Here is a 72,089-nt window from a genome sequence, read left to right as displayed (position 1 = left end):
AAAAAATATATATTACAATCCACAAATATCATCCATCCATCATCTACCGCTTATTCGGCGCCGGGTCGCGGGGGCAACAACTTTAGCAGGGAAGCCCAGACTTCCCTCTCCCTAGCTACTTCGTCCAGCTCTCCCCGGGGGATCCCGAGTTGTTCCCAGGCAAGCTGGGTGTCATAGTCTCTCCAGCGTGTCCTGGGTCTTCCTCGGGGTCTCCTCCCGGTAGGGCATGACCAGGAACACCTCACCGGGGAGGCGCTCAGGAGGCATCCGAATCAGATGCCCAAGCCATTTCATCTGGCTCCTCTCGATATGGAGGAGAAGCGGCTCGACTCTGAGCCCCTCCCGGATGACCGAGCTTCTCACCCTATCTCTAAGGGAGAAACCGGACACCCTGCGGAGAAAACTCATTTCGGCCGCTTGTATCCGGGATCTCGTTCTTTCGGTCACGACCCATAGCTCGTGACCATAGATGAGGGTTGGGACGTAGATCGACCGGTAAATTGAGAGCTTCGCCCTTTGGCTCAGCTCCTTCTTCACCACGACAGACCGATACAACATCCGCATCACAGCTGACGCTGCACCAATCCGCCCGTCGATCTCCCGCTCCCTTCTGCCCCCACTCCTGAACAAGACCCCAAGATACTTGAACTCCTCCACTTGGGGCAAGATCTCCTCCCCGACCCGGAGGGGCACTCCAACTTTTTTCGACTGAGGACCATGGTTTCATATTTCGAGGTGCTGATCTTCATCCCAACCGCTTCACACTCGGCTGCGAAACGTTCCAGTGAGAGTTGGAGAGCCCCGTTTGAAGGAGCCAACAGCACCACATCATCTGCAAAAAGCAGGGATGCAATACTGAGGCCCCCAAAACAGACCCCCTCAACGTTTCGGCTGCGCCTAGAAATTCTGTCCATAAAAGTTATGAACAGAATCGGCGACAAAGGGCAGCCTTGGAGCAGTCCTACCCCCACTGGAAACGATTCCGACTTACTGCCGGCAATGTGAACCAAACTCTGACATCGGTGGTATAGTGACCGAACAGCCCGTATCAGGGGGTTCGGTATCCCATACCCTCGAAGCACCCCCCACAGAACTCCCCGAGGGACACGGTCAAACGCCTTCTCCAAGTCCACAAAACACATGTAGACTGGTTGGGCGAATTCCCACATACCCTCGAGGACCCTGCTAAGGGTGTAGAGCTGGTCCACTGTTCCACGGCCGGGACGAAAACCACACTGCTCCTCCTCAATCTGAGGCTCGACTTCCTGACGGACCCTCCTCTCCAGCACCCCTGAATAGACCTTACCAGGGAGGCTGAGGAGTGTGATCCCTCTATAGTTGGAACACACCCTCCGGTCCCCCTTTTTAAAAAGAGGGACTACCACCCGGGTCTGCCAATCCAGAGGCACTCTCCCTGTTGACCATGCGATGTTGCAGAGGCGTGTCAACCAGGACAGCCCCACAACATCCAGAGCCCTGAGGAACTCCGGGCGGATCTCATCCACCCCTGGGGCCTTGCCACCGAGGAGCTTTTTAACCACATCGGTGACTTCAGCCACAGAGATACGAGAGCCCACCTCAGAGTCCCCGGGCTCTGCTTCCTCCAAGGAAGACGTGTTGGTGGAGTTGAGGAGGTCTTCGAAGTATTCTGCCCACCGGTTCACAACGTCCCGAATCGAAGTCAGCAGCGCCCCATCCCCACTGTACACAGTGATAGTGGTGCACTGCTTCCCCCTCCTGAGACGTCGTATGGTGGACCAGAATTTCCTCGAAGTTGTCCGGAAGTCGGCTTCCGTGGCCTCACCAAACTCTTCCCACGCTCGGGTTTTTGCCTCGGCGACCACCGAAGCTGTGTTCCGCTTGGCCAGTCGATACCCGTCAGCTGCCTCTGGGGTCCCACAGGCCATAAAGGCTTGATAGGACTCCTTTTTCAGCTTGACGGCATCCCTTACTGCTGGTGTCCACCAGCGAGTACGGGGGTTGCCGCCACGACAGGCACCAACCACCTTACGGCCACAACTCAGATTGGCTGCCTCAACAATAGAGGCATGGAACATGGTCCACTCCGGCTCAATGTCCCCCGCCTCCCCCGGAACATGGGAAAAGCTCTGTCGAAGGTGGGAGTTGAAACTCCTCCTGACAGGGGATTCCGCCAGACGCTCCCAACAAACCCTCACAATACGTTTGGGTCTGCCAGGACGGACCGGCATCTTCCCCCACCATCGGAGCCTACTCACCACCAGGTGGTGATCAGTTGACAGCTCCGCCCCTCTATTCACCCGAGTGTCCAGAACATGCGGCCGCAAATCCGATGATACAACGACAAAGTCGATCATCGAACTGCGGCCTCGGGTGTCCTGGTGCCAAGTGCACATATGGACACCCTTATGTTTGAACAAGGTGTTCGTTATGGACAATCCGTGGCGAGCACAGAAGTCCAATAAGAAAACACCACTCGAGTTCTGATCGGGGGGGCCGTTCCTCCCAATCACGCCCCTCCAGGTCTCACTGTCATTGCCCACGTGAGCATTGAAGTCCCCCAGTAGAACAAGGGAGTCCCCAGCAGGAGTACTCTCCAGCACACCCTCCAAGGACTCCAAAAAGGGTGGGTATGCTGAGCTGCTGTTTGGTGCATATGCACAAACAACAGTCAGGACCCGTCCACCCACCCGAAGGCGGAGGGAGGCAACCCTCTCGTCTACCGGTGTGAACCCCAATGTACAGGCACTGAGCCGGGGGGCAATGAGTATGCCCACACCTGCTCTGCGCCTCTCACCGTGAGTAACTCCAGAGTGGAAGCGAGTCCAACCCCTCTCGATAGAACTGGTACCAGAACCCAGGCTGTGTGTGGAGGCAAGTCCGACTATATCCAGTCGGAAATTCTCTGCCTCACACACCAGCTCGGGCTCCTTCCCTGCCAGAGAGGTGACATTCCATGTCCCAAGAGCTAGCTACTGCAGCCGAGGATCGGACCGCCAGGGCCCCCGCCTTTGGCTGCCGCCCAGCTCACATTGCACCCGACCCCTTTGGCCCCTCTCATGGGTGGTGAGCCCATGGGAAGTACTTTACAAAGTACTTTATGTATTTATTGCATGGCAACTTTCTTACGCTACACGTCATTCAGAACTTGAAAATGTTAGGATCATCATAAGCTGAAGACATATTGCAAGAAAGGAAGCAAGTCGAACTTGTGGTACTGACGGCTTCTAAGGAATAGTAGAATACTATTTATGGGAATCTGAAGATTTTGGAACTGATGTGAATCATTCAACATACACCGGTAAAATAGAAGGTGTGTGTGTGTGTGTGTGTGGGGGGGGGGGACAAGCTTTATACATCCCATTCACTCCAATGGGGGGAGAAAAAAAATGCATTTGTATCTCCACACACAGAGGAGGTGGATGTTCCAGAGCTTTCGGACCCGTTTGTGTGCTCCTTCCTCGGTGCGTCTTGCCTCTTTCGAGAGTGGCTTTGACATTCTCATGGCATTTGGTGTCTGTGCGAACGTGTGGGCTGCTGCGACGTCGAACTGGCACGAACCTTTGCTGCAGCTTTGTTCCAGACTGCGCCATGCCTCGCTCCTTCTGTATACGGTCTAAGAGCTTCTTTCAAATGGAGCTCCCTGCTTCATGCCTCCGCTCTTCGGGAACACATTGACACACAAGTGTCAAATGGTTTATTGTCGTTCTTGCTTTTTATTTTGTTGTCACACTGCAAACACCTGACAAGAGGCGAGTATTGTTCGAAGACATTATACAGTCAAGCGTTTTCCCCGGCGATCATTGTGTGTGACGGCTGTATCTAAGGAGATTTGTGCATATCTATTAAGGAGCTTATTACTCCTTTTGCCGAGTAGTGTTTGTTTTCAGCTCAGAGGGACAGGTTACCGATTCACATGCGAATGCCAAAGACTAGAAGAAATGGCGCCACGTGATAAATAAACAAGCAGTCAAGTAAGGATGGGTAGCACGACTCCCGAGTTACAATTACAAATGAAGTTTTTTTTCCCCTAATAATTAAGGATACACTAATACCCCTTTTTTTCAGATCGAGTAGGAGTACAAATCGTTACATACAAGTATTTGCCAACGCGGACAACCAATACTTGATGAAAACGTGTCTAGTGTTGTTCTAAAACACAAACTTTTATTAAAAATGGTGATGCTTTTGTTTGAACACGCAAGTTAAGGGGAAACTGTCTGTGTAATGATGCAACCAAAGTTGGAGCGAATAAAACTCAGCTTTAATTACGACTGTCATTGAGGTATTACCATTAGGTAATTACCATATTATTTGCAGTTGTGTACAATATCACTGCTTCATTCTCAGAGCTATTTTTAATATTTTATCTTCTTCATCTTCCATTTATACCTCACCAAGTGTCTATTGAGCATTGATATATTCTGTAATGATCTGCAATTGCTCCTCCAGCATTCACTGAGTGCATAGTCGGTGGATATTTGGCCTTGAATAAATTTTTTGGTTTAATCAGCTCAAGGATTTATAGAGGGTAATATATAAATTTATAGGCATGTTGCCGCATTTGAGCAATGTATCCCGTCGGGGGTGCCGCATGCGACGTGTTGTATGAGTGAAGTTGGGGCCAGCTGTCAGAGTATGTGGGTACACGGCTGTGCCGATGAGTGGATGTTATGACAGTGAGTGAGAGAACTTTGCCGTGCGCACGGTTCACACCCCTGCGACGGTGACGTCTTTAACACCAGGAGACAAGCTGACCAAAATACACCTCCTCTGCAGTACAAGGTGGAGGAGCAAGCCGGGGGAAGAGCTATTTCTGTGCGTGTGTGTTTTGTCGGCGGCGCCGGCTGACGTCAAATCGCTCGTGTCCATCCACGAGGATGTCAGTGCTCATCTGGAGAATCGGACGTGACGGGACCAAAAGGGCTGAGTCTGGCCTCAGCATGATGAGTCCTCACTGGGCGACGACGATCGATATGAGGGTTCACATCCGTGGACACGAAACAGGGGACCTGACACTTTTACACTCGGGACTGTGAAACAGGCATCATTGACTTCATCCATAATTCATCAATGTTTATGATTCATCATTATTTATTTATTCATCAATGTTTACATTCAATTCAATGTTCTGTCCCACCACTTGTTACCTCATACTCTGGTGTACTTGAGATTTTATGCTGCACCATGAGTTGAATGGCTGTTTCGTGTGTAGTTTAACAATATATGGCCGTACTTTATCATATACCGCCTCGTTTTCACCACAGCTTAAACTGCTGCAGGCAATCATCATCATCATCATCATCTTGGGCTGCAGTTTCAAGCCATTACCAAACGCCACCACACCACCAGATCCACTTTCACTGTCACAGAGTCATTTGCATCCGGCTGACATTAAGGCACTCTTTGATCCGGACCTGTATTCTATACTCCATTTAGAGTTTCTGCACCAGCAGCTGCCACTGGAATCCCGCAACTGCCGTTCTCATTTCGCCAATCCTATCAGAATTCAACATCGTTGGGCCATTAATCAAAGGATTTAATAAACATTTGTCATGTAAATCTGCCTTTCATCCCTTGTCCGCTCTTGAGTCCTCCTTCCCTCTCTAAATCGGAACACATTTTTTATTCATAATTATGCAGACTGAACACAACACAGTAATCTGTACAACGTCTTCAAAAAATGTATCTGGATCCCAATGATTTTAATTTGTGCAACCACTTGACGAAATAAAATTGACTAAGTTGAACACTGCATTTTTTTCCAGGTGAATTTGTGCCTTGTTATTGACTGGCGACCAGTTTAGGGTGTATCCTACTTCTTGGCCAAAGAAGTTGCCTTCGTCTCCAGCATTCCGCGTGAGGATAAAAGGTTAAAATAATGAATTGATGGATGGACATATTATACTCCAAGGCAATATATCTGACATGAATAAATGGATGATTAATCCTTAATGTTTCAAGGAAAGTGTAGCTTTTATGCTTCACATCACTTGTTTTCTTTTTTCCCTCCATCATTAACAACATTTTACTTGACTCCCTGAATGTCAGGTCAACTGTTTTACGATGCGGGGTTCTGTCCTCTTCCCCCTTTATGGCGTTTTTAATTGCAGGCTTGGGCACAGGAGTGTTGGAGTCAGCCAGCCAGCCAGCAGTTGTACAACACACACCAATTAGCAGCTACCTGTCTTAAACCCGCCTTGGACTGCACTGCATGTTGAGCACTCTGTTGATTTCGTTGCACCCAGCAATTAAGAAAATTCTAATTGAAATTTTAAATACTCTGCCTACATTTCTTGCCCCCCCCCCCCAGTCCTGTTTTGGACCCTGCTTCCAGATTTCCTTCCAGCCACAGCAATATCCACAAGGTACTGTATCGATAAATATCTCAGCATCAGACCCTGCTATTTAACACTTGGCTTAGCATCTGTGTCCTCCTCACCAACGGAGAGGATAGACTCATGACATGAACCTGCGGCAATCATCATCAAGCACCTGTACAATAGGATGACAATTTAAATATTTTTGGAGTATTTTGGTTTATTTTAGGAAAACTAATCTTTTAGGGGGCGGCCCGGTAGTCCAGTGGTTAGCACGTTGGCTTCACAGTGCAGAGGTACCGGGTTCGATTCCAGCTCCGGCCTCCCTGTGTGGAGTTTGCATGTTCTCCCCGGGCCTGCGTGGGTTTTCTCCGGGTGCTCCGGTTTCCTCCCACATTCCAAAAACATGCGTGGCAGGCTGATTGAACACTCTAAATTGTCCCTAGGTGTGAGTGTGAGTGCGAATGGTTGTTCGTTTCTGTGTGCCCTGCGATTGGCTGGCAACCGATTCAGGGTGTCCCCCGCCTACTGCCCGAAGACAGTTGGGATAGGCTCCAGCACCCCCCGCGACCCTAGTGAGGATCAAGCGGCTCGGAAGATGAATGAATGAATGAATAATCTTTTAGGGTTGTCCCTAGGTGTGAGTGTGAGTGCGGATGGTTGTTCGTTTCTGTGTGCCCTGCGATTGGCTGGCAACCGATTCAGGGTGTCCCCCGCCTACTGCCCGAAGACAGCTGGGATAGGCTCCAGCACCCCCCGCGACCCTAGTGAGGATCAAGCGGTACGGAAGATGAATGAATGAATGAATGAATAATCTTTTAGGGTGAAAGTGACATTTAGGTTTTTTTTAGAATGTGTGTGTGCGTGTCTGTGTGTGTGTGTGTGTGTTTTAAATTGCTGTTTAATGTCAAAATAGGTCAAATTTGATCCAAACTGTATGTAATTGTTTGGTGTTATGTAAAACAGAGATTTCAGTTATTTAGGACCAAATGCTTGTTTGACGTTTCATAGAGGATGGATAGACTTTGTCTTCTTCAGAGCCATGTAACTACAGCGAGATTTATGGCACATCAACATCTGAGCCTCTTATAGTCACGTCAATGAGGCCTTTTATTTAAAGTGTCGGTGTTAAACATGTGGCCCGCGGGCCAGAACCGGGCCCAGGGAGGTTGACTCTGGCCGGCAGGATCATTTAAAAGTGAAAAAAATGCATATAAGACACAGAGTGAATATTTTTAATAAGGTGCAATTCATGCTAGGGGGCACACTGTTTTGATCAGTAGAATACAACATTGTTTTGATCAGAGAAGAAGACAACAGCAGTCTCAGTCTGTCACCGAGACAGACCCAACACAGCAGACTCTATCAAGGACATGTGAATACTTTATTCTTTACATATTTCATAGCACTTGGTTTGTAAGGTGTAGGCAGGGATTAAATTTAAAATTTCTATGCACATGTGTAATGATTTAAAAACTCCTTTCTTTATAAAGCTCATTTAATCTTAAAATGCATGACTATATTTTTCAATACCAATTACTTGCTAGGGTTTTGTGCCTTTGTACAATCAGTGGGATCAGTTGCAATGCAAGGAAATCTAAGGTGCTTCATGAAATGTTTTGTAAAAGACATATTCAATAAATTTCAACATATTCCTAATGTTCTTGTGCTTCTTTAGACCAAAACAAAGGAAATACATATTATTTTGGTTATTTATAGCAGAGAATGGTATAATTTTAATGGTCCGGCCCACTTGATATCTACCGAGGCCGTATGTGGACCACAATGTGAAATGAGTTTGACAGCCCTGATTTAAAGAGTGTTTACATTAGATTTAAAGAAAATGAAGCTGTCGAGGAAATAAATCAGCTGCTTGGTATTAGCATGGTAACACCTGTACGGAATCTCTCACTACACTTGTATATCCTCCATATTGGGGAGGTGTGATTGACTGTGCTGCAAGCGTGTGTAGATCTTGCTGTAAGTGTATAACCAAGTGTTGGCAGATCTCTTTTCCACATCTTAGTATTTTAATTTAAATTTCAATTCAGAACTGCCATCAGTCACCATAGCATGCCAACACCAGATTCTAGTGCAGAGGTGGGCAAACTACGGCCTGCGGGCCGGATCCGGCCCATTGGTCCAATTGGTCCGGCCCGCCAAAGGTTGGTACACAATTATGGTTCGATGTGAATGATTGAATTCATTTCATGTGGACTTTTAATGACAGGCATTTCAACGCCAGGTGGCACATTGATTTGCAGTTGCAGAGCACGGGGGTGGGGGCGGTGGGACGGAGGGAAAGACTACGTCCAACTACGGACCTCTGTATCGCTCGACTTCTACTGGTCTGATCACAACCCATCTGCAACAATGCACTGGCTAAAATAGGTGATCAACAACACTGTTCTCATGAAAAAAGAGGATATTAATACAGTACTTTCATGCTTTTGTTCTGTTAATGTTTGATATGGACTGTCAACAAATGCGATTGGCTGGCAACCGATTCAGGGTGTCCCCCGCCTACTGCCCGGAGACAGCTGGGATAGGCTCCAGCACCCCCCGCGACCCTAGTGAGGATCAAGCGGCTCGGAAGATGAATGAATGAACGAATGTCAACAAATGCAGTTTTTTTTTAATGTACCATAGCTCGTGCTGACCCCACCCTTTTGTCAAATTAAAAATCGATGCGGCCCCCGAGCCAAAAAGTTTGCCCACCCCTGTTCTAGTGGCAAGCCTATTGGCTGGCGTGAGGGAGATAAAGACTTACCGGTAATTAAAACAAACAGCTTTCATCAACAGCGACGGAAAATTCATCCAAGGGGCTCAGTAGGCCTACAGCGCTGAGACAGAAAGCATGTGTGGAGTTCCCCTGGGCCAGACAGATGCTCTCCTACCTGACTGAGCACATCGTGATGAGAAGCGGAGTTATCTTTGCCTCACAGCACTCTACATCCTGCTGGGAGGACACATCTCCGAGAAGACCAGCCTGGGATTCAATCAAACCAGAATAGTGCATTTAACTCCAACTTCCATCTTCTAGACTGACCAGACTAAAAAAAACACAAGTGCACCCAAATGGCAAAAAATTGTTCATAAACCTAGTAGTTTTTTACTGCACTAGTTGCGGTGTTTGAATGAGCAATGCGAACAAGATAGAATTGGACAATTATAAACTCACCTTCAGCCTTGCACACTCTGTGAATGATCATCGCACACTTTTTGACTTGCTCCACCGGAAAAACTCCAACCTCTCAAAAGTTTTTGATGTGCCACATATTTTATTAAACCACAAATACGCCGTGGTAATCAAGCAAATGTATGAGCAAGGAAGAGTCATTCACTGACAATTTAAAAAAACTGGACATTTGAAGAGAAATCATTAAAAATTCAATGCAACTAAGGTTCAGTCATACAGTCACGTGCATTTTTTCCATGAACAGTCTGGCATCTCACCTTAATCCTTCATCTTCCAGTCATCATTACAGTTCTTTCTTTACACCCTCTTTTTTATAAATACATTTTACACTGAAATTCTATGTTTTGTTTATTAGAGTATAACAAAAATAATGGTGATTATTTTGTGGGGCAAACTGGAATGGAATAATGGCAATTTTGTTCATTTCAATGAGGAAAATGTGTTTTATATTTGAGTAATCCGAGTCATGAGGTTATACGTGTACTGTAAGTCTATCTTGTAAGTCAAAACAGAACTGTGTCAAGAATAAGGGGTGTCCAACTCATTTTTGTCATTGGCCCTAGGAGGGCTGTTATCACTGTGAACCCATGTAAATCACACATACACAACAAATTGGTGGATAACTAGTTTTGAAATCAGAAGCCAGTAGGTCAATTTTTGTTCAACAAATTTTCAATTCATTTTGTTATGTTAACAAAAAAAATCTTGCAATCTCTCATACCTCAGTGTTGTTAAGGAAGAAAAAAGGTTTACACACACGAGTTGCCTTTGCTGGCTATATATATGTTGTCGCAGGCCGGAACTGGCCCCCGGGACTTGAGTTTGACACCAGTGTAATAGGAAATTCAGAACAGTTACTACTCTTTGCAATTTTTTGCTGTTTGTGACAGGTCTACTGAGGTTTGATTGTCAATACAGTGGAATGATAAAAAAAAAAAAAAAGCACATCAGACAGTAAGGGAGAAAACTGAAGTATGGGTAATCTCAGCTTGATTTGTTTGTTGTGGCTGTTTGTTTGGGGAATTTTTTCAGAGCAAAAACACTACAGCTCAACAGCAAGATGTCATCATCACTGTGCAACCAGCGGACATTTGAACAAAAAGAAGGTTTGGAAGAAATTGGATCCAAGGTATTGAAGGCACGCCACTCGTTGAGCGTTCATTGTGAGAGGAGGTTTGGCTCGATCAAGGCCATGCACAACCAGGTGTGTGCAGAAAGCTCAGCGAGGCGCAGGGATGCTAGTTAATAAATAAACCAAATAAAGGATGGTGCCGTCAGTGACCCTCGAGATGTGGCTTTGGAAGGGCTGGAACGGTAGGCGTTTATCCTGAAGAAACTAATAAAGCATTGTCTGTCAGCCGGGAGGTGAGTCAGCCCCCGGGCAGCATCATTAGAGAGAGGCGGCGTTCTGATCACGTTTCCGAGGAGAGATGACCACCGCTCTGTATGGCGCGTGCAACCAAGACCACCAGAAGGCGCAATGCAAAAGTGGGGTACAAATGGGCAATGACATATGGACCTTTTCGCCATGGCAGGCACGTGCCGGTGGCCAATACCTCAAGCACTGTTGTAGTAAACAGACCATTTCGATGTCAACCACGCAAAGACGGTTGAGGAAACAGAGTAAATGGCTTCCATGATGATTGCCGCAGGTTCATGTGATGTGTTAATAAGTGTCTGTCAAAAGGCAGATGTCCTTTGAGGTAAATGACTTCCAAAAGGGACAGAATGGCAGCTGTAAATTTTCAGTTCCACAAGTCATCTGATTCAAAAATACCTGCAGATGTGGTAGAAATTCACTTACCCACAGACAACACTGGCTAATTGACTTTTCTGTTGCTTGGATTCATGGCAGAGACATGCTCTTTTGACGCTGAAATGAATATTGCAATGATGCCCACTAGAAAGCTAGCCAATATGTTTTGCTAAATTACTCAGAGACAACCCGAAGGAGATATTATCCCTGAAATGGAATTTTATGTGTTGAGCACTTTTGGATCCTTGGCAGTAAAAATGAAAAAAGGGATTTATTATTATTAATAGAACCTGACCAGTGTGGGAATTTTGGGGCCTACACATGGGGGCAAAAAAAAAAAATCATAACTGATATCCACCATTGATATACTACGAACTGTACATGAACACAAATTCTTCCCCCAAATATAATTCCAGCCAAAGAAGCAGAACCCTTGTGAACTTTTATTAGTAACACTGTAAACTGTGCAATAGTCTTATACAGTAGAAGAGAATGATGGACATGTGAATTAACATTTGCATATCCTAATATTGGGTGGTCCGGTGGTTAGCACGTCGACCTCACAGTGCGGAGTTTGTGGGCTCGATCACAGGTACAAATGAGATGATACATATGGTGTGGAAAACTCTGACAATAACAGGTGTTTTGATATTAGTGAAAGAAATGACTATGACAAATCTCTTGGATCGGATATCATTCAATTGTGGAGGCTCATAAAATGACCAGAGAGTGCATGTCCTTAGCTTGACTTTGCCTACTTCGGCTAATCTTGTTATTGTTTACATTTGGCAAGACGCTGCTGTTGCATAGCAGCACACGCCTTATAAGCTCTTTGCCAGACCTGCTGTCATAGCTGAAGCCTAACGACATGAAGATGTCGCCAACAGATAGCTCACTTTCCCAGCATGTGTCAGCAGGAAGCAGGGGAAAATGCAGAGCAAGTGTCACAGAGGCAGCTTGGGGACCACTCGGCACAACGCTCCAAAAACTAAATTTGTTACCGGGAAGCAAACTGACTGAGGTACAGAAGATTCAATAGGTATTCTGGCACCTTCTGCCATTTCCACGTGCGTGCTCCATGCTCTTTGCCAGAGGTGGCCCTGCCTTCCTTTCATTGTTGCCTCAGTTGCAACGATTCACCTTGCGATTGGATGTCACACATTCCTCCTGTGGCTCAGATTCTGACGCAAGAGCTCGCGGCAATTAGAGTCACCAGTCACTTTGCTGCACGTCAAGCCATAGTAACTGCTGAGCTCCATACTAAGCACATGGATACAAACCAGACTCAACAAGCACTGCGCTGCATGGCCAATATTAATTGTTCTGAGCCTACCACAAGATTGTTTCATTCAGTGGATAGTAAAGACCAGTACACATAAATCTTAAGTCCACATAAAATGGAAAAGATCCCACATGTTCTTACCGCTCATACAGGATGTGGTCTAGGTGGGAGTAAGTCACATACAGTGGATATAAAAAGTCTTCACACCCCTGTTCAGACGCCAGGTTTTAATTATATTAAAAATGACAGCAAATCAATCATTTCAAAACTTTATCCACCATTAATGTGAAGCATAATTTGTACAAGTCAAATTTAAAGAGTTTCTGATCAACTCCAAATCATGTTCAGCTGTTTGAATACTGAATACTGACTTTTTTTTCCTGCCATTATTATATTTACATTTTACAGCACAAACCGTGGTCTGCAAAAAGCTTCCACAGTATTACAGAGGTACTGTATGACTGTTCTGGAGAAGGGTTGAGCAGATTTAGTATACAGTATATTTATTTGTATCAATGTATACCTGGGCATCCCGGTAGTCCAGTGGTTAGCACGTCGGCTTCACAGTGCAGAGGTACCGGGTTCGATTCCAGCTCCGGCCTCCCTGTGTGGAGTTTGCATGTTCTCCCCGGGCCTGCGTGGGTTTTCTCCGGGTGCTCTGGTGTCCTCCCGCATTCCGCAAAACATGTATGGCAGGCTGATTGAACACTCTAAATTGTCCCTAGGTGTGAGTGCGAATGGTTGTTTGTTTCTGTGTGCCCTGCGATTGGCTGGCAACCGATTCAGGGTGTCCCCCGCCTACTGCCCGGAGACGGCTGGGATAGGCTCCAGCACCCCCCGCGACCCTAGTGAGGATCAAGCGGTTCGGAAGATGAATGAATGAATGAATTTATACCTCCAATACAATATATGTGTGGAATAATTACAAACACAGCACAATTTAACACAAGATGATGACAACAGAAGTTGGATTTGAATACTCGGTCAAAGTTCACTTTTGGTTTGTTACTTTGAGTCTTGTTTTATGGACTTTTTTAATTTCATATTTTGGATTATTTCAAAGTGCCGTGATTGCCTTTTTTGTTGGTTTTTTACATTTTTAAAAGTACAGTTAATACTTTTTGGGATTCCTGCACTCCTTGCCTCCCCGCGGTGCTGCACTTGCGCCCTCCAATGCCAGGAAAACCTTGCTTATGACAAATTTCTAGGAATTGAACAGGAAACTAGAACTGCAGTTTGATGTGGGTTGGGGAGAGTCAGCTTGTCAGTGCTCAGACTCTATGCTACATTGCATCAAATTGGTCTTTATGTTCTCATCCCAAAAGGAAGCCTGTTCTCCACAATCGGTTTCCTGAATTGTGAAGAAATATATTTTCTCTTAATGCAGTCTCCACAGGGTGTATGCTGATGTTCAACGTCTGTTTTGTGGCAAAGCATCGGCGGAATGGTAAACACTTGGGACATGGCAATAGGTGGTGGCGGTGGAGAGCACTTCACGCCAGTGGGTGTTCTGCTGATGGCGAACGATGTTGCTCTTCTCCCATCTCATTCCACCTTAACAAATCACAAATATGCCATTGTTCCTCAGCTCTTAGACAGCACACCTATAATACATCCAATCTTTATTTACTTCCAGAGGAGCCAATCATGAGTCACGGCGAGTGTCAAAATAAATTAGCAGAGGATATTAATAGCAGCCAAGGAGAGATGCTATCACCAAAATGCTGATATGCAGTGCCCTTTTTGCTTCCACAGATGCTCACCAGTCCGCCTTCCTTCCCCTCTGTCTTAATATTGTGTCGTCATGGTGATGGGTTTTCGTCTTTGTGTCTAATTAAAGAGGGAGGCTTTAGATGTATTGATTATCTGAGATCACAGACTAAGTCCCCTCCGATAGCTTTCTCTGTGTCGTCATCAAACAGCCCATCTTTAATTAGACACTCGTGGGTGGATTTATAAACAAATATGTGTTTTCCCTTCAAACTTTGCGGAGGACGTTTTGTCCGAGAGCTCACCAATGTGACCTTTGCCGTGACAGTAAACACCTTTTTATCTTTTGCTCATCTCCTCCTTTGGATGTATGAAAACTCGAAGCGTCCTGCTGTGTGTCGGCAATCAAATATCTAGATTAAAACACATAGTTTCCATAGTTACCAGAGGGAACGGATAGGAAGGGGATGAGGCACAGCTTTCAGGCGGCTTGTCACATCATGAAACTTCCAAGGCTCCTCTCGCTGTAGGAGCAACATTATGTAACGAAGAGGCGCCTTCATCCACATGCTCACAATTAGCAACAACTTTTATCTTTATAAGTCTCATTTGGACTTGTCCTTGAAAGTGTCTCGTCCTCATGTAACCCTCTGAAAATATCATTCTGGTATATGGTTACACTGCTCACCAAATGATATGCAAATGTAAACAGGGGCACAATTGCCTCCTAAGTCCAAATAATGGCACAGCACAATGGCAGGCCAGGCAAAAGAAAGACTTCAAAGCAGCATCATTGTTTTGTGTTGTCATTTGATTATCTCTAAATAGAGCAAGCTATCCCTTTCAAGGAAAGGGCTAATAATATGCTCACTCACATCCATCTTATTCTTCACACCTGATTCCTTTGTAATTGTTTTCCCCCACTTTCCAAACAGGACACCATATCCCACTACACTTCACATCATAAATAATATGACGAGCGCTATTCTTAGAAAATTTGACAAGCCAGAGGAACAGAGCATTCTCCTCGTAGTAGTTTTTTTTTTCAAGCAAATCAAGCAGGATGAATCGAAAAGGTCCTCAAGTTGCTGTGTAAGGATTCTTGACGTGCAGGTTAATAATGCCTGACAAGAAGAGGTGACTTTGGGTGACCTTGCTGGTTTGACATGGTTTGATGGCTGTATTATTATTTTTATTATTAGTAGTAGTAGTAGTAATATTATTATTATTTTGCCTGACGTCCTCAAAGGAGCTTTGCATGGCTCATTGGGTGTGCTGTGCTTTAATCCACAGCTCCCACTCTGCAAAGATCACCAGCAAGCTGTTGGGCAGGAGGAAAAAGTAATGGAATAACCCACTCTTGTGGCCAATCAGGTTGCTGCACTTACTACAATACATGCAGCAGCTCATGATAAAAATATAAACATTCATGTATTCCATTGTTTATGCCCTCCCTTTTACCCACCGTATTTACCAATTACTTTGTATTTATGACTTTATATTGCTATAGTCACATTCAACCAAGATGAAATGCAAATAGCACGCGGGCCCCTTAACATGGTACAAAATGTTCCAAAATGCCATGACCAAAAGTGAATGCCACAAAATATAGAGCAATGTTTCCCCAAGACACATATTTGACAGTGGAAATAATCATGGCACCACCAAGCATGCTGGCCATATTGTATTGCATATCACAAGGGCTGAGGGCCGAAACCCTTTACCTCCAAAATAGCCACTTTTCAGTTGCAAAAACGGCATGCTTGGTCACTCATTAACATTGTATTATCAAAGAGGACAAGTCATTTTCAAACTTTAGATTGGGCTATAATTTGTAAAAAATAATAATAATGAAATAACACGCGCGTGTGTGGATTGACCAAGAGTACAGACTTTTGGAGCACCCGGAGAAAACCCACACAGGCCCGGGGAGAACATGCAAACTCCACACAGGGAGGCCGGAGCTGGAATCGGACCCGGTACCTCTGCACTGTGAAGCCGACGTGCTAACCACTTTTCTACCGGGCCGCCCTAGATATTTCATTTATACCATGAATTACATTGCCAGGAATAAACAGGAATGGTAATAAACAGGAATGGTGCTACACCGGGGCAATGGGATGCTATTGTCCGTTCAGAAGTTTGTGCAGTTCACAGGTGTCAAACTCAAACGTCATTTTATGTGCAAAAAAAAAGAAAAAGAAATTCATGTGTTTCAACTTGCATGATCCTTGCTAAAATCTGTACCGAAATGTCAAATTTTCAAGTGTAATAAATAGCGTTGAGATTGCGCAGCAATTTTTGTTTCCCTGTTTACACTCACGTGAACAATAATTGGGAAACTATTATACTTGACTTATTTCTAAAGCAGTGATCGATAAATTTGTTGGTTTCACTGTCATAACGGCTCTCCGAGGGAAGAGGTAACTCCAAAGTGGCCCGTGACAAGAATGAGTTTGAAGCCACTCCAGCATTTCATTTGATATTCAAAAATATAATGTTTAACTATTTTCTTAGCCACGCTGTGTATCGGTCAACTATCACTTTAGTTCCGGGAGAAAAAAAAAACTCCTGGAGCCGTGTCTGATAATAAATTAAGCTACTGCTCATATTAATACAAAATTATTTCCATTGGCGAGTGTACTGAATATTCCCCATTCTTTATCACATATTATGTGAAACTACGTTGACCGGGAGCGCACATTCTTCTTTTTTAGAACCATTTGAAAACACGAAGAAGTAGGAGTAACTTTGCCCTGTTCTCGGGTGAAAACATAGCAGTAAAACTAATAGAAATATCTCCCCGTTAACTTGTGTACTGTGTCGACAAACAACACTCTATACACAAACAACACCGTTACTACTTTTAATGAAAAGCGTTATTAAATATTGACCCCAGAGAGGTGATAAATGACACGAAAGGTTTTAATACGCTGTGTTATGAAGTGCTGTGACGCATTTGCGTGTCTCTTTGTTGTATGTCTACACCTCAACTCCTCCCCTCATGGTTCCCTTGGCTTGTGCAGCTTAATGTCTACGGACGGGGTACAGCACACAACTCCTCGAAGCTGCTCGAAATATTACTTAAAAAAAGACAAAGTGGACGATGCCGCAATCGGCCTTTTGTTTATGGAGTCCGTGCAAAGGGTGACGGTTCAAGCTTTGTAGCTGTTTCCACAGCATAAAAAGAAGCACTACCGCAGTATTTTTTTAGCTCACTTGTGAAAGGAATACACGAAAAATGTCGTCTCCAAGTCCGGGGAAGAGGCGAATGGACACCGACGTGGTGAAACTGTATCCTTCTTACAATGTTAAAACAGACACTCACTCGATTTTAAAAAATGACTTTTTAATTTTGGACAGGCGTTACTTGGTGGGTGTTATGCTCTCAACAACAATGGAATATCGGGGAAAAGTGTTTCCCCACGTATTTGTCAATGACATTGATTTGTCTAGCGTTTGCATTATAGTTACTAAGTTGTATGTGTTTAATGTACTGTGCTTTTGTCCACATTCGATGTGTTTCCACTAGGTCAACTAGCCCTTGTTTGCATCGCTGTCATCTACTGTACGTTAGTGGCTAACTCCGGTTGTTTTCAAGCAAGAAAACAAGCAAACAAAATAAACACGTCGTCAGCGCACTCTTTCTAAAACACAGCCGATCGACAGCACATTTTGTTAAGAGCAAAGGTCGACTTTGCTGCCGTTAGGAGTCAGATAAACACTTGTATTCTTTCACAGTTTTGATAAACGGTTGCTAGCTGAAAGAAAACAAACGAAGGCAATGCGAACATATTTGGGGTTCGTAGGTCGAGCAATCGATATGTTATGACGATGAAACTGTGACCCCCACTGGCATATTTTCAATGACAAAAAGAATGATTGCAACAAAGTAACGGTTTCTCGACTTTGAAAAACAGCAAATTCCTAAAATGTGACTTGTTAGCCTTCGGTTTTTGAGGTCGCATAATGATTTTATTTGCTCTCAATCTTTTCTGGAAAATATGTTAAAATATATTTTTAACGTGTATTTCCATTTTTTTTTTGCTGTCGGATGAATTTACTTGAAAAATGTGTTGTCGGGCCGCGTGAGCTCAATTGTTTTGTTTTGGTCCTGCAGCGAGGCGCCTCATTCTGATTGGTCAGCCTGTTACCATCCGGAATATGGCAGAAGGCGGGGCGTACAACACATTTCGCAGCTGATGAGAGGAAGAACATGTGCGATCAGGCCCCAAAAGACTGAAGCTGGTTTTGTCAGATTTTCCACCACTCAATAATTGGGCTGAGAAATAGCAAAAGCATCGATTTACATTTCTTGCATTCAGTATTTATTCTTAGCCACGCTGTGTATCGGTCAACTATCACTTTAGTTCCGGGAGAAAAAAAAAACTCCTGGAGCCGTGCCTGATAATAAATTAAGCTACTGCTCATATTAATACAAAATTATTTCCATTTGCCGAGTGTACTGAATATTCCCCATTCTTTATCACATATTATGTGAAACTACGTTGACCGGGAGCGCACATTCTTCTTTTTTAGAACCATAATGATTTTATTTGCTCTCAATCTTTTCTGGAAAATATGTTAAAATATATTTTTAACGTGTATTTCCATTTTTTTTTTGCTGTCGGATGAATTTACTAGAAAAATGTGTTGTCGGGCCGCGTGAGCTCAATTGTTTTGTTTTGGTCCTGCAGCGAGGCGCCTCATTCTGATTGGTCAGCCTGTTACCATCCGGAATATGGCAGAAGGCGGGGCGTACAACACATTTCGCAGCTGATGAGAGGAAGAACATGTGCGATCAGGCCCCAAAAGACTGAAGCTGGTTTTGTCAGATTTTCCACCACTCAATAATTGGGCTGAGAAATAGCAAAAGCATCGATTTACATTTCTTTCTTTACATTTAACTCTTGTTGTGTTTTTCTAGGCAGCACTGGCTTGATGAAGCATATATTTTAATGGCCAATTAGATTTCAGTCTACTTGTGCGACCATGTCAATCCAATCTAATCCTCTCAGGGCCTTCAAAATGAGTACCGCAGGCCAAATGTAGCTAAAAACTATATTAACAATGAATAATGTCAAATACACCCAGACAAGGTCAGCGGGCGTCTTGTATTTTTCACTCTGGTTGGTGTGAGCAAAATTCATTAACCGCCAACTTTGATTAGCAAAATATAGATGTTTAAATTGGAATTGTTATTTTGTATATTATTAGTATTTGAACGATCAAGGGGGTAAAAAGGCAAAAGGCAAACTCCCTGGATAGGAAATGTTAGGGGAAAAAATCCACCTAATGAAAGAACAGAGTAATTTTTGACTGTGTCAGACAGTTTACGGCAGGGGTGTCCAAACTTTTTGCCAAGGGGGCCAGATTTTATGTGGTAAAATGTCGGGGGGCCGACCTTGGCTGACATTCTTTACATTGAACAACAATATTGTTCAGCAAATTTTAGTAAGCCAGTCTGTTTCACATTTCCATTTTTATTTTAATTTCAACAATCTTAAGAATTTCTTTTGGTTCATTTGAAACAGGTATATCACATGCAACTGCTTATTCACTTGACTTTTTCTTAAACAGAAGTCTCCTGAGTGCAAATTGATTGATTTGAAACATAAAATGTATCACCATGACTTTTCAATAGTCACAAAACCTTTGACTCGAACAACAGGGAAATGAACAAGCAATACACATATCCACAACTGCAAGGATCATTTGAAATATGACATATCAGTCAATATAAACATGGAGTGATGTCTTGTTAACTCGTGAGTGATGCCCTCTAGTGTCTAAATGCTATTACTCATTTAGTGAATGCTATTACTCATTTAGCCACTAGAGGGAAGCAGTACTCTATGAAACATCACTCCCCAGTCTACGAGACCTCAGTCAATGCAACACGTGTTCCATTGCGCCCAACCTGCGGGCCAGACGGCACTGATCTTATGACAGGGGCCGAGGGCCGGATGAAATTCGACCGCGGGCCGGATTTGGCCCGCGGGCCGGACTTTGGACACACCTGGTTTACGGTATGCATCTACTGTTATGCTTGTAGGTGAAGTGTTGTAGAACTGGCCTGCGTTATGCTAACAACTGTTTCTGATGTCTAGTCACTCCTGCAGTTAAATTCATGTCTTTGCAACAGCACCAACCAAAATTGAGCTTTATACTTGTTCTGTGTGTTCTGCTTGTTTATAAATGGTTTAATGAGTACTGTGTTCTCTTTGTTGTATTGCTGAAATGGTGCAAACTGTTGCTTGTTAAGTGGTTTTGTGTTTTTCAGCTGTCATTTTGGAACATATCACTCACTCAACTTATAACTCTGGGATGCTATGATCATGACACAAGACCTAACCTTAAGCAGTCATTCATGTTCCACCACACCTGATGGACAAAACAGGCATGTTGTCCACATGCCAAGGTGGCTTAAAGACACTGCTTTGGGCAAAGAGGAATGTGACTCATAGTCACAGAGTAGGCACACCCTCTTGACTCCGCTGTCAGTTTTCACACTCCAAAGGGACAAAATAATAAAAAATATATAAATACATTTTTAAAATTATTTAAAAAAATATATTTTTTATTATTACTTATTTATTATATTCTTATAATTATATACTTATATACTTATACTTATATACTTATTATTTTTATTTTATATGTATATATTAAAATATATACATACATTTTCTCCTCCGTGAGTCGTCACCTTACCGTGGTGGAGGGGTTTGTGTGTCCCAATGATCCTAGGAGCAAAGTTGTCTGGGGCTTTATGCCCCTGGCAGGGTCACCCATGGCAAACAGGTTCTAGGTGAGGGGCCAGACAAAGCACGGCTCAAAGACCCCTGATGAAGATTAAAATAAATGGATCTAAGTTTCACTTGCCCGGACGCGGGTCACCGGGGCCCCCCTCTGGAGCCAGGCCTGGAGGTGGGGCTCGTTGGCAAGCGCCTGGTTGCCGGGCCTACACCCATGGGGCCCGGCCGGGCACAGCCCAAAGAGGCAACGTGGGTCCCCCTTCCCATGGGCTCACCACCCATGAGAGGGGCCATAGGGGTCGGGTGCAATGTGAGCTGGGCAGCAGCCAAAGCGTTGAGGGGGTCCGTTTTGGGGGCCTCAGTATTACATCCCTGCTTTGTGCAGATGATGTGGTGCTGTTGGCTCCTTCAAACGGGGCTCTCCAACTCTCACTGGAGCGTTTCGCAGCCGAGTGCGAAGCGGTTGGGATGAACATCAGCACCTCCAAATCTGAAACCATGGTCCTCAGTCGGAAAAGGGTGGAGTGCCCCCTCCGGGTCGGGGAGGAGATCTTGCCCCAAGTGGAGGAGTTCAAGTATCTTGGGGTCTTGTTCACGAGTGGGGGCAGGAGGGAGCGGGAGATCGACAGGCGGATTGGTGCAGCGTCTGCTGTGATGCGGACGTTGTATCGGTCTGTCGTGGTGAAGAAGGAGCTGAGCCAAAGGGCGAAGCTCTCAATTTACCGGTCGATCTACGTCCCAACCCTCATCTATGTTCACGAGCTATGGGTCGTGACCGAAAGAACAAGATCCCGGATACAAGCGGCCGAAATGAGTTTTCTCCGCACGGTGTCCGGGCTCTCCCTTAGAGATAAGGTGAGAAGCTCGGTCATCCGGGAGGGGCTCAGAGTCGAGCCGCTTCTCCTCCACATCGAGAGGAGCCAGATGAGGTGGCTTGGGCATCTGATTCGGATGCCTCCTGAGCGCCTCCCTGGTGAGGTGTTCCGGGCATGTCCCACCGGGAGGAGACCCCGAGGAAGACCCAGGACACGCTGGAGAGAATATGTCACCCAGCTGGCCTGGGAACGTCTCGGGATCCCCCGGGGAGAGCTGGAAGAAGTAGCTAGGGAGAGGGAAGTCTGGGCTTCCCTGCTAAAGCTGTTGCCCCCGCGACCCGGCCCCGGATAAGCGGTAGATGATGGATGGATGGATGGATACATACATTTTAATGCCTTGTATATGAGTGAGTACTATAAGATTTTATCTGGCTATGTCCATGAGATGCTTTACACTTTGACGAGTTCACAGAACTGCAACACCCATGTTTCTCCACTCATGACTTTTTCAACAAGGGCCACTATCAGACAAGCACTATCATGCAGTTACAATAGGCCCTGACTATAAAGTCAAAGCCAAATGGTAAGTAGAGCTACACAGCTTAGTTGGATGTATAGATTATCATGATGCTGAACCCGAGTGAACTGTCACACAGTGTGTGGGATTTGGCAGCGAGATTTTGTGGGATTCAAAATTTGAGTTGCAGATGCACAGAGTTGCAAATTTGCATATGTAACAGCCAATAAAAAGTTAACGAGCTTTCAACCCCCCTGAAAAAGGTTTTGGGCAGACGCAAATGGATACTGCCAAGCGATACCGATATGGTAATCAATCATTTACAACAACTTGTCCATCTATCCATCCATTTTGAACACCGCCTATCTTGAACAGTGTCGCGGGGGGGTTGATAGAGCCTATTCCAGCTGACTTTGGCGGAAGGCGGACTTCACCCTGAACTGGCCGCCAGCCAGTCGCAGGGCACATGTAGAGACAAAAAACCCATTCACACCCACATCCAACCGTCACAGAGTGGGAACCTACCTGACACATCCTGCACGTAAGTCAGGCGAGTGTATCACCACACCCTCAGTGACTACAACAACTTATAAACTTAGAACAAAATATTCAAATGGTTTCCTTTATTTTCTCTCTTTTTGGGAGTCAACTTTCTTGACAATCGAGTCATGTTTTTGTGTTTCACTACAACAACAAAAATTATAACGATTGGATGTGGAGCCTCAAAACCTCTTGAAACTTTCTTGGCAACAAAATGTGTTGTTGACCAGTATCATTAGTATTATGATTGGTAGTAGTTTTGCCGGAATAGGTTTTGAGCTGCATTATTTGATCCCTCTGTCACAGAGCCAGCTGCCGATCTACGCACTTAACATCTCGAAGGAGAAAGTAAAAAGTTGGCTTCATGCATCCTGTTGTGTTGTGTGTTTCCCCATCTCGTGGTGTATTTCCTCAACCCGGCATCAGCATAGAGAGCAAGCATGAGGTCACCATCTTGAGCGGACTCAATGAGTTTGTGGTCAAGTTCCACGGTCCTTCTGGAAGTAAGAGCGGCTTCAATTCAACCTCATTGTTTTACCTACAAGGAAATCACAGTTTGGTTTTGGATCATTCCATTTTGAAATCCTGGTTCCCGTCTCCTTCCAGCACCTTATGAAGGAGGCGTGTGGAAGGTCAGAGTAGATCTACCAGAAAAATACCCCTTCAAGTCTCCATCAATAGGTGTGTATTGTTTTTTTTTTTTTTTGTGGGACTTCGGTTTATCACTTGTCCAGTATTTAAAAATCACGCCTTCCTACATTTTTTTTTATAAACAGGTTTCATGAACAAAATATTTCATCCCAACATTGACGAAGCGTGAGTAATTTTTGATTGTCCTATGATTGTTCAGTATTACACTCACCCTTTTAACCTCAAGGGGGTCCTCGATTTACAACGTAGTTCTGTTCAGCGGTGGTGTAGTCTATTACTAACACAGTGGTAAAGTTATAGTACATTTTTGTATGTGCGGAGTTGTTATCCTTTGTGTTTGGGGTAGGAAATGTTTTCTTTTATTTACGGCTGCTTTGCCTCTCCGTGAACCGTCACCTTACCGTGGTGGAGGGGTTTGTGTGTCCCAATGATCCTAGGAGCTAAGTTGTCTGGGGCTTTATGCCCCTGGCAGGGTCACCCATGGCAAACAGGTCCTAGGTGAGGGACCAGACAAAGCACGGCTCACAAAGCCCCTTATGGAAAACAAAATCGATGGTACTCAGTTTCCCTTGCCCGGACGCGGGTCACCGGGGCCCCCCTCTGGAGCCAGGCCTGGAGGTGGGGCTCGTTGGCGAGCGCCTGGTGGCCGGGCCTACACCCATGGGGCCCGGCCGGGCTCAGCCCGAAGAGGCAACGTGGGTCCCCCTTCTCATGGTCTCACCACCCGTGGGAGGGGTCTAAGGGGTCAGGTGCTATGCGAGCTGGGCGGCAGCCAAAGGCGGGGACCCTGGCGGTCCGATCCTCGGCTGCAGAAGCTAGCTCTTGGGACATGGAATGTCACCTCTCTGGCAGGGAAGGAGCCCGAACTGGTGTGTGAGGCAGAGAAGTTCCGATTGGATATAGTCGGACTTGCCTCCACACACAGCCTAGGTTCTGGTACCAGTCCTCTCGAGAGGGGTTGGACTCTCTTTCACTCTGGAGTTGCTCACGGTGAGAGGCGCAGAGCAGGTGTGGGCATACTTATTGCCCCCCGGCTCAGTGCCTGTACATTGGGGTTCACACCGGTGGACGAGAGGGTTGCATCCCTCCGCCTGCGGGTGGGGGGACGGGTCCTGACTGTTGTTTGTGCATATGCACCAAACAGCAGCTCAGCATACCCACCCTTTTTGGAGTCCTTGGAGGGTGTGCTGGAGAGTACTCCTGCTGGGGACTCCCTTGTTCTACTGGGGGACTTCAATGCTCACGTGGGCAATGACAGTGAGACCTGGAGGCGCGTGATTGGGAGGAACAGCCCCCCCGATCAGAACTTGAGTGGTGTTTTGTTATTGGACTTCTGTGCTCGTCACGGACTGTCCATAACAAACACCTTGTTCAAACATAAGGGTGTCCACATGTGCACTTGGCACCAGGACACCCTAGGCCGTAGTTCGATGATCGACTTTGTCGTTGTATCATCGGATTTGCGGCCGCATGTTCTGGACACTCGGGTGAAGAGAGGGGCGGAGCTGTCAACTGATCACCACCTGGTGGTGAGTAGGCTCCGATGGTGGGGGAAGATGCCGGTCCGTCCTGGCAGACCCAAACGTATTGTGAGGGTTTGTTGGGAGCGTCTGGCGGAATCCCCTGTCAGAAGGAGTTTCAACTCCCACCTCCGACAGAGCTTTTCCCATGTTCCGGGGGAGGCGGGGGACATTGAGTCCGAGTGGACCATGTTCCGTGCCTCTATTGTTGAGGCGGCCAATCTTAGTTGTGGCCGTAAGGTGGTTGTTGCCTGTCGTGGCGGCAACCCTCGTACTCGCTGGTGGACACCAGCAGTAAGGGATGCCGTCAAGCTGCAGAAGGAGTCCTATCGAGCCTTTATGGCCTGTGGGACCCCAGAGGCAGCTGACGGGTATCGACTGGCCAAGTGGAACGCAGCTTTAGTGGTCGCCGAGGCAAAAACCCGAGCATGGGAAGAGTTCAGTGAGGCCATGGAAGCCGACTTCCGGACGGCTTCGAGGAAATTCTGGTCCACCATCCGACGTCTCAGGAGGGGGAAGCAGTGCACCACTAACACTGTGTACAGTGGGGATGGGGCGCTGCTGACTTCGACTCGGGACGTTGTGAACCGGTGGGCAGAGTACTTCGAAGACCTCCTCAACTCCACCAACACGCCTTCCTTGGAGGAAGCAGAGCCCGGGGACTCTGAGGTGGGCTCTCCTATCTCTGTGGTTGAAGTCACCGATGTGGTTAAAAAGCTCCTCGGTGGCAAGGCCCCAGGGGTGGATGAGATCCGCCCGGAGTTCCTCAAGGTTCTGGATGTTGTGGGGCTGTCCTGGTTTACACGCCTCTGCAACATCGCGTGGTCAACGGGGAGAGTGCCTCTGGATTGGCAGACCGGGGTGGTAGTCCCTCTTTTTAAAAAGGGGGACCGGAGGGTGTGTTCCAACTACAGAGGGATCACACTCCTCAGCCTCCCTGGTAAGGTCTATTCAGGGGTGCTGGAGCGGAGGGTCCGTCGGGAAGTCGAGCCTCAGATTGAGGAGGAGCAGTGTGGTTTTCGTCCCGGCCGTGGAACAGTGGACCAGCTCTACACCCTTAGCAGGGTTCTCGAGGGTATGTGGGAATTCGCCCAACCAGTCTACATGTGTTTTGTGGACTTGGAGAAGGCGTTTGACCGTGTCCCTCGCGGAGTTCTGTGGGGGGTGTTTCATGGGTATGGAGTACCGAACCCCCTGATACGGGCATTTCGGTCACTATACCACCGATGTCAGAGTTTGGTTCGCATTGCCGGCAGTAAGTCGGAATCCTTTCCAGTGAGGGTAGGACTCCGCCAAGGCTGCCCTTTGTCACAGATTCTGTTCATAACCTTTATGGACAGAATTTCTAGGCGCAGCCGAAGCGTTGAGGGGGTCCGTTTTGGGGGCCTCAGTATTGCATCCCTGCTTTTTGCAGATGATGTGGTGCTGTTGGCTCCTTCAAACGGGGCTCTCCAACTCTCACTGGAACGTTTCGCAGCCGAGTGTGAAGCGGTTGGGATGAAGATCAGCACCTCCAAATCTGAAACCATGGTCCTCAGTCGGAAAAGGGTGGAGTGCCCCCTCCGGGTCGGGGAGGAGATCTTGCCCCAAGTGGAGGAGTTCAAGTATCTTGGGGTCTTGTTCACGAGTGAGGGCAGGAGGGAGCGAGAGATCGACAGGCAGATCGGTGCAGCGTCTGCTGTGATGCGGACGTTGTATCGGTCTGTCGTGGTGAAGAAGGAGCTGAGCCAAAGGGCGAAGCTCTCAATTTACCGGTCGATCTACGTTCCAACCCTCATCTATGGTCACGAGCTATGGGTCGTGACCGAAAGAACGAGATCCCGGATACAAGCGGCCGAAATGAGTTTTCTCCGCAGGGTGTCCGGGCTCTCCCTTAGAGATAAGGTGAGAAGCTCGGTCATCCGGGAGGGGCTCCGAGTCGAGCCGCTTCTCCTCCACATCGAGAGGAGCCAGATGAGGTGGCTTGGGCATCTGTTTCGGATGCCTCCTGAACGCCTCCCTGGTGAGGTGCTCCGGGCATGTCCCACCGGGAGGAGACCCAGAGGAAGACCCAGGACACGCTGGAGAGACTATGTCACCCAGCTGGCCTGGGAACGCCTCGGGATCCCCCGGGGAGAGCTGGAAGAAGTAGCTAGGGAGAGGGAAGTCTGGGCTTCCCTGCTAAAGCTGTTGCCCCCGCGACCCGGCCCCGGATAAGCGGTAGAAGATGGATGGATGGATGGATGGACGGCTGCTTTGTTATTCCTGAGTTAGCGTGCTTCTTGATGGGGTTTCACGTCACAATTTACAGAGTGACAGTTTTTGCCGCACCCGCCTGCAAGAAGCGAAGCCGTGACATTGCGGCATGGACAGCTTTCTTGGCCTGGCCGTCTCCCCAATTCAACATGCATTTTCTTGGTCAGATTCTGAAGAATCTCAGTAATTTTCAACATTTTCTAGAGTCAATAGTGATGGAAGGTCCGTCAGTCCGTCACTGACGCCGCTTGTTTTGCTGACTGTCAGACGAGGCCAGGTTATTTTCCATTCCAGCATCCACTGGTGGTTCGTTTATTATTGGAGTTTAATTTTAATTAGGCGTATTTTGGCCACCTTCATTTTAAGAGCCACGCTATTTGCCAGATGAAGGGGAACGTAACACACTTGAGTTGCTCCAGAAGCTGACTTGATTCCCAATGTGTGTGTGTGGATTTAGATGTGCCTCAATTTTAAGTGTCATTTGTCTTCAGCCAAACACAGCATTGTGAACTACAGAAGATGTTACTTTGTGCTGAGCCAATAGGAGCGCTTGGCGAGGAAATGACTGGCTAATCCTATTTCCTTGTCATTGCTTTTATGTACAAAAACATGATATTCACTTGTTTTTTTGGGGGGGGCGGGGGTTTATGCTGGATCTAAATTTTACGTGTAGAAGCATTCAGTAAGCACCTGAACAAAAATCCGTCGACCTCCAAGCATGGCAGCTGTGGGTGTTTCCTGTGGTCTATGATGTCATGGGAAAACTGTTGCGGCCCCCCCCCCCCCCCATTCATAAACTCGAAATCCTGTATATCAAGACCGTGATAAACTGATGTTCCGCTGTACTTTGTAACCTATTTGTAGTGTTTTACAAAGGTAACCTGTTACATTATTCTGACAGCGTTGCGTGTCCTCTCAGGTCAGGAACTGTGTGTTTGGACGTCATTAACCAGACATGGACGGCACTCTACGGTGCGTCACTCACACTCCAGCTTTGACATTCACTGAAAGCCCTTCTTCAGTTACTTAATGACCATGCAATCCGCAGTGTTCAACTTTGGAGTTAAAGTGATAGTATAGCTGCACGGTTGTAAAGCATCACACTGGTCAACAGAAAATTTTAATCCGAGTTGGCTTTATTTGTTAGGAAATGTGTTTTTGAGGGCATATTTTAAATCAGCGCAAAGCATTCATTTCATAAAGTTGACATGCATCTCTGAATTAAAAAATGAGTACACACTTGATGGCCAGCATTAATTGCCTAACATGTCACTGCTGAACTGTTGTCATGTTCAAGCGCTGTTCGCACAATAAGCACAACACAAACTGGCCTGTTCGCACAAACAGGCCAGTGCCGACATTTGCCGATAGTAAACTATACAGCATGTTCTCAATTAGTATTTAGAAGCCGAGACAGGAAGGTCTGTGGCATCGAAGGCAGCAAGGCAATCACATTTTATGCCCCTCGCCCACTCACCCCCTCAAGTTTGAATGTAACAAGCAACTTCACTGAGATGCAAATCAGCAAATGTCGGTTGAGCTTCTGGTTTGACTGGCTGATTGGCAGCTGAGGGAACACTGTCAAACTGGATTAACCATCGAAAGACAGATCAGGTTCCAAAACTTCAGACTGCCCTTTTAGGAAATGTAATTCATTGAAGTCAATGAGAACAAACTTATACAAAATACCTGAATGAAAAAAAAGTTAATAGATCAGTAAGTGTTGCATTTACGGACAGAAGTGATTGTCCCTCATCTGCACTTTTTCCTCCGCCACATCTCACCTCCAGACCTCACCAACATTTTTGAGTCCTTCCTGCCTCAGCTGCTCGCCTACCCCAACCCCATCGACCCGCTGAACGGGGACGCCGCTGCCATGTATCTTCACCGACCGGAGGACTACAAACACAAGATCAAAGGTGTCATGTGACAATAGGATGCTCCAAATACTTCATCATTTACACGTTAGTCTGCACAAAAAAAGTGTTTGTCCTACATGAACCGCAATAAAGCGTATGTTCATTGTATTATGGGCGTTTGTCCCTCAGAGTTTGGATGAGGTAGCCCCATATTTCCTGCTTGAATCTCCTACCTAACGCCCACTTCTGTCTTTTGTCAGAGTACATCCAGAAGTATGCCACAGAGGAGGCGCTAAAGGAGCAGGAGGAGGGTGGCGGGGACTCCTCCTCCGAGAGCTCCATGTCAGACTTTTCCGAGGACGAGGCTCAGGACATGGAGTTGTAGTTCTTATTTAAGGCAGACTTTTTTTTACAGTGAGATTTTTATGGCTACCTGGGCCAGCGGCACACCTTGCTCCAGGATTTATCATTATCGGGAGTCCGGACTGAGGAAGCTGTGGAAGAAACCATGTCGATTCATCTTTTTCATTCATTCTACTTGGAACTGCAGCATCCGCAAATGCGGTGGGAAAAGTCCCAACAAAACTGCAGTGCGAGTGTGTGAATGTAATCCTGATGATTAGCGGGACTGAGGAGAGACACTGCCTGTTCTCCCGATGTCCCGTTCTTCCTCTCCGTTTTAGGAAAGTTGTTGTTCTCTTGAGTGTCTTTTGTGAATTGGTGTGGCATGACAGAGAGTTTTGTAGGATTTGTCAGTGGTGAGAGGACACCAGGGGCCTGGCCGCACACTGAGTCAGCTCACGTGAGAATTTAGTTGGATTTTGTGTGAAAGCCTAGTTGAAAATGGGCACTTTTTTAAAGAAACATTTTATGAAGTCCATGCGATCAGTTATGCAGTTTACAAGCTTGCTAGTTGGTTAGCAAGCACATTGTTGGTTGGCTCGTTGGTTAAAAATTCTGTAGCAAGTAATTAGTCACCATAACTACTATCTATTTTATTAGTTAGGTAGCAAGTTGATAGTCAATTGTCAAGCTACCATCTAATTGGTCAGTAAAATGAATTTTAGTTTCCAGGATTATGCCAAAGCTACCTAAACTAGTTTGACCCTCTTTGAAACAAAGTATATCTATTTTTTTCAATTGTTATACCTAAATAGGACCATACTTATTTGTTTAATAATATGCCTTTGAAAAAAAAAACTTTAAAATGATGTTAAAATATTTGTGGCAATTCTAGCATTTCAGTGTAGCATGTCGGCCATGTTGCGAAGAGTCTGGCCTTGTATTTCATAGTGCTTCCCTTTGTAGAAGAATGTAATGTGAGCAATAAATGATGCATTATTTTTGGTACAATTTCCAGATACATTTTCGTGAGAACAGGCTGCCTGCGGCATTCTGTGGGTCCTTGTTTCATTGTTGCCTATTGCTTGTACCTACTATACTAGTTGTTTGACTTGCGTAGGGATGTTTCTTTTCTCGCAGTGAATCCAATAACACATGTACATGTTTGGGTTCCTGTGAAGTCGAGGAATAGTAGGACTGGACTCGTGTCAATCACATCTTATATGCAAAATGTAAAATGTTACATTCATTGTCCAACTGAAGTGCTCTTTTTTATTCCACGTACAGCCATTCTACATTCCTACAATACTTCTTTTGGTCACTTGCTAGTTTGACGGCTGATTGCAACAGGACCAAATATCAAGTAGATCTACACTCAGAAAAGGTAGTAATTCTGAAGCATTGATACTATGGTAAATTCACTGTTCTGTTTGACTCCTGGCCATTCTCTTGAATAGTCGGGAAGTAAAATCACAATTAACACATCCCATGACACAAGGTAATCATTTAGGATAATCTTTTTGCGACAGACCGATTATCAGGCCTTTTCTGATTTTACTCAGAAGAAGGGAAACATAATTTTCAAATTTGGCCAGATAATCCATATTTGGGAATTAGGCATTAGTCGTCGTGATAAATTGCTCCAAATAAAATCAGCATGCATGAACACGCACGCACACACACACACACACACACACACACATGCACACGCGCACACATATTTACATATGTGTGTTGTTTTTTAACAAATGGGTAATAAATGTCCTCTTGTGACTTGAAAGAAATAAAAAAAATATATCACACAATGTCTTGGTGTCATTTTCATAATGCATAACAGAGATTTAGCTTTGTCGACATGCATCATGACTACATCGTGTTGATAAAGGTTTACGAAGGTGCTGACATCCATTGTGGACTTACGAATTACTGTACCCGTATTAAATTTCCCCAGTGTGGGACGAATAAAGGATATCTTATTAGCCAAACATGAACATTTTTGTTTTGCTTAACAAAGTTTGCTAACAAGTTAAATAATAAGCTTGGTACCAGTAATTAGTCAGCTAGCAAGCTACATTGTGAACGCTAGCAAGTAATTACCAACCAAGGTAATTTGTTTGTTTGCTTTTTAGGTCAAGCTAATCTTTATTGTCAAATATGCTTTATGTATTGTTAAAGGAATGTATTCCTTACTGTGATGTTTTTAGCCCCAATCTGTTGTTGGTTCTGTTCAAACACGAAAACAAAGAATGTAGAATGGTGTTGAAGGTATTTACTGCTCACTGTGATTACAATCACCTTTAGTGCACCTCGGCCCCCACCCCTTTTAGGGCCCCCTCTAGTGGACATGTTCGACATCAAAAGAGTAACTTATCTCACGCATCTGTGTTCCTGCCATCACATCAAAGCTCAGACCGAAGACAATGGTGGGTCGTGGTGGTCTGGTCTCACCTCACCACTCCCAACTTTTTCCAGCCACACCGGGTCAGATGACATGTTCATTTCTTTTTTTCCGGGATTTCCATGGAGGCGTAACTCCCCGCTTTTCATTATCATATGGTCTCTATATATTCTCATGACTGCATTTTTTTCCTACGCTTCCTGGCGAAATCTTAGACTCTCAGGAGCCCGAATCGATTCGTGTTGCGTTGTGATAAACTGAGAAAATGATGACGTGGTGTCGGGTCTTCTTCCGCCTTATAGAGAAACAAAAGAATCTGGTGGGGGTGGGGGGGGGTGTATAAGGACATGGATAGATCCCCTCCTCTACAGTATAAGAACCTTTTTATGTGTCTAGAGTTGAATAGTTAAAACATAAAAATTATAACGTTTAAAATAGACAGCAACTCCGTCAAGATGGTTTTCCTTTGATCGTTTTAAATTCATGGCCCAGAAGTGTTTTTCACACAAGCGTGTAATTATAAAATAGATTAGCGGGGTCTAGATAAATCAGAAACAAATACACATAATACATCTCGTGAGGGAAATTTAATTGTCGTAGCTGCAACCCTCACACGACCCAAAGAGCCCACTTGTGTTAGAATGTTGTCTCACTTGTCCACTGGAGGGCATCATAGTTAGAATTACAGCCGTTGCTATTCCAAACTACAACTACAGTCATAAACATACAGAAGTGTTAAAACATGATCAGTTTTAAACGAACACTACTCCCTCTATTAGTTACAATCAAAAATAAGCATTTTTGTCAAGGCATTTTCGGGGTAGGGTAGGGATACAACTCTTTCAGGTGTACCGAATGAATTGCCCTTTTGCAATATGTCTAAACAACTTCTGTTAGTAAATTACCCAACGAAATGATGGCATAGCTTCTAAAAGTTCATGTTATATTCATGCTATACAGCAGTGGTCACCAACATGGTGCCCGCGGGCACCAGGTAGCCCGTGAAGACCACTTGAGTAGCCCGCCAGTGCCTGGACATTGTGATTTGCTAGTAGAAATTATGATTTAAAAATGCAAACATTGGCAGTACTGTGAGACATTTCGAAACACGATCAAAGTCTGACAATTTAAATCATCAAGTATTAAAAATAACACATCCTCATATTATTGAAGGTATTTTGGACAAATATGTTATTTCAGACGTGTATCAATTTGGTAGCCCTTCACACAATCGGTACACATGAAGTTGCTCTCACCCTCAAAAATGTTGGTGACACCTGCTATACAGTAACGTTGCAGTGGCAATGATAATCTCTTCTCTTGAGTGAAACATATTCATTTATGTTTCTTTCATTTCATGAAATTTCAGTTCTACTTCCGGCAGTTTAAATTTCAATTGCTATTCCGCTTTCTTTTTGTCACCTCAATTCTAATTCAATTTCAAGAACTGAATAGGAATGTAGGGACCATTCTGAATTCACTTTTGAATTTCGTACAGCCTTGGCGTGCATACAAAACAACACTATGTCCTTTGAACATATAGCTATTAAAATCTGCTACATGATGCATGCAGGCGAGCAGGATGCACAAAAAACTCCACGAGTGGGTTTCGGTGTCAATTTTTGGAACGTTTGTAACCCAAACCTGGAGCGTCCCACTCGGACGCGCGCAGCTTGTCAAGCATGACGCACCTGTTCCTGATTTCTCTCTCTCTCTCTCTCTCTCGCTCTCTCTCTCTCTCTCTCTCTCTCTCTCTCTCTCTCTCTCTCTCTCTCTCACTCTCTCTCTCTCTCTCTCTCTCTCTCTCTCTCTCTCTCTGTCTCTCTCTCTCTCTCTCTCTCTCTCTCTCTCTCGCGTGCTCTCTCGCTCGCCCCCGACACCCGAGCGCAATCTAATAATCAGCCACAGCAGGTGGCCATAAATGTGCCCACTTGTAGTGCTAGTGACATTACACTGTACTTGCATTAAATGCAAATAAGGATGATTACGAAAACATGTAACGGTATCCTATTGGCTGTACGTTTCAAAATAGTGTCATCCCACCAGTCAGGGCTCATGATTTTGGAAATTCTGTGCCCACTTAGTTTTTTAAAACAACAATGGCGGACAGTGTCCTGAGACGTATTCGGCGAAGGTGCAGGGCAATAGAGAGTGCCTGTCATCAAGGGTCTGCCGGTGAAAGTGAAGCACGCGCGATAAACATTTCAATTGCTAATTTAAGAAGAGTTAGTGACCAGTTTAGCGCTGATACTATTCAAAGTTTGATTCAAAGTCCAATAGATCTCCGATCTGTCATCATTGCGGGACCCACTCCTAATGGTGGACGTGTTTGTTCCCATGTGGCACATCGTTTGCACACAGGTAAAATGGCTACCATTTTTTGTCATTGGTTTTTCGTATGTATTTTTATTCGAACTACACACGGGTTTTACTGACGACTTGCTGTGACTTACCTTCTATCACCCTGTCAAACGTCGTTTTATACCAGTGGTTTTCCTGCAAATCAGTAGACTATTAAGTAACGCGATGGCTGTACACTTTTAAGCAATAACTAGTGATCTTTTAGTTATTCAATTATAAGTTTGAATTATTTTTTTCTTGAGTAAAATGGTTAGAGAAAATAGCTGCTCGTGGTTTTGAAGCTGCATATACTTTTATGTACATCTGTGTCTATATGCCTGTACTGTATACAGTATATAAAAAACACGTAGTGATTCGTTTGCTTGAATTCCTTAATCCTTTTATTTCCATACTTTAGGTAGACGAGGAAGACCAGCACTTGACATTACAAGTGATCAAATTGAACTGCTCCCCACTCAGGGCTTTACAGTGAGAGCCATCACTGAGATGTTGTGTTGTTCCTCTTCATACCTGCATAAAAAAATGAAGTTTTTTCAGATTTCAGCCAGAAATAGATTTACTCCCATTCATGATGTTGACCTGGAAGAGCATGTCAGAAGATTGCACAGCCAATTTCCCAGATCAGGCTCGGAAGCAAGTGTTCTGCTACATACTCTTGTCCCTTCATGTATATACCATTATATTCATTGTGAAAGTGTACTTTCTTTATTGTGTTGTTTTATGAACCTGTTGCAGATGATGAGGGCATACCTGCGTGCTGATGGTATTGTAGTACAAAGAAAAAGAGTTCGAGAAATCCTCAACCGTATTGAGCCAGCTGCTGCAGCCCAGAGATGGAGCCAGACTGTGGCTAGAAGAACATACTATGTGCCATTCCCCAATAGTTTATGGCACATAGATGGGCATATGCGTCTCATTCGGTAATAAGGGATCATCTTATATTTGTACTCGTGGGAGCATTAGAAAGCCATATTGTATGGACAGCACAGATTAAATTGAATTTTATCATTTGTATATCCAAGTTACACAAACTCCAAATTGCCTCCATGTAGTCTTAAGTGCACAGCAATACCTTCTCTACCGAGATGATATTTCAAACAAGATATGAAACTTGATTGTTTTCTTGTATTTAATCATTATTCTTTTCATGTTTGTTTTACAGGTGGGTGTTTGTGACACATGCCGGCATTGATGGGAATTCCAGGCTAATAACGTACCTTCAACTGGAGCACAGACAACACAGCTTTGACAGTGTTGAAATATTTTGTCCAAGCCACCTGCCTGTATGGGTTACCCTCCAGAGTAAGATCCGACCATGGTGGTGAAAACACTGGTTGCTCTTTTAATGAACCTACTGCAGGGACAAGACACCAAAATTTTTTCTAGCTCCAGCCAACACCCCCTCACAATTTACTCACACCTCCCATGGCCTGATTATCCACCAACAGGGGCCCTTTTTGGATTATCATTTTGGCATAGGAACTTTCCTTTCCTATCCTAACCGAGTGAGATGAGCCGGTAGCACCTGGAGCAAAGATCGTCTAAATTTTAATAATGCTTAGGAAAGGTTCTGACCATCCTTTACGAAAGGAAAGGAGATATATTATGCAGCAGGAATATTTAAAGGGGAAGTCTTTTTTTATGTTGTTGTTGTTGTTGTTGTCGACCCCACCCGTGCCCCGACATTGGGGGACCGGGCCCTCACTCCGTCTCCCGGATCCCCAGACCCCCCTCCTCCGCCCAGCGGGCGAGCAGGGCCGCCACTCCGCTTGGGTTTCGCCAGAGGTCCTCCGGAGTCAGTGTGGTGGGTATGTTTGTGCAGGTGAACAGGTGTTGTGTGTCGTGCACTTGCGTGCCGCATAGCGCACAGAGTGGTGTTGGGTGTGTGTCCGGTGTAATGTTGTGTAGGTAGGAGTGGAGGGCTGGTGATTTGTTGGTTCGGAGTTGTGCTAGGAGTTGTCTGGTTCTGTGTGGTAGGTCTTGCTCTGATGGGTCTATTTCTGGTGCTGGTGCATGTATTACTTTGTTGTGTTGTCTGGTGTCCAAGTGTGTTTGTACAAAGTGGGTGTGTATGTCTTTCATGTTCTGTTTTATGGTGTCGTTGTTGGTGTCCTGTGGTGCTGTGTCTTTGTTGTGTGTGTAGTTGTTGTTGTGGAAGATTGTTTGTTTCTTTTGTCTGGGTGGTGGTGGTTGTTGAGTGAGTGGGTGTAGTGGGTGGGTTGGGTGTTGGGCTTTTTGTCTGATTTGCGATGCGTGTAGTTTTAGATGGATGTTCAGTGGGAGAGTTTTTGTTTCCTCATGCAAGTGTTGTATGTTTGTGTCTTGTGTGCATCCTGTTGCTATTCTGAGTGCTGTGTTCTGTGTGGTCTGGAGTTTTGTCTTGTTTGTGTCCGATAGTGTTGGTGACCATATAGTGTTTGTGTATTCGAGGCGTGTGAGTGTGGTTGCTTTGTATATGGTGAGTATAGTTTCTTTGGATTTTCCCCAGTGAGTGGTTGTTAAGGCTTTAAGTATTTTGTTTGATTGCTTGGCGCGGGTTAGAGTGTGTTGTGTGTGTTTTGAGAAGGTGAGTTTGGGGTCCCATGTTAATCCCAGTATTTTGGGTTTGCGGACTGAGGGTAGGGTGGTGTTATCTATTTGTAAAGTGAGCCTGTTGCTGTATTCTGCCGGATCCGGTGTGAACAGAGTGGTGGTGGTTTTGTCTGCGTTGAGTGTGAGTTGGTTCTGTTTTGTCCAGTTGTATATGTCGTGGAGATATTTTTGTACTTGTTGTTGTGCCTGTTGTGGTTTGACATGTGTGGATAGAATGGTGATGTCGTCTGCTTATGTAACTGTGTGTACATTTGGAGGTGGTTGTGGTAAGTCTGCCATGTATATGTTGAATAGTGTTGGTGAAAGTACTCCCCCCTGTGGTACCCCCGTTTTCGTGTTTCTATGTTCTGATGTTTCCCCCCGGTATTGAGTGTATTGTCTGCGTCCCCTTATGTAGTTGAAGATGTATTTGATGATGATGTTTGGGGTGTTAGTGTTGTTGAGTTTGTTTGTGAGTGTGTGTACGTTTACCGTGTCAAAGGCTTTGGACATGTCTAGGGCTATGGCAACTGTTCGTTGTGGTGGTTTTTGTTGATTGAAACCTGTGGCTATGATGTTGTGTATGTGGTGTAGTGCTTTGGTTGTGGAGTGTTGTTTTCGGAAGCCGTGTTGGTGAGAGGGTAGTTGAGTGTTGTTGGTAATGAAGGGTAGTATTACCTTTTCCATTGTTTTGGCTATTGGGCTGAGTAGTGCTATTGGTCTGTAAGATGGGCCGAGTGCGTGGTTTTTGTTGGGTTTTGGTATTGGGATTATTTTTGCAGTCTTCCATATTGCGGGGATGGTGTTGGTGTTGAGCGATGTGTTGTAAGTGTGTGTGAGTAGTGTTATTGCTTTGGGGCCTAGGTGTTTCAGATGTCTGATGTTTATGTTGTCTGGGCCTGTGGAGTTGTTGCTTTTGGAGCGTTGTAGTGCTTGTTTGACTTGTTGTTCTGTGATGGTTATGGGCGTGGTGTTGAGTTTTAGTATTTTGCGTTGTAGTTGTCTGTATGTTCTGTTGGTTTTGTGTTGTATTATGTTGGTGAATTGTTTGTTGAATGCTCGTGCTTTCTGTTTGTTGGATATTGCCGTGTGTTGTCCGAACTGTATTGTGGTGTTTTCTGGTGCTTTTTGTTCTTTGTTAGATAGTCTTGTTACTGTGTTCCAGAGTATGTATTGTTTGTGTCTGTGGTTCCATGCATCCGTTAAGTGTTCTTTCCATAGCTCTTGTTTGTGTTTTTGGATTTGTGTGTCTATTTCTTTGTTTAGGTCTGTGATGCGTGGGTCTTGGTGGTTTTGTTGTCTGATGTCGTTTCTTTGGCTGATGAGTGTTCTGATGTGTTGTGGTAGGAGAAGTGATTTGCTTTGTATTTTTCCGTGGGGTATGTGGTGTTTGTCTGCTGTAAGTATGAGGTTTGTGAGCATGGTGTTGGCTGTGTGGATGTTGTCAGGTATGGTTATGTTCTCCAGTGCTGATTCTATTTCAGAGGTGTATCCTTCCCAGTCTGCTTTCCTGTAATTTGTGTAAGTTTGAAGGTGTTGTTGTAGGCGGAAAGGAGCACGCGTGTTGTGTGTGATTTTGATAGGAAGGTGGTCTGAACTGAGTGCGTGTATTGTGGTCCATGTTGTTCTGTTTGTGATGCTGTTGCTGGCTGTTGTGATGTCCGGTGATGTTGGTTGTTGGTTGATGTTTGTAGGTTTTCTGGTAGGTGTGTTTGCGTTTAGAGTGATTTGTTGGGAGTTCTGTAGTATGTCTGCAATGAGGGTGCCTCTGTGGTCGTCGTAGGGAGAGTGCCATTGTGTTGAGTGAGCGTTGATGTCTGCGGTTAGAAAGGTGTTGTTCAGCGAGTTTATGTATTGGAAGGTGTTGGTGATGTCTGTGTCTTCTGTGGCGTGGTCTGGTCGGGTGGTATCTCTGGGGGGTATATACATGTTGCATATGTGTAGTCTTTTGTGGTTGGTTATGTGAATCTTTACGGTTTGAATTTCTGTAGTGTTGGTGTTAATGTTGTTGGGGATGTTCATGGGAGTGAATGTGATTTGTGAATGTATGTGAGCAGTCCTCCTCCTCCCTTGTGTTCTCTGTCTTTCCTAATGCTGGTGTAGTTGGTGAGACGAGGTGTGTTGTGTTGTTTTTCTAGTTTGGTTTCTTGTATGGTGATGATGTCTGCGTGCTGTTGTGAGGCGAGTTCTTCTAGTTCTGTTTTCTTGTTTTGGATGCCGTTGATGTTTATTTGTAGTATGGTCAGTGTGTGTTTGTTGTTTTTGTTGGTGGGTGTTGTTCTTTGTGGGTTGTTCGGGGGTTGTGGTGTTGGGGTGTTTGTTGTTTGCGTGTGTGTTCTGCATGTCCACGTGTTTGTGTATTGGCGGGTGGTGATGCCGGAGCAATGTCTGTGTATCCAGTGTGGGTGTGTTGAGTTGCATCTGAGTGAGGTTTGTCTGCGTGTGATGATTCTATTGCAGCTATTGCAGGTCCAGGTTTGGGGGGGTGGTCTTGTGTTTGTTGTATCTCTGTTGGAGTTGTCTGTCCGTGTTGCGTTTGAGGGTAGTGTTGGTGAGGCGAGTGTGTTGTTTTGGTCTGTTCGTGCTCTGCTGCCTGTTGGTGTCCTACGAGGTGTTGTTGTTCGTGGTGGTGTTTTGGGATGTAGTCTGCATTTCCATGTTATGTTGTATTGTCTAGTGTTTATGTTTGTGCAATGTTTGTGTACCCAGTGTGGTGTGTGGTGGTTGCATCTGAAGGATGTCTGTCTTCTTGTAATCTGTTGTGTGCAAATGTCGCATGTCCAGGTAGTTTGTTGTGTGTGTGTTTGTTGCGTGCGTGAGAGTGTCTGTGTGGGCCCCGGATTTGTCTCTATGTCCCCCGCCTGGAGCAAAAGGTCCGCCCGCCACCCTGCCAGGTTCAGGGGGCGGTTAGCCGAAAAAAAAAAAACGGCCGTAAGGGCACCCCGTTCGGGGTGCAGGGATTGGTTCCTTGATTTGTCCCCCCGTTCGGGGGGAACCCTCCAACTGCGAGTAAGCCAAGGAGTTTGGAGGTACAGCAGGTTGACAGCAGTGTGATCGAGCAGATTAGATAGAGTAGAATTTGAATGGGGCTTCACTGATTTATTTCATACAATTCATATCTAAAACACAGTTGAAAAATATTTGATTGTTAAAATATTTAAATACAAGAACTATATCAAGAAATTAACAAAACATAGTTTTTTTAGTTAGGAGAAAAGTCTAAAAACATATCACAAATGACAAACGTTGTGCCTCTCCTCCTCCTGTTCTTCAATGAAGCTGATCACCCTCCAGCTCCCGTTAGAAACATCGTGCTGCTGAAGGTGTGCCGGCAGAATGGTTGTGATACAGGAGGTGCTGTGGACTCTCCCAGAAACGAGGACCTAGTTTAGTTGTAGATCCAGTAAAACATAGTGCAAATGTGACATTATTTATAATGCACAGTTACAGTCTTGTGAATATTAAAAAATGTACTTCATGTAATGCAGGAAGCGAATATTTCAAACGAACTAAGGCAGCAAACAGTAAGAGCAAAATCGTGTTCCAAACATTAACTCTTTTTTTAAATGTCAATTAGCTTGTGAGTAATAAGACAAAATGTGACTGCCAGACAGAGAACTGTCAGAGCAAACGGCAGATTTTAGAAAGTCCTGCCGAAATAAATCTGCACCCGACTGCGACTGTCAGCGTTGAACTGCCGCCATTGCTGTCAAAGTCAGACACATCTCCAAAATTGTTGGAGCAAATTTTTAAGCAGGCTTCATCTTGATAAATTGACCACGTATTTGACATTTACACCATAACGTTACCGCCTAAAATAATCGTAAAACAAAATTTTGTGTTACAACAAGAGTAATATGTACCCCAAAAGCTTTCAAAGCGTCTGAAAGTTTTCTCCTCCGTTTTTGTTGGGGCTTGGCTCGAAATGCATCATGATTGGCCGCCCGAAGTCCACGTGTCTGTCGGACGTGCTCTCATTGGTCTACAATACCATCACGGATGAATAAATACTCAAAGGGCTTGCCAGGCAAGCCCTTTGAACCCTTTAAATACTCAATGGGCTTGCCTGGCAAGCCCTTTGAGTATTTATTCCATATTGCCCACTAGTTCACTAGTAAGGTCATTTTGACGCTTACTAGTGAACATGTAAGGCCATAAATGTGCCCACTAGTTCACTAGTAAGATCATTTTGAGGCTTACTAGTTGACATGTAAGCCACAAAACGCCCGCTAGTTCACTAGTAAGATAATTTTGAGGCTTCTAGTGAACATGTAAGCCACAGAACGCCCACTAGTTCACTAGTAAGATCATTTTGACGCTTACTAGTGAACATGTAAGCCACAAAACGCTCACTAGTTCACTAGTAAGGTCATTTTGACGCTTACTAGTGAACATGTAAGCCACAAAACGCTCACTGGTTCACTAGTAAGGTAATTTTGACGCTTACTAGTGAACATGTAAGCCACAAAACGCCCACTAGTTCCCTAGTAAGATCATTTTGACGCTTATTTATGAACATGTCAGCCACAAAACGCTCACTCGTTCACTAGTAAGATCATTTTGACGCTTACTAGTGAACATGTAAGCCACAAAACGCCCACTAGTTCACTAGTAAGGTCATTTTGACGCTTACTAGTGAACATGTAAGCCAGAAAACGCCCACTAGTTCACTAGTAAGATCATTTTGACGCTTACTAGTGAACATGTAAGGCCATAAATGTGCCCACTAGTTCACTAGTAAGTTCATTTTGAGGCTTACTAGTTGACATTTAAGCCACACATCGCCTACTAGTTCACTAGTAAGATCATTTTGAGGCTTACTAGTGAACATGTAAGCCACAAAACGCCCAATAGTTCACTAGTAAGATCATTTTGACGCTTACTAGTGAACATGTAGGCCACAAAACGCTCACTAGTTCACTAGTAAGGTCATTTTGACGCTTACTAATGAACATGTAAGCCGCAAAACGCCCACTAGTTCACTAATAAGATTATTTTGACGCTTACTACTGAACATTTAAGGCCATAAATGTGCCCACTAGTTCACTGGTAAGATGATTTTGACGCTTACTAGTGAACATGTAAGGCCATAAATGTGCCCACTTGTAGTGCTAGTGACATTACACTGTACTTGCATTAAATGCAAATAAGGATGATTACGAAAACATGTAACGGTATCCTATTGGCTGTACGTTTCAAAATAGTGTCATCCCACCAGTCAGGGCTCATGATTTTGGAAATTCTGTGCCCACTTAGTTTTTTAAAACAACAATGGCGGACAGTGTCCTGAGACGTATTCGGCGAAGGTGCAGGGCAATAGAGAGTGCCTGTCATCAAGGGTCTGCCGGTGAAAGTGAAGCACGCGCGATAAACATTTCAATTGCTAATTTAAGAAGAGTTAGTGACCAGTTTAGCGCTGATACTATTCAAAGTTTGATTCAAAGTCCAATAGATCTCCGATCTGTCATCATTGCGGGACCCACTCCTAATGGTGGACGTGTTTGTTCCCATGTGGCACATCGTTTGCACACAGGTAAAATGGCTACCATTTTTTGTCATTGGTTTTTCGTATGTATTTTTATTCGAACTACACACGGGTTTTACTGACGACTTGCTGTGACTTACCTTCTATCACCCTGTCAAACGTCGTTTTATACCAGTGGTTTTCCTGCAAATCAGTAGACTATTAAGTAACGCGATGGCTGTACACTTTTAAGCAATAACTAGTGATCTTTTAGTTATTCAATTATAAGTTTGAATTATTTTTTTCTTGAGTAAAATGGTTAGAGAAAATAGCTGCTCGTGGTTTTGAAGCTGCATATACTTTTATGTACATCTGTGTCTATACGCCTGTACTGTATACAGTATATAAAAAACACGTAGTGATTCGTTTGCTTGAATTCCTTAATCCTTTTATTTCCATACTTTAGGTAGACGAGGAAGACCAGCACTTGACATTACAAGTGATCAAATTGAACTGCTCCCCACTCAGGGCTTTACAGTGAGAGCCATCACTGAGATGTTGTGTTGTTCCTCTTCATACCTGCATAAAAAAAATGAAGTTTTTTCAGATTTCAGCCAGAAATAGATTTACTCCCATTCATGATGTTGACCTGGAAGAGCATGTCAGAAGATTGCACAGCCAATTTCCCAGATCAGGCTCTGAAGCAAGTGTTCTGCTACATACTCTTGTCCCTTCATGTATATATCATTATATTCATTGTGAAAGTGTACTTTCTTTATTGTGTTGTTTTATGAACCTGTTGCAGATGATGAGGGCATACCTGCGTGCTGATGGTATTGTAGTACAAAGAAAAAGAGTTCGAGATATCCTCAACCGTATTGAGCCAGCTGCTGCAGCCCAGAGATGGAGCCAGACTGTGGCTAGAAGAACATACTATGTGCCATTCCCCAATAGTTTATGGCACATAGATGGGCATATGCGTCTCATTCGGTAATAAGGGATCATCTTATATTTGTACTCGTGGGAGCATTAGAAAGCCATATTGTATGGACAGCACAGATTAAATTGAATTTTATCATTTGTATATCCAAGTTACACAAACTCCAAATTGCCTCCATGTAGTCTTAAGTGCACAGCAATACCTTCTCTACCGAGATGATATTTCAAACAAGATATGAAACTTGATTGTTTTCTTGTATTTAATCATTATTCTTTTCATGTTTGTTTTACAGGTGGGTGTTTGTGACACATGCCGGCATTGATGGGAATTCCAGGCTAATAACGTACCTTCAACTGGAGCACAGACAACACAGCTTTGACAGTGTTGAAATATTTTGTCCAAGCCACCTGCCTGTATGGGTTACCCTCCAGAGTAAGATCCGACCATGGTGGTGAAAACACTGGTTGCTCTTTTAATGAACCTACTGCAGGGACAAGACACCAAAATTTTTTCTAGCTCCAGCCAACACCCCCTCACAATTTACTCACACCTCCCATGGCCTGATTATCCACCAACAGGGGCCCTTTTTGGATTATCATTTTGGCATAGGAACTTTCCTTTCCTATCCGAACCGAGTGAGATGAGCCGGTAGCACCTGGAGCAAAGATCGTCTAAATTTTAATAATGCTTAGGAAAGGTTCTGACCATCCTTTACGAAAGGAAAGGAGATATATTATGCAGCAGGAATATTTAAAGGGGAAGTCTTTTTTTATGTTGTTGTTGTTGTTGTTGTCGACCCCACCCGTGCCCCGACATTGGGGGACCGGGCCCTCACTCCGTCTCCCGGATCCCCAGACCCCCCTCCTCCGCCCAGCGGGCGAGCAGGGCCGCCACTCCGCTTGGGTTTCGCCAGAGGTCCTCCGGAGTCAGTGTGGTGGGTATGTTTGTGCAGGTGAACAGGTGTTGTGTGTCGTGCACTTGCGTGCCGCATAGCGCACAGAGTGGTGTTGGGTGTGTGTCCGGTGTAATGTTGTGTAGGTAGGAGTGGAGGGCTGGTGATTTGTTGGTTCGGAGTTGTGCTAGGAGTTGTCTGGTTCTGTGTGGTAGGTCTTGCTCTGATGGGTCTATTTCTGGTGCTGGTGCATGTATTTGTTGTGTTGTCTGGTGTCCAAGTGTGTTTGTACAAAGTGGGTGTGTATGTCTTTCATGTTCTGTTTTATGGTGTCGTTGTTGGTGTCCTGTGGTGCTGTGTCTTTGTTGTGTGTGTAGTTGTTGTTGTGGAAGATTGTTTGTTTCTTTTGTCTGGGTGGTGGTGGTTGTTGAGTGAGTGGGTGTAGTGGGTGGGTTGGGTGTTGGGCTTTTTGTCTGATTTGCGATGCGTGTAGTTTTAGATGGGTGTTCAGTGGGAGAGTTTTTGTTTCCTCATGCAACTCTTGTATGTTTGTGTCTTGTGTGCATCCTGTTGCTATTCTGAGTGCTGTGTTCTGTGTGGTCTGGAGTTTTGTTTTGTTTGTCCGATAGTGTTGGTGACCATATAGTGTTTGCGTATTCGAGGCGTGTGAGTGTGGTTGCTTTGTATATGGTGAGTATAGTTTCTTTGGATTTTCCCCAGTGAGTGGTTGTTAAGGCTTTAAGTATTTTGTTTGATTGCTTGGCGCGGGTTAGAGTGGGTTGTGTGTGTTTTGAGAAGGTGAGTTTGGGGTCCCATGTTAATCCCAGTATTTTGGGTTCGCGGACTGTGGGTAGGGTGGTGTTATCTATTTGTAAAGTGAGTCTGTTGCTGTATTCTGCCGGATCCGGTGTGAACAGAGTGGTGGTGGTTTTGTCTGCGTTGAGTGTGAGTTGGTTCTGTTTTGTCCAGTTGTATATGTCGTGGAGATATTTTTGTACTTGTTGTTGTGCCTGTTGTGGTTTGACATGTGTGGATAGAATGGTGATGTCGTCTGCTTATGTAACTGTGTGTACATTTGGAGGTGGTTGTGGTAATTCTGCCATGTATATGTTGAATAGTGTTGGTGAAAGTACTCCCCCCTGTGGTACCCCCGTTTTCGTGTTTCTATGTTCTGATGTTTCCCCCCGGTATTGAGTGTATTGTCTGCGTCCCCTTATGTAGTTGAAGATGTATTTGATGATGATGTTTGGGGTGTTAGTGTTGTTGAGTTTGTTTGTGAGTGTGTGTAGGTTTACCGTGTCAAAGGCTTTGGACATGTCTAGGGCTATGGCAACTGTTCGTTGTGGTGGTTTTTGTTGATTGAAACCTGTGGCTATGATGTTGTGTATGTGGTGTAGTGCTTTGGTTGTGGAGTGTTGTTTTCGGAAGCCGTGTTGGTGAGAGGGTAGTTGAGTGTTGTTGGTAATGAAGGGTAGTATTACCTTTTCCATTGTTTTGGCTATTGGGCTGAGTAGTGCTATTGGTCTGTAAGATGGGCCGAGTGCGTGGTTTTTGTTGGGTTTTGGTATTGGGATTATTTTTGCAGTCTTCCATATTGCGGGGATGGTGTTGGTGTTGAGCGATGTGTTGTAAGTGTGTGTGAGTAGTGTTATTGCTTTGGGGCCTAGGTGTTTCAGATGTCTGATGTTTATGTTGTCTGGGCCTGTGGAGTTGTTGCTTTTGGAGCGTTGTAGTGCTTGTTTGACTTGTTGTTCTGTGATGGTTATGGGCGTGGTGTTGAGTTTTCGTATTTTGCGTTGTAGTTGTCTGTATGTTCTGTTGGTTTTGTGTTGTATTATGTTGGTGAATTGTTTGTTGAATGCTCGTGCTTTCTGTTTGTTGGATATTGCCGTGTGTTGTCCGAACTGTATTGTGGTGTTTTCTGGTGCTTTTTGTTCTTTGTTAGATAGTCTTGTTACTGTGTTCCAGAGTATGTATTGTTTGTGTCTGTGGTTCCATGCATCCGTTAAGTGTTCTTTCCATAGCTCTTGTTTGTGTTTTTGGATTTGTGTGTCTATTTCTTTGTTTAGGTCTGTGATGCGTGGGTCTTGGTGGTTTTGTTGTCTGATGTCGTTTCTTTGGCTGATGAGTGTTCTGATGTGTTGTGGTAGGAGAAGTGATTTGCTTTTTATTTTTCCGTGGGGTATGTGGTGTTTGTCTGCTGTAAGTATGAGGTTTGTGAGCATGGTGTTGGCTGTGTGGATTTTGTCAGGTATGGTTAAGTTCTCCAGTGCTGATTCTATTTCAGAGGTGTATCCTTCCCAGTCTGCTTTCCTGTAATTTGTGTAAGTTTGAAGGTGTTGTTGTAGGCGGAAAGGAGCACGCGTGTTGTGTGTGATTTTGATAGGAAGGTGGTCTGAACTGAGTGCGTGTATTGTGGTCCATGTTGTTCTGTTTGTGATGCTGTTGCTGGCTGTTGTGATGTCCGGTGATGTTGGTTGTTGGTTGATGTTTGTAGGTTTTCTGGTAGGTGTGTTTGCGTTTAGAGTGATTTGTTGGGAGTTCTGTAGTATGTCTGCAATGAGGGTGCCTCTGTGGTCGTCGTAGGGAGAGTGCCACTGTGTTGAGTGAGCTTTGATGTCTGCGGTTAGAATGGTGTTGTTCAGCGAGTTTATGTATTGGAAGGTGTTGGTGATGTCTGTGTCTTCTGTGGCGTGGTCTGGTCGGGTGGTATCTCTGGGGGGTATATACATGTTGCATATGTGTAGTCTTTTGTGGTTGGTTATGTGAATCTTTACGGTTTGAATTTCTGTAGTGTTGGTGTTAATGTTGTTGGGGATGTTCATGGGAGTGAATGTGACTGATTTGTGAATGTATGTGAGCAGTCCTCGTCCTCCCTTGTGTTCTCTGTCTTTCCTAATGCTGGTGTAGTTGGTGAGACGAGGTGTGTTGTGTTGTTTTTCTAGTTTGGTTTCTTGTATGGTGATGATGTCTGCGTGCTGTTGTGAGGCGAGTTCTTCTAGTTCTGTTTTCTTGTTTTGGATGCCGTTGATGTTTATTTGTAGTATGGTCAGTGTGTGTTTGTTGTTTTTGTTGGTGGGTGTTGTTCTTTGTGGGTTGTTCGGGGGTTGTGGTGTTGGGGTGTTTGTTGTTTGCGTGTGTGTTCTGCATGTCCACGTGTTTGTGTATTGGCGGGTGGTGATGCCGGAGCAATGTCTGTGTATCCAGTGTGGGTGTGTTGAGTTGCATCTGAGTGAGGTTTGTCTGCGTGTGATGATTCTATTGCAGCTATTGCAGGTCCAGGTTTGGGGGGGTGGTCTTGTGTTTGTTGTATCTCTGTTGGAGTTGTCTGTCCGTGTTGCGTTTGAGGGTAGTGTTGGTGAGGCGAGTGTGTTGTTTTGGTCTGTTTGTGCTCTGCTGCCTGTTGGTGTCCTACGAGGTGTTGTTGTTCGTGGTGGTGTTTTGGGATGTAGTCTGCATTTCCATGTTATGTTGTATTGTCTAGTGTTTATGTTTGTGCAATGTTTGTGTACCCAGTGTGGTGTGTGGTGGTTGCATCTGAAGGATGTCTGTCTTCTTGTAATCTGTTGTGTGCAAATGTCGCATGTCCAGGTAGTTTGTTGTGTGTGTGTTTGTTGCGTGCGTGAGAGTGTCTGTGTGGGCCCCGGATTTGTCTCTATGTCCCCCGCCTGGAGCAAAAGGTCCGCCCGCCACCCTGCCAGGTTCAGGGGGCGGTTAGCCGAAAAAAAAAACAAAAAAACGGCCGTAAGGGCACCCCGTTCGGGGTGCAGGGATTGGTTCCTTGATTTGTCCCCCCGTTCGGGGGGAACCCTCCAACTGCGAGTAAGCCAAGGAGTTTGGAGGTACAGCAGGTTGACAGCAGTGTGATCGAGCAGATTAGATAGAGTAGAATTTGAATGGGGCTTCACTGATTTATTTCATACAATTCATATCTAAAACACAGTTGAAAAATATTTGATTGTTAAAATATTTAAATACAAGAACTATATCAAGAAATTAACAAAACATAGTTTTTTTAGTTAGGAGAAAAGTCTAAAAACATATCACAAATGACAAACGTTGTGCCTCTCCTCCTCCTGTTCTTCAATGAAGCTGATCACCCTCCAGCTCCCGTTAGAAACATCGTGCTGCTGAAGGTGTGCCGGCAGAATGGTTGTGATACAGGAGGTGCTGTGGACTCTCCCAGAAACGAGGACCTAGTTTAGTTGTAGATCCAGTAAAACATAGTGCAAATGTGACATTATTTATAATGCACAGTTACAGTCTTGTGAATATTAAAAAATGTACTTCATGTAATGCAGGAAGCGAATATTTCAAATGAACTAAGGCAGCAAACAGTAAGAGCAAAATCGTGTTCCAAACATTAACTCTTTTTTTAAATGTCAATTAGCTTGTGAGTAATAAGACAAAATGTGACTGCCAGACAGAACTGTCAGAGCAAACGGCAGATTTTAGAAAGTCCTGCCGAAATAAATCTGCACCCGACTGCGACTGTCAGCGTTGAACTGCCGCCATTGCTGTCAAAGTCAGACACATCTCCAAAATTGTTGGAGCAAATTTTTAAGCAGGCTTCATCTTGATAAATTGACCACGTATTTGACATTTACACCATAACGTTACCGCCTAAAATAATCGTAAAACAAAATTTTGTGTAACAACAAGAGTAATATGTACCCCAAAAGCTTTCAAAGCGTCTGAAAGTTTTCTCCTCCGTTTTTGTTGGGGCTTGGCTCGAAATGCATCATGATTGGCCGCCCGAAGTCCACGTGTCTGTCGGACGTGCTCTCATTGGTCTACAATACCATCACGGATGAATAAATACTCAAAGGGCTTGCCAGGCAAGCCCTTTGAACCCTTTAAATACTCAATGGGCTTGCCTGGCAAGCCCTTTGAGTATTTATTCCATATTGCCCACTAGTTCACTAGTAAGGTCATTTTGACGCTTACTAGTGAACATGTAAGGCCATAAATGTGCCCACTAGTTCACTAGTAAGATCATTTTGAGGCTTACTAGTTGACATGTAAGCCACAAAACGCCCGCTAGTTCACTAGTAAGATAATTTTGAGGCTTCTAGTGAACATGTAAGCCACAGAACGCTCACTAGTTCACTAGTAAGGTCATTTTGACGCTTACTAGTGAACATGTAAGCCACAAAACGCTCACTGGTTCACTAGTAAGGTAATTTTGACGCTTACTAGTGAACATGTAAGCCACAAAACGCCCACTAGTTCCCTAGTAAGATCATTTTGACGCTTATTTATGAACATGTCAGCCACAAAACGCTCACTCGTTCACTAGTAAGATCATTTTGACGCTTACTAGTGAACATGTAAGCCACAAAACGCCCACTAGTTCACTAGTAAGGTCATTTTGACGCTTACTAGTGAACATGTAAGCCACAAAACGCCCACTAGTTCACTAGTAAGATCATTTTGACGCTTACTAGTGAACATGTAAGGCCATAAATGTGCCCACTAGTTCACTAGTAAGTTCATTTTGACGCTTACTAGTGAACATGTAAGCCACAAAACGCTCACTAGTTTACTAGTAAGGTCATTTTGACGCTTACTAGTGAACATGTAAGCCACAAAACGCTCACTAGTTCACTAGTAAGGTCATTTTGACGCTTACTAGTGAACATGTAAGCCGCAAAACGCCCACTAGTTCACTAATAAGATTATTTTGACGCTTACTACTGAACATTTAAGGCCATAAATGTGCCCACTAGTTCACTGGTAAGATGATTTTGACGCTTACTAGTGAACATGTCAGGCCATAAATGTGCCCTCTTGTAGTGCTAGTGACATTACACTGTACTTGCATTAAATGCAAATAAGGATGATTACAAAAACATGTAACGGTATCCTATTGGCTGTACGTTTCAAAATAGTGTCATCCCACCAGTCAGGGCTCATGATTTTGGAAATTCTGTGCCCACTTAGTTTTTTAAAACAACAATGGCGGACAGTGTCCTGAGACTAGCGTTTTGTGGCTTACATGTTCACTAGTAAGCGTCAAAATGATCTTACTAGTGAACTAGTGGGCACGTTTACGGCCTTAGATGTTCACTTGTAAGCGTGAAAATGATCTTACTAGTGAACTAGTGGGCGTTTTGCGGCTTACATGTCAACTAGTAAGCCTCAAAATGATCTTACGAGTGAGCTAGTGGGCGTTTTGCGGCTTACATGTTCACTAGTAAGCGTCACAATGACCTTACTTGTGAACTAGTCAGCGTTTTGTGGCTTACATGTTCACTAGTAAGCATCAAAATGATCTTACTAGTGAACTAACGGGCACATTTATGGCCTTACGTGTTCACTAGTAAGCGTCAAAATGATCTTACTAGTAAACTAGTGGGCGTTTTGTGGCTTACATTTCAAATAGCAAGCCTCAAAATGATCTTACTAGTGAACTAATGGGCACATTTATGGCCTTACGTGTTCACTAGTAAGCGTCAAAATGATCTTACTAGTAAACTAGTGGGCGTTTTGTGGCTTACATCTTCACTCGTAAGCCTCAAAATGATCTTACTAGTGAACTAGTGGGCGTTTTGTGGCTTACATGTCAACTAGTAAGCCTCAAAATGATCTTACTAGTGAACTAGTGGGCACATTTATGGCCTTACATGTTCACTAGTAAGCCTCAAAATGATCTTACCAGTGAACTAGTGGGCATTTTGCGGCTTACATGTCAACTAGTAAGCCTCAAAATGATCTTACTAGTGAACTAGTGGGCACATTTATGGCCTTACATGTTCACTAGTAACCTCAAAATGAACTTACCAGTGAACTAGTGGGCATTTTGCGGCTTACATGTCAACTAGTAAGCCTCAAAACGATCTTACTAGTGAACTAGTGGCTTCTTTTGTGGCTTACATGTTCACTAGTAAGCGTCACAATGACCTTACTTGTGAACTAGTGGGCGTTTTGTGGCTTACATCTTCACTAGTAAGCCTCAAAATGATCTTACTAGAGAACTAGTGGGCATTTTGCGGCTTACATGTCAACTAGTAAGCCTCAGAACGATCTTACTAGTGAACTAGTGAGCGTTTTGTGGCTTACATGTTCACTAGTAGGCGTCAAAATGATCTTACTAGTGAACTAGTGGGCGTTTTGTGGCTTACATCTTCACTAGTAAGCCTCAAAATGATCTTACTAGAGAACTAGTGGGCATTTTGTGGCTTAAATGTCAACTAGTAAGCCTCAAAATGATCTTACTAGTGAATTAGTGGGCACATTTATGGCCTTACATGTTCACTAGTAAGCGTCAAAATGATCTTACTAGTGAACTAGTGGGCACATTTATGGCCTTACATGTTCACTAGTAAGCCTCAAAATGATCTTACTAGTGAACTAGTGGGCGTTTTGTGGCTTACATGTTCACGAGTAAGCGTCAAAATGATCTTACTAGTGAACTAGTGGGCGTTTTGCGGCTTACATCTTCACTCGTAAGCCTCAAAATGATCTTACTAGTGAACTAGTGGGCGTTTTGTGGCTTACATCTTCACTAGTAAGCCTCAGAATGATCTTACTAGAGAACTAGTGGGCATTTTGTGGCTTACATGTCAACTAGTAAGCCTCAAAATGATCTTACTAGTGAACTAGTGGGCACATTTATGGCCTTAAATGTTCACTAGTAAGCGTCAAAATGATCTTACTAGTGAACTAGTGGGCACGTTTATGGCCTTAGATGTTCACTAGTAAGCGTGAAAATTATCTTACTAGTGAACTAGTGGGCGTTTTGCGGCTTACATGTCAACTAGTAAGCCTCAAAATGATCTTACGAGTGAGCTAGTGGGCGTTTTGCGGCTTACATGTTCACTAGTAAGCGTCACAATGACCTTACTTGTGAACTACTGAGCGTTTTGTGGCTTACATGTTCACTAGTAAGCGTCAAAATAATCTTACTAGTGAACTAGTGGGCGTTTTGTGGCTTACATGTCAAATAGCAAGCCTCAAAATGATCTTACTAGTGAACTAATGGGCACATTTATGGCCTTACGTGTTCACTAGTAAGCGTCAAAATGATCTTACTAGTAAACTAGTGGGCGTTTTGTGGCTTACATCTTCACTCGTAATCCTCAAAATGATCTTACTAGTGAACTAGTGGGCGTTTTGTGGCTTACATGTCAACTAGTAAGCCTCAAAATGATCTTACTAGTGAACTAGTGGGCACATTTATGGCCTTACATGTTCACTAGTAAGCCTCAAAACGATCTTACTACTGAACTAGTGTGTGTTTTGTGGCTTACATGTTCACGAGTAAGCGTCAAGATGATCTTACTAGTGAACTAGTGGGCGTTTTGCGGCTTGCATGTCAACTAGTAAGCCTCAAAATGTTCTAACGAGTGAACTAGTGGGCGTTTTGCAGCTTACATGTCAACAAGTAAGCCTCAAAATGAACTTACTAATGAACTAGTGGGCGTTTTGTGGCTTACATGTTCACTAGTAAGCCTAAAAATGATCTTACTAGTGAACTAGTGGGCACATTTATGGCCTTACGTGTTCACTAGTACGCGTCAAAATGATCTTACTTGTGAACTAGTGGGCGTTTTGCGGCTTGCATGTCAACTAGTAAGCCTCAAAATGATCTTACGAGTGAACTAGTGGGCGTTTTGCGGCTTACATGTCAACAAGTAAGCCTCAAAATGATCTTAGTAGTGAACTAGTGGGCGTTTTGTGGCTTACATGTTCACTAGTAAGTGTCAAAATGACCTTACTAGTTAACTAGTGAGTGTTTTGTGGCTTACATGTTCACTAGTAAGCGTCAAAATGACCTTACTAGTGAATTAGTGAGCGTTTTGTGGCTTACATGTCAACTACTAAGCCTCAAAATGATCTTAGTAGTGAACTAGTGGGCGTTTTGTGGCTTACATGTTCACTAGTAAGCCTAAAAATGATCTTACTAGTGAACTAGTGGGCACATTTATGGCCTTACGTGTTCACTAGTACGCGTCAAAATGATCTTACTTGTGAACTAGTGGGCGTTTTGCGGCTTGCATGTCAACTAGTAAGCCTCAAAATGATCTTACGAGTGAACTAGTGGGCGTTTTGCGGCTTACATGTCAACAAGTAAGCCTCAAAATGATCTTAGTAGTGAACTAGTGGGCGTTTTGTGGCTTACATGTTCACTAGTAAGTGTCAAAATGACCTTACTAGTTAACTAGTGAGTGTTTTGTGGCTTACATGTTCACTAGTAGGCGTCAAAATGATCTTACTAGTGAACTAGTGAGCGTTTTGTGGCTTACATGTTCACTAGTAAGCCTCAAAATGATCTTACTAGAGAACTAGTGGGCGTTTTGTGGCTTACATGTCAAATAGCAAGCCTCAAAATGATCTTACTAGTGAACTAATGGGCACATTTATGGCCTTACGTGTTCACTAGTAAGCGTCAAAATGATCTTACTAGTAAACTAGTGGGCACATTTATGGCCTTACATGTTCACTAGTAAGCCTCAAAATGATGTTACCAGTGAACTAGTGGGCATTTTGCGGCTTACATGTCAACTAGTAAGCCTCAAAATGATCTTACTAGTGAACTAGTGGGCATTTTGTGGCTTACATGTCAACTAGTAAGCCTCAAAATGATCTTACTAGTGAACTAGTGGGCACATATATGGCCTTACATGTTCACTTGTAAGCCTCAAAATGATCTTACTAGTGAACTAGTGGGCACATTTATGGCCTTACATGTTCACTAGTAAGCCTCAAAATGATGTTACTAGTGAATTAGTAGGCATTTTGCGGCTTACATGTCAACTAGTAAGCCTCAAAATGATCTTACTAGTGAACTAGTGGGCATTTTGTGGCTTACATGTCAACTAGTAAGCCTCAAAATGATCTTACTAGTGAACTAGTGGGCGTTTTGTGGCTTACATGTCAAATAGCAAGCCTCAAAATGATCTTACTAGTGAACTAATGGGCACATTTATTGCCTTACGTGTTCACTAGTAAGCGTCAAAATGATCTTACTAGTAAACTAGTGGGCGTTTTGTGGCTTACATCTTCACTCGTAAGCCTCAAAATGATCTTACTAGTGAACTAGTGGGCCTTTTGTGGCTTACACGTCAACTAGTAAGCCTCAAAATGATCTTACTAGTGAACTAGTGGGCACATTTATGGCCTTACATGTTCACTAGTAAGCCTCAAAATGATCTTACCAGTGAACTAGTGGGCATTTTGCGTCTTACATGTCAACTAGTAAGCCTCAAAATGATCTTACTAGTGAACTAGTGGGCACATTTATGGCCTTACATGTTCACTAGTAAGCCTCAAAATGATCTTACCAGTGAACTAGTGGGCATTTTGCGGCTTACATGTCAACTAGTAAGCCTCAAAACGATCTTACTAGTGAACTAGTGGCTTCTTTTGTGGCTTACATGTTCACTATTAAGCGTCACAATGACCTTACTTGTGAACTAGTGAGCGTTTTGTGGCTTACATGTTCACTAGTAAGCGTCAAAATGATCTTACTAGTGAACTAGTGGGCGTTTTGTGGCTTACATGTTCACTAGTAAGCCTCAAAATGATCTTACTAGTGAACTAGTGGGCGTTTTGTGTCTTAGATGTCAAATAGCAAGCCTCAAAATGATCTTACTAGTGAACTAATGGGCACATTTATGGCCTTACGTGTTCACTAGTAAGCGTCAAAATGATCTTACTAGTAAACTAGTGGGCACATTTAGGGCCTTACATGTTCACTAGTAAGCCTCAAAATGATCTTACTAGTGAACTAGTGGGCGTTTTGTGGCTTACATGTTCACGGGTAAGCGTCAAAATGATCTTACTAGTGAACTAGTGGGCGTTTTGTGGCTTACATGTCAACAAGTAAGCCTCAAAATGATCTTACGAGTGAGCTAAGGGGCGTTTTCTGGCTTACATGTCAACTAGTAAGCCTCAAAATGATCTTACTAGTGAACTAGTGGGCACATTTATGGCCTTACATGTTCACGAGTAAGCGTCAAAATGATCTTACTAGTGAACTAGTGGGCGTTTTGCGGCTTGCATGTCAACTAGTAAGCGTCAAAATGATCTTACTAGTGAACTAGTGGGCGTTTTGTGGCTTACATGTCAACTAGGAAGCCTCAAAATGATCTTACTAGTGAACTAGTGGGCGTTTTGTGGCTTACATGTTCACTAGTAAGTGTCAAAATGACCTTACTAGTTAACTAGTGGGCGTTTTGCGGCTTACATGTTCACTAGTAGGCGTCAAAATGATCTTACTAGTGAACTAGTGGGCGTTTTGTGGCTTACATCTTCACTAGTAAGCCTCAAAATGATCTTACTAGTGAACTAGTGGGCGTTTTGTGGCTTACATGTTCACGAGTAAGGGTCAAAATGATCTAACTAGTGAACTCGTGGGCGTTTTGCGGCTTGCATGTCAACTAGTAAGCCTCAAAATTATCTTACGAGTGAACTAGTGGGCGTTTTGCGGCTTACATGTCAACAAGTAAGCCTCAAAATGATCTTACTAATGAACTAGTGGGCGTTTTGTGGCTTACATGTTCACTAGTAAGCGTCAAAATGACCTTACTAGTGAACTAGTGGGCGTTTTGTGGCTTACATGTCAACTAGTAAGCCTCAAAATGATCTTACTAGTGAACTAGTGGGCACATTTATGGCCTTACATGTTCACTAGTAAGCGTCAAAATGATCTTACTAGTGAACTAGTGGGCACGTTTATGGCCTTAGATGTTCACTAGTAAGCGTGAAAATGATCTTACTAGTGAACTAGTGGGCGTTTTGCGGCTTACATGTCAACTAGTAAGCCTCAAAATGATCTTACGAGTGAGCTAGTGGGCGTTTTGCGGCTTACATGTTCACTAGTAAGCGTCACAATGACCTTACTTGTGAACTAGTGAGCGTTTTGTGGCTTACATGTTCACTAGTAAGCATCAAAATGATCTTACTAGTGAACTAGTGGGCGTTTTGTGGCTTACATGTTCACTAGTAAGCCTCAAAATGATCTTACTAGTGAACTAGTGGGCGTTTTGTGGCTTACATGTCAAATAGCAAGCCTCAAAATGATCTTACTAGTGAACTAATGGGCACATTTATGGCCTTACGTGTTCACTAGTAAGCGTCAAAATGATCTTACTAGTAAACTAGTGGGCGTTTTGTGGCTTACATCTTCACTCGTAAGCCTCAAAATGATCTTACTAGTGAACTAGTGGGCGTTTTGTGCCTTACATGTCAACTAGTAAGCCTCAAAATGATCTTACTAGTGAACTAGTGGGCACATTTATGGCCTTACATGTTCACTAGTAAGCCTCAAAATGATGTTACCAGTGAATTAGTAGGCATTTTGCGGCTTACATGTCAACTAGTAAGCCTCAAAATGATCTTACTAGTGAATTAGTGGGCACATTTATGGCCTTACATGTTCACTAGTAAGCGTCAAAATGATCTTACTAGTGAACTAGTGGGCACATTTATGGCCTTACATGTTCACTAGTAAGCCTCAAAATGATCTTACTAGTGAACTAGTGGGCGTTTTGTGGCTTACATGTTCACGAGTAAGCGTCAAAATGATCTTACTAGTGAACTAGTGGGCGTTTTGCGGCTTACATCTTCACTCGTAAGCCTCAAAATGATCTTACTAGTGAACTAGTGGGCGTTTTGTGGCTTACATCTTCACTAGTAAGCCTCAGAATGATCTTACTAGAGAACTAGTGGGCATTTTGTGGCTTACATGTCAACTAGTAAGCCTCAAAATGATCTTACTAGTGAACTAGTGGGCACATTTATGGCCTTAAATGTTCACTAGTAAGCGTCAAAATGATCTTACTAGTGAACTAGTGGGCACGTTTATGGCCTTAGATGTTCACTAGTAAGCGTGAAAATTATCTTACTAGTGAACTAGTGGGCGTTTTGCGGCTTACATGTCAACTAGTAAGCCTCAAAATGATCTTACGAGTGAGCTAGTGGGCGTTTTGCGGCTTACATGTTCACTAGTAAGCGTCACAATGACCTTACTTGTGAACTACTGAGCGTTTTGTGGCTTACATGTTCACTAGTAAGCGTCAAAATAATCTTACTAGTGAACTAGTGGGCGTTTTGTGGCTTACATGTCAAATAGCAAGCCTCAAAATGATCTTACTAGTGAACTAATGGGCACATTTATGGCCTTACGTGTTCACTAGTAAGCGTCAAAATGATCTTACTAGTAAACTAGTGGGCGTTTTGTGGCTTACATCTTCACTCGTAATCCTCAAAATGATCTTACTAGTGAACTAGTGGGCGTTTTGTGGCTTACATGTCAACTAGTAAGCCTCAAAATGATCTTACTAGTGAACTAGTGGGCACATTTATGGCCTTACATGTTCACTAGTAAGCCTCAAAACGATCTTACTACTGAACTAGTGTGTGTTTTGTGGCTTACATGTTCACGAGTAAGCGTCAAGATGATCTTACTAGTGAACTAGTGGGCGTTTTGCGGCTTGCATGTCAACTAGTAAGCCTCAAAATGTTCTAACGAGTGAACTAGTGGGCGTTTTGCAGCTTACATGTCAACAAGTAAGCCTCAAAATGAACTTACTAATGAACTAGTGGGCGTTTTGTGGCTTACATGTTCACTAGTAAGCCTAAAAATGATCTTACTAGTGAACTAGTGGGCACATTTATGGCCTTACGTGTTCACTAGTACGCGTCAAAATGATCTTACTTGTGAACTAGTGGGCGTTTTGCGGCTTGCATGTCAACTAGTAAGCCTCAAAATGATCTTACGAGTGAACTAGTGGGCGTTTTGCGGCTTACATGTCAACAAGTAAGCCTCAAAATGATCTTAGTAGTGAACTAGTGGGCGTTTTGTGGCTTACATGTTCACTAGTAAGTGTCAAAATGACCTTACTAGTTAACTAGTGAGTGTTTTGTGGCTTACATGTTCACTAGTAAGCGTCAAAATGACCTTACTAGTGAATTAGTGAGCGTTTTGTGGCTTACATGTCAACTACTAAGCCTCAAAATGATCTTAGTAGTGAACTAGTGGGCGTTTTGTGGCTTACATGTTCACTAGTAAGCCTAAAAATGATCTTACTAGTGAACTAGTGGGCACATTTATGGCCTTACGTGTTCACTAGTACGCGTCAAAATGATCTTACTTGTGAACTAGTGGGCGTTTTGCGGCTTGCATGTCAACTAGTAAGCCTCAAAATGATCTTACGAGTGAACTAGTGGGCGTTTTGCGGCTTACATGTCAACAAGTAAGCCTCAAAATGATCTTAGTAGTGAACTAGTGGGCGTTTTGTGGCTTACATGTTCACTAGTAAGTGTCAAAATGACCTTACTAGTTAACTAGTGAGTGTTTTGTGGCTTACATGTTCACTAGTAGGCGTCAAAATGATCTTACTAGTGAACTAGTGAGCGTTTTGTGGCTTACATGTTCACTAGTAAGCCTCAAAATGATCTTACTAGAGAACTAGTGGGCGTTTTGTGGCTTACATGTCAAATAGCAAGCCTCAAAATGATCTTACTAGTGAACTAATGGGCACATTTATGGCCTTACGTGTTCACTAGTAAGCGTCAAAATGATCTTACTAGTAAACTAGTGGGCACATTTATGGCCTTACATGTTCACTAGTAAGCCTCAAAATGATGTTACCAGTGAACTAGTGGGCATTTTGCGGCTTACATGTCAACTAGTAAGCCTCAAAATGATCTTACTAGTGAACTAGTGGGCATTTTGTGGCTTACATGTCAACTAGTAAGCCTCAAAATGATCTTACTAGTGAACTAGTGGGCACATATATGGCCTTACATGTTCACTTGTAAGCCTCAAAATGATCTTACTAGTGAACTAGTGGGCACATTTATGGCCTTACATGTTCACTAGTAAGCCTCAAAATGATGTTACCAGTGAATTAGTAGGCATTTTGCGGCTTACATGTCAACTAGTAAGCCTCAAAATGATCTTACTAGTGAACTAGTGGGCATTTTGTGGCTTACATGTCAACTAGTAAGCCTCAAAATGATCTTACTAGTGAACTAGTGGGCGTTTTGTGGCTTACATGTCAAATAGCAAGCCTCAAAATGATCTTACTAGTGAACTAATGGGCACATTTATTGCCTTACGTGTTCACTAGTAAGCGTCAAAATGATCTTACTAGTAAACTAGTGGGCGTTTTGTGGCTTACATCTTCACTCGTAAGCCTCAAAATGATCTTACTAGTGAACTAGTGGGCCTTTTGTGGCTTACACGTCAACTAGTAAGCCTCAAAATGATCTTACTAGTGAACTAGTGGGCACATTTATGGCCTTACATGTTCACTAGTAAGCCTCAAAATGATCTTACCAGTGAACTAGTGGGCATTTTGCGTCTTACATGTCAACTAGTAAGCCTCAAAATGATCTTACTAGTGAACTAGTGGGCACATTTATGGCCTTACATGTTCACTAGTAAGCCTCAAAATGATCTTACCAGTGAACTAGTGGGCATTTTGCGGCTTACATGTCAACTAGTAAGCCTCAAAACGATCTTACTAGTGAACTAGTGGCTTCTTTTGTGGCTTACATGTTCACTATTAAGCGTCACAATGACCTTACTTGTGAACTAGTGAGCGTTTTGTGGCTTACATGTTCACTAGTAAGCGTCAAAATGATCTTACTAGTGAACTAGTGGGCGTTTTGTGGCTTACATGTTCACTAGTAAGCCTCAAAATGATCTTACTAGTGAACTAGTGGGCGTTTTGTGTCTTAGATGTCAAATAGCAAGCCTCAAAATGATCTTACTAGTGAACTAATGGGCACATTTATGGCCTTACGTGTTCACTAGTAAGCGTCAAAATGATCTTACTAGTAAACTAGTGGGCACATTTAGGGCCTTACATGTTCACTAGTAAGCCTCAAAATGATCTTACTAGTGAACTAGTGGGCGTTTTGTGGCTTACATGTTCACGGGTAAGCGTCAAAATGATCTTACTAGTGAACTAGTGGGCGTTTTGTGGCTTACATGTCAACAAGTAAGCCTCAAAATGATCTTACGAGTGAGCTAAGGGGCGTTTTCTGGCTTACATGTCAACTAGTAAGCCTCAAAATGATCTTACTAGTGAACTAGTGGGCACATTTATGGCCTTACATGTTCACGAGTAAGCGTCAAAATGATCTTACTAGTGAACTAGTGGGCGTTTTGCGGCTTGCATGTCAACTAGTAAGCGTCAAAATGATCTTACTAGTGAACTAGTGGGCGTTTTGTGGCTTACATGTCAACTAGGAAGCCTCAAAATGATCTTACTAGTGAACTAGTGGGCGTTTTGTGGCTTACATGTTCACTAGTAAGTGTCAAAATGACCTTACTAGTTAACTAGTGGGCGTTTTGCGGCTTACATGTTCACTAGTAGGCGTCAAAATGATCTTACTAGTGAACTAGTGGGCGTTTTGTGGCTTACATCTTCACTAGTAAGCCTCAAAATGATCTTACTAGTGAACTAGTGGGCGTTTTGTGGCTTACATGTTCACGAGTAAGGGTCAAAATGATCTAACTAGTGAACTCGTGGGCGTTTTGCGGCTTGCATGTCAACTAGTAAGCCTCAAAATTATCTTACGAGTGAACTAGTGGGCGTTTTGCGGCTTACATGTCAACAAGTAAGCCTCAAAATGATCTTACTAATGAACTAGTGGGCGTTTTGTGGCTTACATGTTCACTAGTAAGCGTCAAAATGACCTTACTAGTGAACTAGTGGGCGTTTTGTGGCTTACATGTCAACTAGTAAGCCTCAAAATGATCTTACTAGTGAACTAGTGGGCACATTTATGGCCTTACATGTTCACTAGTAAGCGTCAAAATGATCTTACTAGTGAACTAGTGGGCACGTTTATGGCCTTAGATGTTCACTAGTAAGCGTGAAAATGATCTTACTAGTGAACTAGTGGGCGTTTTGCGGCTTACATGTCAACTAGTAAGCCTCAAAATGATCTTACGAGTGAGCTAGTGGGCGTTTTGCGGCTTACATGTTCACTAGTAAGCGTCACAATGACCTTACTTGTGAACTAGTGAGCGTTTTGTGGCTTACATGTTCACTAGTAAGCATCAAAATGATCTTACTAGTGAACTAGTGGGCGTTTTGTGGCTTACATGTTCACTAGTAAGCCTCAAAATGATCTTACTAGTGAACTAGTGGGCGTTTTGTGGCTTACATGTCAAATAGCAAGCCTCAAAATGATCTTACTAGTGAACTAATGGGCACATTTATGGCCTTACGTGTTCACTAGTAAGCGTCAAAATGATCTTACTAGTAAACTAGTGGGCGTTTTGTGGCTTACATCTTCACTCGTAAGCCTCAAAATGATCTTACTAGTGAACTAGTGGGCGTTTTGTGCCTTACATGTCAACTAGTAAGCCTCAAAATGATCTTACTAGTGAACTAGTGGGCACATTTATGGCCTTACATGTTCACTAGTAAGCCTCAAAATGATGTTACCAGTGAATTAGTAGGCATTTTGCGGCTTACATGTCAACTAGTAAGCCTCAAAATGATCTTACTAGTGAACTAGTGGGCATTTTGTGGCTTACATGTCAACTAGTAAGCCTCAAAATGATCTTACTAGTGAACTAGTGGGCGTTTTGTGGCTTACATGTCAAATAGCAAGCCTCAAAATGATCTTACTAGTGAACTAATGGGCACATTTATTGCCTTACGTGTTCACTAGTAAGCGTCAAAATGATCTTACTAGTAAACTAGTGGGCGTTTTGTGGCTTACATCTTCACTCGTAAGCCTCAAAATGATCTTACTAGTGAACTAGTGGGCGTTTTGTGGCTTACACGTCAACTAGTAAGCCTCAAAATGATCTTACTAGTGAACTAGTGGGCACATTTATGGCCTTACATGTTCACTAGTAAGCCTCAAAATGATCTTACCAGTGAACTAGTGGGCATTTTGCGGCTTACATGTCAACTAGTAAGCCTCAAAATGATCTTACTAGTGAACTAGTGGGCACATTTATGGCCTTACATGTTCACTAGTAAGCCTCAAAATGATCTTACCAGTGAACTAGTGGGCATTTTGCGGCTTACATGTCAACTAGTAAGCCTCAAAACGTTCTTACTAGTGAACTAGTGGCTTCTTTTGTGGCTTACATGTTCACTATTAAGCGTCACAATGACCTTACTTGTGAACTAGTGAGCGTTTTGTGGCTTACATGTTCACTAGTAAGCGTCAAAATGATCTTACTAGTGAACTAGTGGGCGTTTTGTGGCTTACATGTTCACTAGTAAGCCTCAAAATGATCTTACTAGTGAACTAGTGGGCGTTTTGTGTCTTACATGTCAAATAGCAAGCCTCAAAATGATCTTACTAGTGAACTAATGGGCACATTTATGGCCTTACGTGTTCACTAGTAAGCGTCAAAATGATCTTACTAGTAAACTAGTGGGCACATTTAGGGCCTTACATGTTCACTAGTAAGCCTCAAAATGATCTTACTAGTGAACTAGTGGGCGTTTTGTGGCTTACATGTTCACGGGTAAGCGTCAAAATGATCTTACTAGTGAACTAGTGGGCGTTTTGTGGCTTACATGTCAACAAGTAAGCCTCAAAATGATCTTACGAGTGAGCTAAGGGGCGTTTTCTGGCTTACATGTCAACTAGTAAGCCTCAAAATGATCTTACTAGTGAACTAGTGGGCACATTTATGGCCTTACATGTTCACGAGTAAGCGTCAAAATGATCTTACTAGTGAACTAGTGGGCGTTTTGCGGCTTGCATGTCAACTAGTAAGCGTCAAAATGATCTTACTAGTGAACTAGTGGGCGTTTTGTGGCTTACATCTTCACTAGTAAGCCTTAGAATGATCTTACTAGAGAACTAGTGGGCATTTTGTGGCTTACATGTCAACTAGTAAGCCTCAAAATGATCTTACTAGTGAACTAGTGGGCACATTTATGGCCTTACATGTTCACTAGTGAGCGTCAAAATGATCTTACTAGTGAACTAGTGGGCACGTTTATGGCCTTAGATGTTCACTAGTAAGCGTGAAAATGATCTTACTAGTGAACTAGTGGGCGTTTTGCGGCTTACATGTCAACTAGTAAGCCTCAAAATGATCTTACGAGTGAGCTAGTGGGCGTTTTGCGGCTTACATGTTCACTAGTAAGCGTCACAATGACCTTACTTGTGAACTACTGAGCGTTTTGTGGCTTACATGTTCACTAGTAAGCGTCAAAATAATCTTACTAGTGAACTAGTGGGCGTTTTGTGGCTTACATGTCAAATAGCAAGCCTCAAAATGATCTTACTAGTGAACTAATGGGCACATTTATGGCCTTACGTGTTCACTAGTAAGCTTCAAAATGATCTTATTAGTAAACTAGTGGGCGTTTTGTGGCTTACATCTTCACTCGTAAGCCTCAAAATGATCTTACTAGTGAACTAGTGGGCGTTTTGTGGCTTACATGTCAACTAGTAAGCCTCAAAATGATCTTACTAGTAAACTAGTGGGCACATTTATGGCCTTACATGTTCACTAGTAAGCCTCAAAATGATGTTACTAGTAAACTAGTGGGCGTTTTGTGGCTTACATCTTCACTCGTAAGCCTCAAAATGATCTTACTAGTGAACTAGTGGGCGTTTTGTGGCTTACATGTCAACTAGTAAGCCTCAAAATGATCTTACTAGTGAACTAGTGGGCACATTTATGGCCTTACATGCTCACTAGTAAGCCTCAAAATGATCTTACCAGTGAACTAGTGGGCATTTTGCGGCTTACATGTCAACTAGTAAGCCTCAAAATGATCTTACTAGTGAACTAGAGGGCATTTTGTGGCTTACATGTCAACTAGTAAGCCTCAAAATGATCTTCCTAGTGAACTAGTGGGCGTTTTGTGGCTTACATGTTCACGAGTAAGGGTCAAAATGATCTAACTAGTGAACTCGTGGGCGTTTTGCTGCTTGCATGTCAACTAGTAAGCCTCAAAATTATCTTACGAGTGAACTAGTGGGCGTTTTGCGGCTTACATGTCAACAAGTAAGCCTCAAAATGATCTTACTAATAACTAGTGGGCGTTTTGTGGCTTACATGTTCACTAGTAAGCGTCAAAATGATCTTACTAGTGAACTAGTGGGCACGTTTATGGCCTTAGATGTTCACTTGTAAGCGTGAAAATGATCTTACTAGTGAACTAGTGGGCGTTTTGTGGCTTACATGTCAACTAGTAAGCCTCAAAATGATCTTACGAGTGAGCTAGTGGGCGTTTTGCGGCTTACATGTTCACTAGTAAGCGTCACAATGACCTTACTTGTGAACTAGTCAGCGTTTTGTGGCTTACATGTTCACTAGTAAGCATCAAAATGATCTTACTAGTGAACTAACGGGCACATTTATGGCCTTACGTGTTCACTAGTAAGCGTCAAAATGATCTTACTAGTAAACTAGTGGGCGTTCTGTGGCTTACATTTCAAATAGCAAGCCTCAAAATGATCTTACTAGTGAACTAATGGGCACATTTATGGCCTTACGTGTTCACTAGTAAGCGTCAAAATGATCTTACTAGTAAACTAGTGGGCGTTTTGTGGCTTACATCTTCACTCGTAAGCCTCAAAATGATCTTACTAGTGAACTAGTGGGCGTTTTGTGGCTTACATGTCAACTAGTAAGCCTCAAAATGATCTTACTAGTGAACTAGTGGGCACATTTATGGCCTTACATGTTCACTAGTAAGCCTCAAAATGATCTTACCAGTGAACTAGTGGGCATTTTGCGGATTACATGTCAACTAGTAAGCCTCAAAATGATCTTACTAGTGAACTAGTGGGCATTTTGCGGCTTACATGTCAACTAGTAAGCCTCAAAATGATCTTACCAGTGAACTAGTGGGCATTTTGCGGCTTACATGTCAACTAGTAAGCCTCAAAACGATCTTACTAGTGAACTAGTGGCTTCTTTTGTGGCTTACATGTTCACTAGTAAGCGTCACAATGACCTTACTTGTGAACTAGTGGGCGTTTTGTGGCTTACATCTTCACTAGTAAGCCTCAAAATGATCTTACTAGAGAACTAGTTGGCATTTTGCGGCTTACATGTCAACTAGTAAGCCTCAGAACGATCTTACTAGTGAACTAGTGAGCGTTTTGTGGCTTACATGTTCACTAGTAGGCGTCAAAATGATCTTACTAGTGAACTAGTGGGCGTTTTGTGGCTTACATCTTCACTAGTAAGCCTCAAAATGATCTAACTAGTGAACTCGTGGGCGTTTTGCTGCTTGCATGTCAACTAGTAAGCCTCAAAATTATCTTACGAGTGAACTAGTGGGCGTTTTGCGGCTTACATGTCAACAAGTAAGCCTCAAAATGATCTTACTAATAACTAGTGGGCGTTTTGTGGCTTACATGTTCACTAGTAAGCGTCAAAATGATCTTACTAGTGAACTAGTGGGCACGTTTATGGCCTTAGATGTTCACTTGTAAGCGTGAAAATGATCTTACTAGTGAACTAGTGGGCGTTTTGTGGCTTACATGTCAACTAGTAAGCCTCAAAATGATCTTACGAGTGAGCTAGTGGGCGTTTTGCGGCTTACATGTTCACTAGTAAGCGTCACAATGACCTTACTTGTGAACTAGTCAGCGTTTTGTGGCTTACATGTTCACTAGTAAGCATCAAAATGATCTTACTAGTGAACTAACGGGCACATTTATGGCCTTACGTGTTCACTAGTAAGCGTCAAAATGATCTTACTAGTAAACTAGTGGGCGTTCTGTGGCTTACATTTCAAATAGCAAGCCTCAAAATGATCTTACTAGTGAACTAATGGGCACATTTATGGCCTTACGTGTTCACTAGTAAGCGTCAAAATGATCTTACTAGTAAACTAGTGGGCGTTTTGTGGCTTACATCTTCACTCGTAAGCCTCAAAATGATCTTACTAGTGAACTAGTGGGCGTTTTGTGGCTTACATGTCAACTAGTAAGCCTCAAAATGATCTTACTAGTGAACTAGTGGGCACATTTATGGCCTTACATGTTCACTAGTAAGCCTCAAAATGATCTTACCAGTGAACTAGTGGGCATTTTGCGGATTACATGTCAACTAGTAAGCCTCAAAATGATCTTACTAATGAACTAGTGGGCATTTTGCGGCTTACATGTCAACTAGTAAGCCTCAAAATGATCTTACCAGTGAACTAGTGGGCATTTTGCGGCTTACATGTCAACTAGTAAGCCTCAAAACGATCTTACTAGTGAACTAGTGGCTTCTTTTGTGGCTTACATGTTCACTAGTAAGCGTCACAATGACCTTACTTGTGAACTAGTGGGCGTTTTGTGGCTTACATCTTCACTAGTAAGCCTCAAAATGATCTTACTAGAGAACTAGTGGGCATTTTGCGGCTTACATGTCAACTAGTAAGCCTCAGAACGATCTTACTAGTGAACTAGTGAGCGTTTTGTGGCTTACATGTTCACTAGTAGGCGTCAAAATGATCTTACTAGTGAACTAGTGGGCGTTTTGTGGCTTACATCTTCACTAGTAAGCCTCAAAATGATCTTACTAGAGAACTAGTGGGCATTTTGTGGCTTACATGTCAACTAGTAAGCCTCAAAATGATCTTACTAGTGAATTAGTGGGCACATTTATGGCCTTACATGTTCACTAGTAAGCGTCAAAATGATCTTACTAGTGAACTAGTGGGCACATTTATGGCCTTACATGTTCACTAGTAAGCCTCAAAATGATCTTACTAGTGAACTAGTGGGCGTTTTGTGGCTTACATGTTCACGAGTAAGCGTCAAAATGATCTTACTAGTGAACTAGTGGGCGTTTTGCGGCTTACATCTTCACTCGTAAGCCTCAAAATGATCTTACTAGTGAACTAGTGGGCGTTTTGTGGCTTACATCTTCACGAGTAAGCCTCAGAATGATCTTACTAGAGAACTAGTGGGCATTTTGTGGCTTACATGTCAACTAGTAAGCCTCAAAATGATCTTACTAGTGAACTAGTGGGCACATTTATGGCCTTAAATGTTCACTAGTAAGCGTCAAAATGATCTTACTAGTGAACTAGTGGGCACGTTTATGGCCTTAGATGTTCACTAGTAAGCGTGAAAATGATCTTACTAGTGAACTAGTGGGCGTTTTGCGGCTTACATGTCAACTAGTAAGCCTCAAAATGATCTTACTAGTGAACTAGTGGGCACATTTATGGCCTTACATGTTCACTAGTAAGCCTCAAAATGATCTTACCAGTGAACTAGTGGGCATTTTGCGGCTTACATGTCAACTAGTAAGCCTCAAAATGATCTTACTAGTGAACTAGTGGGCACATTTATGGCCTTACATGTTCACTAGTAAGCCTCAAAATGATCTTACCAGTGAACTAGTGGGCATTTTGCGGCTTACATGTCAACTAGTAAGCCTCAAAACGTTCTTACTAGTGAACTAGTGGCTTCTTTTGTGGCTTACATGTTCACTATTAAGCGTCACAATGACCTTACTTGTGAACTAGTGAGCGTTTTGTGGCTTACATGTTCACTAGTAAGCGTCAAAATGATCTTACTAGTGAACTAGTGGGCGTTTTGTGGCTTACATGTTCACTAGTAAGCCTCAAAATGATCTTACTAGTGAACTAGTGGGCGTTTTGTGTCTTACATGTCAAATAGCAAGCCTCAAAATGATCTTACTAGTGAACTAATGGGCACATTTATGGCCTTACGTGTTCACTAGTAAGCGTCAAAATGATCTTACTAGTAAACTAGTGGGCACATTTAGGGCCTTACATGTTCACTAGTAAGCCTCAAAATGATCTTACTAGTGAACTAGTGGGCGTTTTGTGGCTTACATGTTCACGGGTAAGCGTCAAAATGATCTTACTAGTGAACTAGTGGGCGTTTTGTGGCTTACATGTCAACAAGTAAGCCTCAAAATGATCTTACGAGTGAGCTAAGGGGCGTTTTCTGGCTTACATGTCAACTAGTAAGCCTCAAAATGATCTTACTAGTGAACTAGTGGGCACATTTATGGCCTTACATGTTCACGAGTAAGCGTCAAAATGATCTTACTAGTGAACTAGTGGGCGTTTTGCGGCTTGCATGTCAACTAGTAAGCGTCAAAATGATCTTACTAGTGAACTAGTGGGCGTTTTGTGGCTTACATCTTCACTAGTAAGCCTTAGAATGATCTTACTAGAGAACTAGTGGGCATTTTGTGGCTTACATGTCAACTAGTAAGCCTCAAAATGATCTTACTAGTGAACTAGTGGGCACATTTATGGCCTTACATGTTCACTAGTGAGCGTCAAAATGATCTTACTAGTGAACTAGTGGGCACGTTTATGGCCTTAGATGTTCACTAGTAAGCGTGAAAATGATCTTACTAGTGAACTAGTGGGCGTTTTGCGGCTTACATGTCAACTAGTAAGCCTCAAAATGATCTTACGAGTGAGCTAGTGGGCGTTTTGCGGCTTACATGTTCACTAGTAAGCGTCACAATGACCTTACTTGTGAACTACTGAGCGTTTTGTGGCTTACATGTTCACTAGTAAGCGTCAAAATAATCTTACTAGTGAACTAGTGGGCGTTTTGTGGCTTACATCTTCACTCGTAAGCCTCAAAATGATCTTACTAGTGAACTAGTGGGCGTTTTGTGGCTTACATCTTCACTCGTAAGCCTCAAAATGATCTTACTAGTGAACTAATGGGCACATTTATGGCCTTACGTGTTCACTAGTAAGCGTCAAAATGATCTTACTAGTAAACTAGTGGGCGTTTTGTGGCTTACATCTTCACTCGTAAGCCTCAAAATGATCTTACTAGTGAACTAGTGGGCGTTTTGTGGCTTACATGTCAACTAGTAAGCCTCAAAATGATCTTACTAGTAAACTAGTGGGCACATTTATGGCCTTACATGTTCACTAGTAAGCCTCAAAATGATGTTACTAGTAAACTAGTGGGCGTTTTGTGGCTTACATCTTCACTCGTAAGCCTCAAAATGATCTTACTAGTGAACTAGTGGGCGTTTTGTGGCTTACATGTCAACTAGTAAGCCTCAAAATGATCTTACTAGTGAACTAGTGGGCACATTTATGGCCTTACATGTTCACTAGTAAGCCTCAAAATGATCTTACCAGTGAACTAGTGGGCATTTTGCGGCTTACATGTCAACTAGTAAGCCTCAAAATGATCTTACTAGTGAACTAGAGGGCATTTTGTGGCTTACATGTCAACTAGTAAGCCTCAAAATGATCTTCCTAGTGAACTAGTGGGCGTTTTGTGGCTTACATGTTCACGAGTAAGGGTCAAAATGATCTAACTAGTGAACTCGTGGGCGTTTTGCTGCTTGCATGTCAACTAGTAAGCCTCAAAATTATCTTACGAGTGAACTAGTGGGCGTTTTGCGGCTTACATGTCAACAAGTAAGCCTCAAAATGATCTTACTAATAACTAGTGGGCGTTTTGTGGCTTACATGTTCACTAGTAAGCGTCAAAATGATCTTACTAGTGAACTAGTGGGCACGTTTATGGCCTTAGATGTTCACTTGTAAGCGTGAAAATGATCTTACTAGTGAACTAGTGGGCGTTTTGTGGCTTACATGTCAACTAGTAAGCCTCAAAATGATCTTACGAGTGAGCTAGTGGGCGTTTTGCGGCTTACATGTTCACTAGTAAGCGTCACAATGACCTTACTTGTGAACTAGTCAGCGTTTTGTGGCTTACATGTTCACTAGTAAGCATCAAAATGATCTTACTAGTGAACTAACGGGCACATTTATGGCCTTACGTGTTCACTAGTAAGCGTCAAAATGATCTTACTAGTAAACTAGTGGGCGTTCTGTGGCTTACATTTCAAATAGCAAGCCTCAAAATGATCTTACTAGTGAACTAATGGGCACATTTATGGCCTTACGTTTTCACTAGTAAGCGTCAAAATGATCTTACTAGTAAACTAGTGGGCGTTTTGTGGCTTACATCTTCACTCGTAAGCCTCAAAATGATCTTACTAGTGAACTAGTGGGCGTTTTGTGGCTTACATGTCAACTAGTAAGCCTCAAAATGATCTTACTAGTGAACTAGTGGGCACATTTATGGCCTTACATGTTCACTAGTAAGCTTCAAAATGATCTTACCAGTGAACTAGTGGGCATTTTGCGGATTACATGTCAACTAGTAAGCCTCAAAATGATCTTACTAGTGAACTAGTGGGCATTTTGCGGCTTACATGTCAACTAGTAAGCCTCAAAATGATCTTACCAGTGAACTAGTGGGCATTTTGCGGCTTACATGTCAACTAGTAAGCCTCAAAACGATCTTACTAGTGAACTAGTGGCTTCTTTTGTGGCTTACATGTTCACTAGTAAGCGTCACAATGACCTTACTTGTGAACTAGTGGGCGTTTTGTGGCTTACATCTTCACTAGTAAGCCTCAAAATGATCTTACTAGAGAACTAGTGGGCATTTTGCGGCTTACATGTCAACTAGTAAGCCTCAGAACGATCTTACTAGTGAACTAGTGAGCGTTTTGTGGCTTACATGTTCACTAGTAGGCGTCAAAATGATCTTACTAGTGAACTAGTGGGCGTTTTGTGGCTTACATCTTCACTAGTAAGCCTCAAAATGATCTAACTAGTGAACTCGTGGGCGTTTTGCTGCTTGCATGTCAACTAGTAAGCCTCAAAATTATCTTACGAGTGAACTAGTGGGCGTTTTGCGGCTTACATGTCAACAAGTAAGCCTCAAAATGATCTTACTAATAACTAGTGGGCGTTTTGTGGCTTACATGTTCACTAGTAAGCGTCAAAATGATCTTACTAGTGAACTAGTGGGCACGTTTATGGCCTTAGATGTTCACTTGTAAGCGTGAAAATGATCTTACTAGTGAACTAGTGGGCGTTTTGTGGCTTACATGTCAACTAGTAAGCCTCAAAATGATCTTACGAGTGAGCTAGTGGGCGTTTTGCGGCTTACATGTTCACTAGTAAGCGTCACAATGACCTTACTTGTGAACTAGTCAGCGTTTTGTGGCTTACATGTTCACTAGTAAGCATCAAAATGATCTTACTAGTGAACTAACGGGCACATTTATGGCCTTACGTGTTCACTAGTAAGCGTCAAAATGATCTTACTAGTAAACTAGTGGGCGTTCTGTGGCTTACATTTCAAATAGCAAGCCTCAAAATGATCTTACTAGTGAACTAATGGGCACATTTATGGCCTTACGTGTTCACTAGTAAGCGTCAAAATGATCTTACTAGTAAACTAGTGGGCGTTTTGTGGCTTACATCTTCACTCGTAAGCCTCAAAATGATCTTACTAGTGAACTAGTGGGCGTTTTGTGGCTTACATGTCAACTAGTAAGCCTCAAAATGATCTTACTAGTGAACTAGTGGGCACATTTATGGCCTTACATGTTCACTAGTAAGCCTCAAAATGATCTTACCAGTGAACTAGTGGGCATTTTGCGGATTACATGTCAACTAGTAAGCCTCAAAATGATCTTACTAGTGAACTAGTGGGCATTTTGCGGCTTACATGTCAACTAGTAAGCCTCAAAATGATCTTACCAGTGAACTAGTGGGCATTTTGCGGCTTACATGTCAACTAGTAAGCCTCAAAACGATCTTACTAGTGAACTAGTGGCTTCTTTTGTGGCTTACATGTTCACTAGTAAGCGTCACAATGACCTTACTTGTGAACTAGTGGGCGTTTTGTGGCTTACATCTTCACTAGTAAGCCTCAAAATGATCTTACTAGAGAACTAGTGGGCATTTTGCGGCTTACATGTCAACTAGTAAGCCTCAGAACGATCTTACTAGTGAACTAGTGAGCGTTTTGTGGCTTACATGTTCACTAGTAGGCGTCAAAATGATCTTACTAGTGAACTAGTGGGCGTTTTGTGGCTTACATCTTCACTAGTAAGCCTCAAAATGATCTTACTAGAGAACTAGTGGGCATTTTGTGGCTTACATGTCAACTAGTAAGCCTCAAAATGATCTTACTAGTGAATTAGTGGGCACATTTATGGCCTTACATGTTCACTAGTAAGCGTCAAAATGATCTTACTA

The 72,089-nt window shown here is 43.4% G+C and overlaps 1 protein-coding gene across 2 annotated transcripts; it reads left to right on the top strand.

Moving 5' to 3' along the window:
• Positions 1–17,240: 17,240 nt before the first annotated feature.
• LOC127597323 (ubiquitin-conjugating enzyme E2 H-like) lies at positions 17,241–32,150 on the top strand. 2 transcript variants are annotated; one of them, XM_052060318.1, is made up of 7 exons: positions 17,241–17,540; positions 23,303–23,379; positions 23,483–23,557; positions 23,653–23,692; positions 28,202–28,254; positions 29,073–29,201; positions 29,402–32,150. In XM_052060318.1, exons 1-7 carry the CDS (start codon positions 17,488–17,490, stop codon positions 29,524–29,526), a joined length of 552 nt encoding a protein of 183 aa, XP_051916278.1. In that variant the 5' UTR covers positions 17,241–17,487; the 3' UTR covers positions 29,527–32,150. The 2 variants fall into 2 exon arrangements, with proteins under 2 accessions (XP_051916278.1, XP_051916277.1); XM_052060317.1 differs by having other exon boundaries at positions 28,184–28,254.
• The last annotated feature ends 39,939 nt before the right edge of the window (positions 32,151–72,089 follow it).

The sequence above is a fragment of the Hippocampus zosterae genome, chromosome 3 (genome assembly GCF_025434085.1).
Source record: "Hippocampus zosterae strain Florida chromosome 3, ASM2543408v3, whole genome shotgun sequence".
Lineage (NCBI taxonomy): Eukaryota > Metazoa > Chordata > Actinopteri > Syngnathiformes > Syngnathidae > Hippocampus > Hippocampus zosterae.
Note: the sequence above shows the minus strand (reverse complement) of the source record. Positions and strands in the feature narration are given on the sequence as shown.

What these genes read in the sequence shown, in the direction of transcription:
- LOC127597323 (XM_052060317.1), top strand. Translation starts at nt 17,488, where the DNA reads ATGTCGTCTCCAAGTCCGGGGAAGAGGCGAATGGACACCGACGTGGTG. An exon ending in CTTCAAGTCTCCATCAATAG is followed by an intron (nt 23,558 to 23,652) that starts GTGTGTATTGTT and finishes TTTTATAAACAG; the next exon opens with GTTTCATGAACAAAATATTT. An exon ending in CATCCCAACATTGACGAAGC is followed by an intron (nt 23,693 to 28,183) that starts GTGAGTAATTTT and finishes TTATTCTGACAG; the next exon opens with CGTTGCGTGTCCTCTCAGGT.